Source organism: Podarcis filfolensis (assembly GCF_964270895.1).
Source record: "Podarcis filfolensis genome assembly, chromosome: 7".
Lineage (NCBI taxonomy): Eukaryota > Metazoa > Chordata > Lepidosauria > Squamata > Lacertidae > Podarcis > Podarcis filfolensis.
This window is the reverse complement of record NC_139603.1, coordinates 39,680,263-39,752,351: the sequence shown is the minus strand read 5'-3', so window position 1 is coordinate 39,752,351 and position 72,089 is coordinate 39,680,263. Positions and strand designations below refer to the sequence as shown.

At 40.4% G+C, this 72,089-nt stretch overlaps 1 protein-coding gene across 1 annotated transcript; it reads right to left on the bottom strand.

Moving 5' to 3' along the window:
• Positions 1 to 49,007: 49,007 nt before the first annotated feature.
• Positions 49,008 to 64,020, bottom strand: LOC310767327 (protein-glutamine gamma-glutamyltransferase 5-like). The gene is made up of 12 exons (XM_083624179.1): positions 63,867 to 64,020; positions 62,681 to 62,923; positions 61,500 to 61,618; positions 59,861 to 59,989; positions 57,958 to 58,135; positions 54,864 to 54,996; positions 54,371 to 54,474; positions 53,195 to 53,437; positions 52,771 to 53,097; positions 51,326 to 51,486; positions 49,621 to 49,754; positions 49,008 to 49,225 (listed from the first exon to the last, which is right to left on the bottom strand). Exons 2-12 carry the CDS (start codon positions 62,757 to 62,759, stop codon positions 49,048 to 49,050), a joined length of 1,785 nt encoding a protein of 594 aa, XP_083480305.1. The 5' UTR covers positions 62,760 to 62,923; positions 63,867 to 64,020; the 3' UTR covers positions 49,008 to 49,047.
• Positions 64,021 to 72,089: the final 8,069 nt, after the last annotated feature.

Here is a 72,089-nt window from a genome sequence, read left to right as displayed (position 1 = left end):
GAAAAGTGCAGGCATCATTCATTATGAGATCTGACCCAGGCTATTCAGAATGAGCAGAAGTGTTAAATCAATGCCCTAATTTTAAGCTTTTGCTAAAGCTTTTTCCATGACTTATTGAATCAAATGCCATTTTAAAATCAATAAATATACAGCATTCAGCCCAGTGGCATTCAGGCAGTATGTGCACATCTGATGTGCGATCACAAAGCAATTGTCAGCTGTAGCTCTCCTTTCATTAAAAGTCAACAGTACCTCAGCTAACAAATCTTTGTCCAATATAGAAATCTAAATAAAAATCTCAACTTTGTGTTTTCCTGCACTGAGTCTAGAGGAGACTAAAGCCCCCGCCCCGTAACCCTCAAACAATGGGCTGTCAATCAAGACTTGACAGATAAACCTGAGGTAGAATAAAGTCCTTGCAGAGGCATTTATTATGTCTCTCAGCCAATATTAAGGACAGAAGCTCCTTAGGTGTTGCTGAAAGCTCAGGCTGTAAATAAAGTGAAAAATTTCTGTTGCTGTTAAAGGTGTCTGAGAAGAAGTAACACATTATTTGGTGGTGGTGATGGGGTCGTAACCTAATTAAAATGTTTCACATCTTTTGGGCATTTCTCTAGACGTTCCATTTTAAATACAACAATTTCATCCCATGCATATCGGTTTTCCTCATAGCCATAGCGACCTGTCACTCTGGATGATACCATCTCAGCAGAATTTATTCCTCCCAGCTCCCCAGGCAATAGGCAGAGGTTAGCTAGCTGAGTTGGTGGCTAGGTTAATAGCCGTAATAATCTCTGCTGCATTGTATTTCAGGGCTCTTTCAGCGTGAAAGGTTGCAAGACAGAGAAGCGAATGGAAAGATACGCTGGACGGTGTGAATCTCTTTTGTCCCTCATAACAGTCAAAATCCACTTACTCCTCTTACTTGGAAGAGGTTAAAAGGAACATGAAGTTGAGAAGGCGATGATGTCACACAAAGCGTGTTCTCCTTCATGGAGAGCATGTGTTGCGGTGGGGGCCGCCAGGACACTCCAAAGTTGGGGGCGGGCTAATTGATCGTTGGCCACTGATGCGATTGGGGCTTCCCTTGTTGTTGGGAAGAAGTTAATGTTGCCATTTGGTGATTGACAGCCAGAAATGCTAAAACTCCTTGCACAAGGCTAGGGCTTCCTCTTTTCGACCGTGCATCGGATTGCCCGTCCCTCCCTCCCTAGAATTAGGGTTGTTCACTTTGACCTTGGTATGCCTGTCATGGGGTCGTCTGCTCTTGGGGCAGGGGCCCGGTAGGAATTTTGTCCATCTGGCTGATTGGCTGGGGCCATTTGGTTTTTGCCTATTGCATAGCAAATCGTCACAACTTGTAAGATTGCGGTTAGGCATTGGTTTATGGTTTGGTTGGTTGAGGAGAAGTGGTTGAGTGCCTGCCCTTGGTAGGTTGAGTGCCTTCCCCTCTAATGCTGCTGCTGCAAGGGATTCCGTTAAAGGAATTGGGGGCTAACTATTGCTTGTCCACTCTGTCAAGTGGGCTTGGGCCATAGCAATGAGCTCCTGGTTGCACTTGGGGTGAGGGCAGGTTCCCTGCTCCGTCGCTACCCCCAAGTGTATTCCCCTATTCTGACTTTTGCATCGTGTGGAATGTCAGTCTGTCCCCCATGGTGGGGGCAGATAGTCGCAACCAATGCCTAAGCAACCACTCACAAATTTGTATTTTAATAAAGTTGTGGCCAAAATTGTGCCAAAAACCTTAAATAAAAAATTCTGTGTGATGTGTGAGTTATTGTGGTGGCCCTGGGGACCTCGACACGCAAACATCCCAACATCAGTATAGGAAAGGAGCCATCAAGCCAAGTGATATTTTCTATTGCACCTACTTCTGTTGGTATATTTTAGGCATACTCCCATACCAACAAAGTGTAACTTTTACAGTGGTACCTCGGGATGCAAACAGGATCCGTTCCGGAGCCCATTTGCATCCCGAATGGAACACAAGACGCGACGGTGCGTTTGTGCGTGCGCGGGTCGCATTTCGCTGCTTCCGCGTGATGTCATTTTGAGCGTCTGTGCATGTGCAAGCAGTGAAACCCGGAAGTAACACGCTCCGTTACTTCTGGGTTACAGCAGAGCACAACTCGAACACGCTCAAGCTGAAGCACATTCAACTCGAGGTATGACTGTACTTACTTGTGAAGTGTGTTTTCAGATGGGCTATTTATTATGAAACTGGTGGCCCTTGCATCATTAGCACCAACCTGTAATTCCTCCCATTTAATCCAGATTTACCCTTTCCAGGGGGAGGTCTGACAAATGAAAACCCCTGTTGTCAATGACCCATTTGCAATATCACAAAGATATATTTATAGTATTAAGCCCCCATTTAGAAGCACCTGTTACATTCAAGCAATATGGAACTTTTGTCCATACTGAGGCAAGAAATACGGAACATACTCTATCACTAAGAACAATGATGCAGAACTGTAAGTTCATACATGATCCTAAGTGAGGGATTCAGAGCCAAACTAAGCATTTCTGTTTGCCAGACGGAGCAATCTCTCCTTTCCTCCTCCATGGTCTGCTCTGGCAGCAGACCCAGCTTTGGGAAAGCTTTGAAGATTGCACAGGAGAGGAGATGGGAGGAAAGAGGGACTTGGGATACTGGATTCCACCAGTGCCACAACTTAGTTGAATCATAGGGCATAGGGCATAGGGTGGGGCAGCCAAGTACCCAAGCCATTTGGGGAGCCCTACTAGGGGCCTGTCAGACATTTGCTGTTTGAGGTTATAACTTTATTCTGACAAGTATCTTGCCCTAGGGCTCAGACAAGCTCCACACAGGCCTGTGCTTAGGCATATGAAAACTCTGAAACTGATTTAAATTGGGGTGAACGATTGGAACAGATAAAATTGATACTCTTGTTCCAGTTACCCTAGCAACAGGGTCAGGCTCTTTGTGTCTTCGTGTCAGTGGAATTCTGAATCACTGTGAGCTCATTTGTAAATATTCAAGTTAGTGAAGGACTGTGTTGTGCAAAATGAAAGCGGGAACGTCTGATGCATTCCAAAGTTACATAGGACAGCTTTTGAGAAATGCTAGGTATTCTGAAGCCAGATATTTTGAGACAGGCAAATATTATCAGGCAGTCTCCGGAGGGAAAAATCTGAAAAGCAATCCACCGAGTTGTAAGAAAGTGCTATTTTACTTCAGGGCCCCTGTTCCCAGTCTTGATCTCAAACCCATGTAAAAAACTTCTTCTGTTATTCAGCTCAGCAGACCCCAGAGCAAACCATAAAGTATTCTTTCCTCAAACTTCAAAGAGCAATGCAGTGATTGAAAGATTACTGTTTGTCCTCTAATCATAACCGGAATCATTCATTTTCAGATGGCTACAATAATTAGCTTACAGCTCCTCCTTCCCTTTAAATGAAGTTATTTATCTGCCTTTGAAATTCCCCTAGACACTTCATAATGAAGTCTCATGTTTCTTTAAGTGAAGCTTACCGATAAGACATACCTGTCATGTCATTCCTATCAAGTGCACAGGGAAATAAAAATTCATAGCAATTGATTGCCCTGTGTAGCCACAGATCCAGATGCCCTTTCAAATATTCATAAAGATTTTAAAAGGGTCCCCACGGATTCCATTTGTCTGCTGTATATTTATATATCCTTCCAGTCTTCAGGAAAATTGTCAAACAAAGGGAACTTTTGCAACTACACATTATTGACTCTTGTTACCTTGTGGACTTCTGAATTCCCATTTTACCATGGAGTGTACACGGGGAATGGAAAGGGAGGCGGAATAAGTTAGAGGAATGATTATGATAGTCATAAGCTGACTTTTTAAGAAGTTGACTGTTCCAAGTTGGGGATTTCAAGGCTGTCACTTTTCAGGGAATGAAAGGAAAGGTACTGGGAATTGATACCGAGATTGGACCGAAGGGCAAGTAAACAAGACTGAATGCTGATGCTAGGACATTCAGTGAAATCTTCAGTCGTGAGCTGTGCTGAAATGCCTGCTTATTATTTAACCAAGAGTGCAATGCAAGCTGCCTACCACCACCAGTGGGGGTTTGGGAAGGTGGCAATGGGGAACAAGATGATCTGGCCTGGTATTGTCATGCAACTGATTGCAGTAAGGCTGGCTTGAGATCTAGAGGACCCTGGGCCAGTTTTGCCTCCCTGCCCTTGGAGTACCCCATTTGGGCACTTTCTGGTGGCTTCCACTGTAGGGATCTTCACTGGCAATGGCCCAAGGGAGGCCAGCTGAGCCATGAGCTAGCAGAGTTCTACATAATCCACCACCACCCCAAGTCCAGTGTATGTGGAGTTCTGACTGGGTAACCAGATTGCATGTTAAATAAGCACATGAAAAGGGAAGAGTAGGGACACATGTGGCATACTGTCCAGCTTTTTCAAGCCCCAAATTAGGATAGGCATCTTCCGGGATAGACTCTTGAGGATGTCATGTGTCCCATGCCTCACTCTCGCCCCACCCCCAGCACTTTTTTCAGGATGAGAGAGCAGCGCAAGAGTTCGGCATCTAAAATGGCTGTCGCAATCTCATGCAGAAAAAGGTATGACCCGTTTTTCCCAAGACACTGGGGAAGTATGATATGGCAGCCTGCTCCCTACGTGGTTTGGAAAATAACTTCCAGAAACAGTGCCCCACCTGTTTTCATGGATTTAAATTGATATTTGCACACTGCTTTCCCAACCCCCCATTTTCTTAAATTTGAATCCCCAAAAACAGGGGGCATCTTATACACGGGGGCATATTGTTCCCGGAAAAATACAGTATGTGGTTCTTTATCTCCTTGACATCTGAAGGGAGGGTGTTTCACAGGGAAGGCACCATTACAGAGCAGGCCTTCTGCCTGGTTCCCTTTTCAAAAGCAACAGATTTACATCAAACAATTCTGTCACTGTTCCTGTAGTTTACTCAAGCCTTAGTCTTATACAGCTGTCCCCATGACTGTATCCAAAGCCACACTGTGCAGGGTGAGGAGTGCTCTTTCTCCTCAATCCAAAAGATAACATGCTGTGTATTTATAGCAGCAAAGCCAGGGAAAAGAAAGGACATAACGTACTTGGAGAAGGTAATTGTTAGTTTTACAATATGAAACAGTTGCTGACCAATCTCTTGTTTCCTAACACATATGAAAGGCTATTTTGGTAACAGAGCAATACACATTACTCATAGCCATAACCCAACGGCAAAGGGCAATGTTATATCCAGAAAAGTCTGAGTTCTTGATCCTAGCCCAAGTGACTTTGCATTTAATTTTAAGTATTCTGTGAATACTACATAGTTGAATACAACTTTCATATACAGTGGTACCTCGGGTTACAGACGCTTCAGGTTACAGACTCCGCTAACCCAGAAACAGTACCTCGGGTTAAGAACTTTGCTTCAGGATGAGAACAGAAATCGTGCAGTGGTGGCACGGCGGCAGTGGGACGCCCTATTAGCTAAAGTGGTACCTTAGGTTAAGAACAGTTTCAAGTTAAGAACGGACCTCCAGAACGAATTAAGTTCTTAACCCGAGGTACCACTGTATTCTATGTACAATATGCATATCAGGTATTATCCCGAACCTGACTTCACATGCCCTGACCCTGTGGCATGCTTATAGTGCACAGATAATGTTTCATCAACAAGACATGTGCCCTTTCACATGGCTGTTCACCCTTTGTTTCTTAGAGCAACAAGGTGGAAGAAAAGTCAGCTATTCATCAGCCCTGAGGACTCGTTTTCTGTGGCAACAACTGTTGTGTTATTATTCAGTTGGCTAAGTAGATCCCCTATGTTAGCCATGTGAACAGTTGGGGAAACTCATAAGTCATATGGACAGTGAGGGTTCCTAGTTATCTCCACCAGTATAGTATCAATTGCAACTTTCATTATTATTATTTACACATTATATTGAATCAGAGTCTTAGGCATATTCAAGATTAAGGGACAAAGTTACTACAGCAGATGGAAAAATGTATCACTGAAACATCATAGAATGTTTTTTAAGCAGACACAGGAATGATCAGGATCAGGACCATAGCATGTGGAAGGATTTGTATCATTCCACTTGTGCTGTGGCTCCAAGGTACTGTTAGCTCTAAGACAGAAGGATCCTTTGGTGCCAATGGAAGTGCCCCTCCCATGGCTAATGGCAGCTTCAGAAGCAGAGGCTGTTGTTTTTTTGTTGGTGCCACAGTAGAAAAAGAAAGATTTTCCACATACACTAGTCCCAACATAAACGTCAAAAATTCAGAGCATCCTTCAGATTCATACTGCCACAGTATTTTTCAGGAGCAGTAAACAGTTGCTTGATTTGGCCCTGACATTCTGGCACTATCAAGCATACTCTGAAGGCTAATATTTGCACTGTTAATTAATTTAGTCATTATGTAAACTTATAGTAATTGTTTTCTGCTGGAAAATAAGAGGTTGGGAAATTATTCAGACTGCTATGTACAGCTCTAGGGCCAACAGAATATCAGCTCTTTATTCCAGTGAATTGAATGTAACAATGATAAGTACCCACAATGCACATGATGACTGCAATCTTATTATTATCTTTATTCTGTGTGTTTGAGTTTGTTCATGTATACAATGGCTGGGATCCTGAATTTCCCTCTGTAATCCAGCAGAGACTCCCACTAGAGCAGGGAGGGCCAATGTGCCCCACAGATGTTGTTGAACTCCAGGTCCCATCACTATGGGCCATGCTGCTGGGGCTAGTGGGAGTTGGACTGCAATAACATCTAGAGGCCACCATGTTGGCTAACCTGTACTAGAGGATGGAGGAGATTTTACTAATTGCCCATTGGTATGGCCTCTAACCCACATCTCAGACTGTGCTGAAGGGTCCCCTCAACCCACCAGAACAGTTTTGAGGCAACAAAATTGCATTTGTAAGAATTGAGGGGGAATCACCTTCTACCCTAAACCTGAAGCTGGTATTATTGTCATGGATGGATAGCATGCAAGTCTGAATGTGGAAAAAGACGTGGGTGGACTTTCTTAGCAGCAAGACTGAAAATAACGCAGCATCAGAAGTCTCAGTTGAGCCCTGCAACTGGAGAGTAGATCAACCATGTTTAGAAGATCATCTTATCAGAAAGGTTGACAGTGCATCATAGTAGACTGCTCAAAGGGATTACAAAAACTGACAGCTTTAGTGACATCTGGTTTCCTTTCTTTGACTACATAAGCGTATGTCTCTGCACTGCAAGCTGAGGGCAGAAAGCAAAACTAGTCATGTATTACTATGTCTTCATATGGGAAAAACAAGTTGCTTGTTGTACTTTTTATTAAATTGATGTTGGTAACAAGCAAGGAATTCTGTTTCCTTTTTTATTTGTGAAACTTTTGCATATATTTTTTTTAATGGGGCTTTCATCACCCAGCCAAAACTAAGCACTTTTAAATTTTGTTTTGTTTCACTGGGAAATATTTCAAAGCATTCTGAACTCTCTTATTGAGTATCAAACTTACGAGAGATTAACTTTGGCTGGACTGTACCCTTTTTGTTGTTGCCTGAAGTTTAAATAGTAACTACTTATCTACAGCAATTAGATTTATTATACGATACGATACGATATCTTTATTGTCATTGTCCGTTGCGGAACAATGAAATTGAAAACTACATAAAACTACATAAAAACCACATAAAACTACATAAAAACTACATAAAACATTCAAAACCCCCTAAAAACTCTAAAACCTCATTTTAAAATACACTATACTACAGAGACCCCTTATGCTGTGTTTAGAACCAGAATTGCATTAGCGTAGAAACTGTTTTTCAGGCGGCTAGTCCTGGCCTTTATAACCCTATACCTTCTTCCAGAAGGCAGAAGCTGAAAGAGATCATTTCCGGGGTGCGTACTATCATGTGCTATCTCTGCCGCTTTCTTATGGCACCTGGCAGCATAGATTTGATCTAAGGTGGGAAGAGCGCACCCAATAGTTCTCTCTGCAGTCTTTACAACCCTGGATAGCATTGTTTTTTCCCTGGCCGTGCAGCTCCCAAACCACACGCACAGACCATAAGTTAGTATGCTCTCCACAGTGCAATGGTAGAATGCCATCAACAGGTCCTTTGAGAGATTGTTTTTCCGGAGGATTCTCAGAAAATATAACCTCTGCTGTGCTCTCTTCACCAGGTCTTTGCTGTTCTCTCCCCAGGTTAGGTCGTCTCTCAACTCCATTCCCAGAAATCGAAACACTGAGACCTGTTCCACGCACTTCCCCTGAATAATAAGTGGTTCTATTTAAATCAAACTAATAAACACCACTGTCAATTCAGCCTAGGCTCTAATGTTCAGACAGCAGGTGGGAGATTTCATGTGTGAATATTTCTTTTCCATATAAGAAGCTCCCTGCATGTACAAAAGCTGCACACAAGCAAAAAAAAAAAAAAGGTTCTAGTTAGTTATATCTTCTCTTTAACAGGTTAATTTGTATGTACCAGAGGTATTTTAATATGTGGGAGCACTGAAGCATGCAATCTGCAATCTAAAAGCGTTGATCGCAGTAGAAGATGTGCCATGTGGCTGACCTGATCATGTTTTGGCACTTAATCACCAGTTGCTGGAAACCAAGTAGAAAAACCTTCACCCAGAAAGAAATAATTATCCACAAATATGAATGCTGCTTATGATTCAAAGTGTTGTGCGGTAACATACAGCTATATCTAATTAGTTTCAAACAAGTTGCCATGTAAGGGCAATTTGAATACTTCGTCTTCAGAGATATTTTAGATGAAGTTAGATTCTGGTGTCAAAGAAAACGAGCAGAAACAGCGAAGGCTCAGAAAAAGCTCAATATGGAGGCCAAATGGCCGAAATATTGGGAAATTTTGGAACAAGAGGGAGACAGATTAAAACTGCAGAGTTTTGAAAAATTAAAAAATAGAGTGCGAGATTGGCTTCACTATTATCAGATAATGGAGGCATATAATTTGGATAAAAAAATTGGCTTCCAGGTGGAAAAATCAAAATTGGAAACAGAACTGTTAGACTCCAAAACTAAGAATTTGTCAAGAATGTATAACTTGCTGTTGAAATGGAATATTCAGGATGAAACGGTGAAATCTGTTATGACTAAATGGGCACAAGATGTTGGACACAACATTATGATGGCTGGCTGGGAACAGTTATGGACCACAGGTATGAAGTTCATGGCATGTAATGCCTTAAGAGAGAATATAATGAAAATGATATACAGGTGGTACATGACACCAGTCAAGCTTGCGAAAATTTATCACTTGCCCGATAATAAATGTTGGAAATGTAAAGAGACTGAAGGTACATTTTTTCACCTTTGGTGGACATGCCCAAGGATTAAGGCTTTCTGGGAGATGATCTATAATGAAATGAAAAAGGTTTAAATATACCTTTCTGAAGAAACCAGAGGCCTTTCTCCTGGGCATGGTTGGCCAATTGGTGCCAAAGAAGGACAGAACTTTCTTTATGTATGCTACAACAGCAGCAAGAATACTTATTGCAAAGCATTGGAAGACACAAGATCTACCCACCCTGGAAGAATGGCAGATGAAGGTGATGGACTATATGGAACTGGCGGAAATGACTGGCAGAATCCGAGACCAGGGAGAAGAGTCGGTGGAGGAAGATTAGAAGAAATTTAAAGACTATTTACAGAAGCATTGTAAGGTTAATGAATGTTAGAATGATGTTGGAATGAATTTATGTGATTTTAGCTGAAATGTAACAAAGATTTAGGAAAAATAGATTGTTAATTGGTGAAAGGAGGGAAAGTAAACTTATATTAATATCAAGATAAATTTTCAGGACAAAAATTTGAAAAGAGGGAAAGGATTTGCTGAAATGGATAATTGACTTAGAATACAAAAAAGGGAGGTGTGAGGAGGTCAGGGAAATAAGCTAATGAAAGGAAAGTAATGGGAAAATTTGCTGTATTTTTTTCCCCCTTGATTCTTTCTTTTGCTTAATGGATTTCAATTCTTTGTTTTCTCCTTTTGATTTTTCTTTTTTCTTTTTTGTATTTTATCTTTTCTTGTTTAAAAGGATGTTTTTCTTGATTTTTCTTTTTGTACTTCTAAAAACTTTAATAAATATCTTATTAAAAAGAAAAAGAAAACGAGCAGAAACAATTGGGACTTGTAGCCAAATTTGCTTTGATTTCAATAGCAGAGTTAAGCAGAATGGTAGAATTAATCCTCCTCCTAAAAACAATTGGATTTAAAAATGCTTTAATTTCACTGGAACATTAAAGAAAGATTTAATTAACCTCAGGTCTCCAATAACAATGGAGAGTTAACACAAGTTGTTGTTTTTAAAAAAGTATGTCATAAATTGGTAGGAATCTGGTCATTCTTTTTATGGGAAAAGTGTAGGATATTTTCAACATGGCTTCCAATGTTCACCTAGGAGCTTCGTTGAGGAAACCCCTGACCAATGGTCTAAAGCCATTGGTTTCAATAGGCCTACTTTGAGTATGACGTAGTTGGAAATCAACCATTATTATTTTTATATCAGGCATTCATACACACTACTATTTACCCCAGGGCAGGGACAACAAAAGTTAACATAAAACAACATGATATACACTTACTTCTTAAGGCCCAAAGTTACTTCTTAAGGCCCAAAGAATGGATAATCATCCGTTCAGGAAGCATGGTCTTCAGACCATTTTGGCTTCCTTCACAAATGATTACGTGTCTTTAGGTGCCAGGCAAAAACATTCCACTTTACCCAGGCCTTTGGCCATTAAATAATCCAAAACCTGTTAAAGATTGGAGAAGAGGGCTGTTGTTATAGAGGGCTGTTGTTATTATGACTGTTTTATTATTATGCAGTCTGTTATTATGCTTTTTGTTATGTTTTTTATTATTGGTGTTCTGTAATGGGTTTTTAATATTGTACACTGCCCTTTGATGTGTTGATAAAGGGCGGTATAAATTGAATTAATGATGATGGTGACGATGTTACCAAACCTGGTGAATGGTGATCATGTATCCAGGAAGCATGATCTTCAGTTGATTTAGTTTCCATGAGCTCTGTATTTTTGTCACCTCAGCCCATTCATTATGTGGTCCCTCATGGTTGGCATCATCCATATTACAACTAAGGTGAAAGAAGAGGCAACCAGAAAAGGCTGTTTAGAGAAACAATGGGGGGCATAAAGTGGAGGAAAGCATACTGGGTTTTGAGTAGATGTGTCCGTGTGCCCATGTGTGTATATCCATGTACCCACACACACACAAACTATCTTGAACCTAAGAAATGAAACAGAACATTAAGCACAGATGTCATTCCTTAATGACAGTTTATCACCTCATGCTTTGCCAATCTGCATGTTGCATGGTCATTTGAATTCACCTTTATTGTTACTGAAGTTAGTGGCAGAATAAGCCTTCCAGAACCACCTAGCAGTACATATTGGAAAGGAAGAGGAGAGGAAGGCAGTCCTTCCTACCAGATTTTCTACAAATAACAGTGCGTTGAAAACCCAGAAACACGGTGCAATTAAAAATAATGCTTAACCAACTAATGCAATGTTAGGCTCATTAAATCCTTCTGCTTTTGATTCTCAGCAGCACCTGCTGTGTTGCCGTCAGTTAGACACATTCAATTTAAATCAATAGAATGAAAGTTAGAGTGTAGGTGGTATATATTTCCACGGTGCATTAGCAGCTTACTAAAATGCTTGGGGATTCAGCATGATTCATCCTTTCATGACTGCATAATCACCCTGGAAAAGAGCTGGAAACAATTCACTGTATTACTGATCAGGCTGATCTAAATAATTGACTGCAAGCAAAATTGCCCTATCAGGAATAGAACAAATAGCAGAAGGATTTTTTTTAATTTTTTTTAAAATGTCACCCCTCGACTTTGTCAAAGAATATATTTGCTTTGTGTAAGAGAAAATGAGTCAGCAGTGATTTGAATTTCAGAGTTCTTCTTCTGCAAAGTTTAATGAGAATCACACACATTATGGACTAACAATGTTGCCAGCATTCATAATTATCTGCATCAGTGTAGAACTTTGACCAGCTCTTAATTACCAGCTATATTTTGAATCAACATGTTTGGAGGCACCCAAGCCAGCTTTTTTCCAGGCTAGAATTTCCGTAATGCTAACCCCACTTTACTCTCAATGAAAGTATTTTCGCTGGCAGTGATCTAGAAGATTGAGGAACCAACCAGGCAAGTTTTTGATTTGGAATTGCTTTCTATATTTGAGGTCATTCACTTGATTATTTATTGAAAAACCTTTATATGAATATTTTTCCTTAATGGTTCTAAAAGTTTATGTGGGGGGAGATCTCTTATCAGCACAGAGAAAGAAAAAAATGCAGGAAAAGGATAGGAGACTCCGTTTTCTATTTCTGCCACCAGTTTTCTCACCAGCTAAACTGATCTTTCACTTCCCTCATAGTAGCTTCACTTAAATCTCAAATGGTTCCACTGATCCTTTCCCCTCACAGGTTGAAATATTCTTAAATTTTCTGCTGCATAGCAGGTTAAAGAAATGGCTGAAAATATACAGTGTGTGCTAAGCCACAATGTGTATCGGTTTGGAGTAAATTAGGGAGTCATCACTTTCAACTATTACCCTTTATTTTGTTTACCATATATCAGTGAAAAGCAATTAAGGAGTAGCTGACAGGAGAGATGCTTGGATATATTTTAAAGCAATCAGCATTCTGAGGAATTCTCACTATATATTAGCCAAGTAACGAATAATACCCTAAGGAAAGAAATGTACAAGGCACCAACCTCGCAACTGATTGGAGTGAAACTGACAAGGCAACTGACATAAATTGTTTTAAGAACTATACTGGACACATAAGGACTACTAAGAACTACCCTGCTTTTCATTAACTTCGGATAATATTTCATGATGCTCTTTTTTATACTTAATATTCAAGCTTGCTTACTATATTTAAAAAAATCTGTCTTCTGATAGCTTTAGAAAAACGAAAAGTTTGCTTTTGTTTCTTGAGTAAAGTTTGTTTCTTTGAGTGAAGCCCTGCAGTTATTATGATTTACACTAATGATTGATTTGCCAAATGTATCCAGAGGAATCCATAAGATATCTTATGGATATATTTCAGAACTGTTTGTTTTCCCCCAAGAAGATTTTGATGAAGTGTTTAAGAAGTATCTGTTCCATTCAATTCATTGATTATAGAGATAAACTACATTAAGAACACTGAGATCTTAAATACAATAAACACACGCATCCATATTTCTCCAAGGCATGAAACTATATTTTTTAAAGAAAGTTGTACAAAAATGGTCTTAAGATTGGCCAAAAAAAGATATTACACTTGGGGTGAAACACATTTCCCTAGGGAGGACATTCTAAAGATGAAGAGCCACAGCAGAAAAAGGCCCTTTCTCATGCAGCTGCCCTCCACATCACCCATGAGAAATTTGGGGCCTCTTGGCCACCAACAGTGTACACAAAGTCCAATTATTTTCCCCCTCCGTCAAGAGGGAAACCAAGCCTTATGAGGAATGGCTGAGGGAATTTAGCTTGGTGAAGAGAGACTGAGAGGAGATATGATAGCAGTCTGCAAATATCTAAAGGCCTGTCATATGGAGGATGGAGCAAACTTGTTTTCTCCTGCTCCTGAGGCTGGGTTCATATTGTAAGAAAGGAGATTCTGACTAAACCTCAGGAAGAACTTTAGCTGTTTGGCAGTGGAACGGAATCCCACAACAGGTGGTGGACTCTTCTTCCTTCAAGAGTTTTAAGCAGAAGTTGGGTGGCCATCTATCATGTATGATCTAGTTGAGATTTCTGTGTTCCTTCCTAGCTCTACAGTTCTATGATTCTAAAATCCACAGCATGGGACATAACTGAGTATAGAATGAGTAACCAGTTTTTTAAAGATATTTTTCCCCAGGCCATGTTAACGCCAGAACAGTACTACTGTGGGGCCTGACCAGATCATAGTGCTATAAGTTTTGGTGTGGAGGGGCAATGATCTCCTAAACTCTTGGGTGCCGGGTCCTCCTCCTCCTAATTCCTAGATTTTGTAAATATTATCATTTAGCCAATACTTGGAGTATTAAGATAAGGTGCCAGACATCAGATTTAGCAGTCTTAATATACAGACTTCACTAGCCTTTCCTGATCAGGAGATCACCTTGCATAAGAGCCATCTTGTAGAACAAAAGAAAGATAATGGACATTTGATGAAGTAGTTACTCTACTGTTTAGGGAAGTTTTTAATGTGTGACATTTTAATGTATTTTTAATCTTGTTGGAAGCCTCCCAGAGTGGCTAGGGAAACCCAGCCAGATGGGCAGGGTACAAATAATAAATTTATTGTTATTATTATTATTATTATTATTATTATTATTATTATTATTACTCCCAGGCAGAGGAGTGGGAGGCTTCCTCCAACTGTGTGTTAGTGGGCAGAGACAAAAACGGGTTTATGATTTCAGTTTGCCTGCTGTGGATGAGAGGAAAAGTTCATTGAAGTCTGTTAGTAGCAACTAGGAAGAAGCAAAGCCAAGAGCACCATGTGGGTTGACTGTAACAAGGAGACAGAGAACATGGTGACTTCTGTGTTTTAGACCCCGATGTTGCTGTGCCTATGGGAGAGGCAAGAGACCCTCTTGGACTGTGAATGTTCTGCCCTCCCTCCATCTAGACCCAGGTTGTGTATATGTGTAAATAAATCATATATCATAAAGACACCACAGTCTCTGCTGTGCCTCCTTGCCGAAAGGAAACGCAAACTGTGGTAAGCATACCTGGTATCCCTGGAATCTGGCACCGCTTAAAGATTGGGGTGGCTTGTAAAAATGTGTTTCACTTTCATACAGTAGTGCAAACCACACAGGACCTGAGGGTTCAGGCAGGGTGGAGTATTGATTATTGATTATTATTGATTATAATGGAGTATTGATTATTATCACATTATCACCCCATCTTTTTCCAAAAGATGTCAAAGTGATTCATACAGATGAATGTTCCTAGGTAGTCTTCCTGTCCAAACACTAACCAGAGCAAAACCCAGGGGTGTAGCAAAGGGGGCGGTGTGCCCCGGGTGTCACCCTGAGGGGGGTGACAAAATGGCGGGCGGCACTCACTGCGGGGCCTGCAGCATGCCCGAGCCACACGTTTCAGGTGCCCGCAGGCTTCGCTCTATCCACCCGCTGCCTCCCTGCAGCTGTAGGGCAGCTGAGGCCCCACGGCGTGCCCTGTCCCAATGGGTGCTGCGTGTCCCATCCCGATGGGTGCCACGCGCCCCATGCCATCCCACCCCTATTAGTGGTTTGCCCTACCCCTATGAGTGGTTCACCCCAGGTGCCCAAGAGGCTTCCTCCGTCGCTGGCAAGACCTGCTGATATTCAGAAAGGCTACTGTCATGTGTCTTCAGATCCAGCACTGATATAAAAAGGGAGGCCATGGCTATGAATGTTGATAGCACTGTTATATTTGTTGTTTAATCGTTTAGTCGTGTCCGACTCTTCGTGACCCCATGGACTGGAGCACGCCAGGCACTCCTGTCTTCCACTGCCTCCCGCAGTTTGGTCAGACTCATGTTTGTAGCTTTGAGAACATTGTCCAACCATCTCGTCCTCTGTCGTCCCCTTCTCCTTGTGCCCTCCATCTTTCCCAGCATCAGGGTCTTTTCCAGGGAGTCTTCTGTTTTCATGAGGTGGCCAAAGTATTGGAGCCTCAGCTTCACGATCTGTACATCCAGTGAGCACTCAGGGCTAATTTCCTTAAGACTGGATACGTTTGATCTTCTTGCAGTCCATGGAACTCTCAAGAGTCTCCTCCAGCACCATAATTTAAAAGCATCAATTCTTTGGCGATCAGCCTTCTTTATGGTCCAGCTTTCACTTCCATACATCACTACTGGGAAAACCATGGCTTTAACTATACAGACCTTTGTTGGCAAGGTGATGTCTCTGCTTTTTAAGATGCTGTCTAGGTTTGCCATCGCCTTTCTCCCAAGGAGCAGGCGTCTTTTAATTTCGTGACTGTTGTCACTGTTATATACTGCAAGCAAATAATTATATTTTAAAGCATTGGGGGATATTCACAATCACTAGCTGCTAAGAAAAGGAATGTCTGCATTACTGTATTTCAGAATATTAATAGAAAATAAAAATATACATTGCCAGCAAAACAGGGAAAGGTAAGCATCAAAGTGCAGGCAGTATATCATGACCTGAAGAGCTGCAATTAAGTTAAATACAATAGTTGCCAGTAATTTACTGCAATATTCATACTCTAAAACTTCCACTTTAAAACTTGCTTTATAAAAACAGTGTAACAGGCATAATGAATTTGGACTTTACTGTTTGCAAATCCTAACATATTTGCTGTTCTAATAATATCAAGTTTATCCTTGCACATTGCGAGTGATATGTGTACTTGAGAAAAAAGTAAAGATTTTCTGAGATTCTAAGAAGAGCCCAGGGACAAAGCATTGCTGTTAATGTTTTAAAGAAATGAAATATTAATCCTCTGCATTTAAATCTCCTTTTTTCCAGGTATTTATAGATGGGTTATTACCATTTCTTCTGACCTTTGATTTTGCATACAAAGTGTTAATCTTTATGAAACACAATCTTCCTTTTTCCTATTATTTTTCCTTTAGATAAACCTATATCAACAAAATATACCTCTTAGGCAAATGTTATATAACCATTCCAAAATAATAATATCCATGAAAACAGATTTTAAAATTATATAAAACATTCTGCTTTCAGACATTCTTATTCTTTTCGGTTCACTGAAGAATAAAACTACTTAGGAAAAAGAATGTACAACTGCTTGAATTATTCAGTTTCCCTCCTTGATAGTTAATTGTGTTTTATGTAAGCTACAGTTTCCTGAGTTAGAGCAAAATGGGAAAGTGTGGTTTAGAACAAACTGAGGCAATAGCTTGAAGTTTCCCTACCCTTTAAAATAAATATTTGTTCCAAATCAGGACATTTTTAACAGATTTCTTAGGGGGTGGAATAAAGAAGGTTTTAGACATAAAGAAAACATAACAGGTACTTCATATAGCAACAATATATGAGTTTTCCTGAATTAAACAAATTAATGTCGATTTTTATATTTTTAGTCCTGCAAAATTCTAGCCTAGGCATAACATTTACTGTCACCAAAACTACTTGACCAGAAAATACTTCCATATTGTCTCCCTAATACTTTTCCCCAAGGCCAAAAAGAAGCATCAGGTTACAAATAGACATCATTCTTGTCAACAAGAGTAGCTGTCAAAAGCACATCATATCTATGTTTTGTACCTTACAGCAACTTCCTTTTTACATTTAGGACTAATCCAAGGCCTTCCACTTAATCATTACAGCTAGCAGTGAACTCAGGAAATGAGCAAAGTTGATCTCAGGTGCATTTTACCTGAGAAATAACAAAGCCTTGACTTATTTTGCATTTCAACACTATAATAACTTCCAAACTGCCCCTAAAACATCCCGGGGGGTACCTGCCAATATAAACAAGACAGCTTCATTCAGAACACAAGTCACGGCACCAGCTTCCCTATAAACAATATCTGCTTCCTTAGAAATGACAGCTTGTTATCCAAATACTCTGTTTGGCTTCCGCAAGTAATACCCTTTGTGAGTACTTGTTAAAAGGAGTCTGTTGATTAAGAATATATGTATGCTGCCTGAATCTTATCAGAATCTAAATGCAGGTTGAATGCAACCCCCTTTTAAACACAGCATGTGCAAAAACTGAAGAAACAGGATCATTAGGCATCTCTAAAATTGGCAAATATGCACCTTTCTTTATACCACCTACCAGTTCCCAAAAGAAAACTATTAAGAACTCAGATATTATCCCTTGAAGATGATGAGCGAAATACAAAATGTAATATCCAGGAAAAAACAGAAGTTACATAATACAATGCGAACATACAGGCCCTATTCGCTGTTCTAGCAAATAAATGTCAGAGTGTAGTTCCTTTTTAAACTTACTCAAGCAGTTCATGCTTTGTACCATGTTAGTAACTACATAAAGATGTAGACTCTGACCCAAAGATGCTTATGGGCAACAATGGGATGTGTATGCAATTAATATGTGGGTGTCATGAATTGGCAGGACAATGGGGAGGATGAAAAGGAGGAAGAGGAACCCAGTGAGGGGTGCAGCCAGGATTGGGATGCACTGGAGCAAGCAGAGGATGGCGAAGGAAGTATACCCAGGGGGGTGGAGGGGGTGAGTGAATGAGGGTTGATGCACAGGAACAAGAGCATCAGGACCCTTCATCAGAGCCAGAGACCAGTCTCCACGAACACAGCAGGCTCTGAGGCAGGCATAGGCAAACTCGGCCCTCCAGATGTTTTGGGACTACAACTCCCATCATCCCTGACTACTGGTCCTGTTAGCTAGGGATGATTGGGAGTTGTAGTCCCAAAACTCTGGAGGACCGAGTTTGCCTATGCCTATGCTCTGAGGTATAGGGAGCAGTGGTAATGGCACTCTAGAAGGCTGAGGCAAGCAAGAGCTTACAGTCCGGCTTTCTTGCTGGCCAGGTGGGGCTCACTATCTGTGGAAGGAAATGTATGATTCCTCAGCCGGAGTAGGCTTGGAACAGGTGAGGGTCACCTGCCTCATCAAGCCCAGATGTTGAAATCAGCATGCAAATTACAAAAGGGAAGCAGAGCTGAGGTGCTGTGTCTGCTCAGCTGCCTATGTTGATGGGCCTCAGCTTGGATGTGCCTGTACCTCTACAGGACTGTGCTTTGGGTTTGATTCAGGGCTGTATCCTGACTGCTGGACTTGGCTTGACCCTGGACTGCACTACTTGACTTTTGGACCATGGACTTTGGATTTTGCTTGCATGGATTGACCCCTGGTCATTGAACTCTGGACTTGACATACTGACTTGCCACCAGGTAGGCCAGGGGTTCAGGACCCATTACCCAAGGCTGGTGCTAAATTATTGCTAACAATTTACTACCCTTCTATTAGTTGCAGCTGTTGAGGTGTCATAGGCAGGGGATTGTTACTCTCACAGCTTCCCAGCACAGCAGGTTGTTGGCACTTACCAATAGGGAGAAGAGAGGGTTGAGAATATTGGTGTGGCAGCTCAAAATAGGTTCAGATGGTCTGTCCAGTTATAATATTAGTGCTGTTGAAACTGACATTTATCATTGGTGAAGCATTTCCTTCCCACATTAAGGAATGAAAAGTAAGTGTGCAGCATTGTTGTGCATGCATGGATACAAATCCAAGAGAAGATCAGTGTTAGAAATTTGTAACGTATTTATCACCGTGGAGAATGTTATCTGATGTTATCACCAGGCACTGCTTTCCTTAGGGTGAAGACAGAGTCAAAGGAGGTGTTAAGCTGTTCTGCCTTCTCCCTGTCAGCCAATAGCTTTTCTTCACCTTCCCCATGCAGAGGACCTGCTACTTCCTTGCTCTTCTTGTTGTTCAAACATAGCCAGGACACTGGCGGTGCTGTGGTCTAAACCACTGAGCCTCTTGGGCTTGCCAATCGGAAGGTTGGCAGTTCAAATCCATGTGATGGGTGAGCTCCCATTGCTCTGCCCCAGCTTCTGCCAACCTAACAGTTCGAAAGCACACCAGTGCGAGTAGCTAAATAGGTACCACTGCAGTGGGAAGGTAAATGGTGTTTCCGTGTGCTCTGGCTTCCATCACAGTGTTTGGTTTCACCAGAAGTGGTTTAGTCATGCTGGCCACATGACCCGGAAAGCTGTCAGTGGACAAATGCCAGCTCCCTCAGCCTGAAGCGAGATGAGCGCTGCAACCCCATAGTCGCCTTTGACTGAACTTAACTATCCAGGGGTCCTTTATCTTTACCTTTTACAAACATAGCTAAAGAAGTATTCATTTTTCACCTCTCTTGTAAGCCTGAGGTTGTTCTGGGCTTATGCCCATCTGGCCTTCTCCCTGCAGCTGTTAACTATTGATGTATACTCTTCCTGTGTTTTCCCCTCTTTCTTATACTTGCCGCCTTCTTAAATCTCAGCTCATCTGTAAGCTCCTTATGCAGCCACACTGGTTTCCTTAGGTGCCTCCTGCTTTTCTTGTTGGAATTGCCTGCATTTGTGCCTTCAATATTTCATTTTTAAATCCATCTTGGACTCCCTTCTTTTTGAGTATTTCTGACCATAGAATTTCACTCAGTAGTTCCTGACCCTTTTTGAAATAACTCTTCTTAAAGTCCAAAGTGCATGTCTGACTACACTCGGATGTTGGTTTCTGCTTTCTTCACTGTGCAGCAAAATGCTTGTCACAAGACAGTTGTTTACATTCCACGGTCAGCGTTACTGTTGGGTTCCCACGGGAAATGGGAGACTGGATGTGACGTACACTGGTTTCCTGTTTTTCACTGTTCTCTCGGTGTTCTTTGTTTCTGAGGGAGTTGCTTCTCTGCTCTCACAGAGGCAGGATGCATGTTTGTATTCTCTCAGCATAGAGTAGAAATAAAGTTAAGAATGTGGCACATACTGCTTATCCTTCTGCTGTGTGGACTACTCTGCTTGGGCTCAAGATAAGACAAGCCTGTATCAGCTTCAGATGGGCCGAAGCTGGTCAAAATCTCACATCGACTTTCCCTTGCCACTGTATCATAAAACCTGAGAATATTGCCACTTCCTTCCAAGGCACCTAGTACTTCCATTTCATTGATCAGTTCCTCCCTGTTGGTGAGGACCACATCCAAGATAGATGATCCCCTAGTTGCTCTTCCACCTTCTAGGAAATAAAATTGCCACCTGTGTTTTACCTGCTTTTATTATATTTCTGCATCACCTTTGGACATATATGAAAGGTGATGGATGTATGACAATAACAATCAAAATGGGTCCTGTGGCTTGGAAGCAACACTGCCCCCATCTGGAGCCTCTGGGGTCAACCAGCAGGATGGCTTTCTTGGTTGCAAGGGAGACCTCTGGGCATAATTGAAATTCTGTTTTGTCAGTGATATTTTGTTATATTGCAAACCTTCTGTTGTCACCAGCTGCTTTCAGGGTGGTTGTTGTCTTGCACTTTTTCTTTAAAGGTAAATCTTGATCTGGGAAGGCAGAGAGAAGATGGGAAGAGAGCTGCAGGGAAAAGAGGGGCTGTCAGGCACCAAAGTGAGCTTATTATCAACCGAGTTAAACCTCAAAGATAAGCTTATGTCCTCTCTCTACTGGAGCACCATTTCTGAACAGAGGTAGTTGTTGATGTTCCTAGTTCTGTAATTCCACACCATTCCCACCCTGTGTACACATGTTAACATGACATGTTGAGTGTAATCCCTACAAAGAGTCCTTTGAAATGAAAGGAGGTTTCACAGAAGATTGTGAGGCTTGGTTCCGGATGGCATTAATAGAAACTCAGAGGGAATTTTGCAGAGACCCTCATAATTGTAGATTGCATTCCATATTCTTTTCCAAAAGTGTAAGTTGGCAGAGAAATGCTGTTCAATTCATATTTCAATAATTCACACTTTCTGAAACACCATGTCAACCAAAAAAACCAACCAACCTTCAAGATGTGCTCTTCTCCAGATTTCGCAATCCAGTTCTCTACCCAAGTACAGTGGTACCTTGGGTTACATATGCTTCAGGTTACATACGCTTCAGGTTACAGACTCCGCTAACCCAGAAATATTACCTCGGGTTAAGAACTTTGCTCTAGGATGAGAACAGAAATTGTGCTCCAGCGGCGTGGTGGCAGCAGGAGGCCCCATTAGCTAAAGTGGTACCTCAGATTAAGAACAGTTTCAGGTTAAGAACAGACCTCCGGAACGAATTAAGTACTTAACCCGAGGTATCACTCTAACATGTACAAAAATGAATACACTAAGGTATGCATTAGAATGCACAGATTCTTTAAAATAACATGCATTATATTGGGCAAAGCATAAATATTAGTGAAAATAAGATGCACAAATATGTATATAGAAACCAAGAAAATAGAAAAAAACAGATTTGACAGATTCACCCATAGCTATGCACAAGTATCATTGCACAGCAATTTTGAGATTCACAAAAAAGTTGCAACAATTGTTGCTAACTCATTGTTCAGTGTTACACCTATGGAGAGACCAAATATAGATAAAGCAATTAACCACTAGAAGTGTGTGGTGCATTTTGCTTTTAAGATCTTATTTCATCCAAAGTTATTACAGCATGTTCTATAGCCACCAACCTTGATTAAAGCTTCTAGAAAACTAAAACCAAAAAGGTCATGAATTATAACTGCATTATTAAAGTGATAATGCAGTTTTGAAAACAAAGCAAAATACATTTGCTATAATCTAGTAAATGAGAGCTTTGTGTGGAAACAGACTTCTACATATTTAGCCAAAGGCTTGATTGGGGCTGAAATCATACATCAGATCCAAACCCCAATGCATATTGAAATGACTGTTGATCTGACTGTTGCTGTCTATTTACGTAATATGTTACATGCGCCTCATTTTGCCAGCTGGTGAATAGCTTGTTTTGGAGGAGAGAGCACCAAAGATTTATGACATTTTTGTAACTTCTAGTTTATTTACAAATATACAAGTTGCAGTCAACTCCTATTGGCATCATGTCCACATTGCCAAAGAGAAGGCCCCTTCATTCCATTAAGATTCCACATCCTTTAGTTCAGTTCTTTCTGTTTCAGTGCCTCTCAACCAAAACTGCTGTTTCATTCTCTCCCCATCTGTCATGCACAGCTAGTTTATATCAGCCCTTCTCCTAAGGGAAGGGGGCTGTCAGATGTGATAGCTTTCTTGCTGAAAGCATTCCAGGGATGACTTTGTCTCAAGAAGATGCCTCCTAACAATGGCTTCCATAAATGGGAATCCAATGGCTGTCCTGGAACATTCATAAATATTAATGAAATGTATGGAGTCGAGAGTGGATTTCATGCTCTTTATTCAGCTCATAGTGGTGAGGAGGAATGAAAGTTTCCCCAAAATATCTGCTTTATATACATTATTTACACAATGGGCCGCACATGATTGGCTAATTCCGGGATTCTCCTGTAGGCCAATCAGGTTGCGAAGTCACTTCCACCTGGAGCTGGATTGGGTGGCTCCTGTGGACCAATCATATAGCTGCATTGTTCTAGGACCAATCAGACTGCTGCATTCTGAATCCTATTGTTCTAGGACCAATCAGACTGCTGCATTTTGGATCCTATTCAACTCAGTACATAACAATTAACATTATTTTGTCCAGTCGCAGGCAATGAGCAAGCTTTGCTTTAAGGCAAGTCCCCAGTGGGAGTCCTCCCCCCCCCCCCCAGTAATCAGGCAACCATCTCACAATACTTTTGGTTTTACTAAGATGTGCATTGGGATGTGAGATTGATCAGAATGAGGGAATGTTCCGCCACCAACTAAGCAGAATCTTAATGACGGTGATGTGTAAAGTTGGCAAACAAGCTGTTTTCAGAAGATGCTATCAAAGAAATTATCAGATAGTCTACTAATATATCAAGCCCAGATGATGTAGGATACATAGCACATGATGTGGGGTACATCAATCTCAGGAGTGATGAGGATTTAGGCTATTTCCGAAGGTTTTGCTTTTGTTCCTAATAAGGATTCTAGTCCAATGTTTTGTATTTAACCATCAGAGACAGACCTGATCTGCAGAACGTTAGAACTGAGAAAGTAAATCCCCCAAAATGGAAAAGTAATACAGTAATCTCTAGGCTCGATGAGATATAACACGATAAGTGTTGTAGCATTTGTTAAAGTGAGAAATGAGATGTTCTTGCCATATATTCTAGATGACAAGGAGTGTGCTAGCCTACATTATTAACACAGGAGAGATGGCCAAGATTGGGAAGTATCTTTCATTTCGGCACAGGGTTACAATTAATCTCTAGGTAATCAGACATCAGTGTCTGGAACAGTCATCCCGTCTGGGTGATGGCAAATACCAGAGACTAATCATCAGCAGTGTACTTTCTCTTCTACCCTCTCTGAAATACTTAAATCTGTTGATAGGGGAAGGGGATGCAGGTAGAGGGCTTGATTTCCCCCCCCCCAAAAAAAAAAACCCTATCTGAACAGTTTCTTAACATATATTAACCACGAGGGCAAGGCGGAAAATGTGAAGGGTTCTAATCCTGCTATCCTGAAATTAATATTATTTTAAAAGTTCTCTCTCACAAGATGGCAAACAAAATTCATATACTGGCAAGGAAAAGGAGAGCAGAATTAAAGAGTTAAGGTACAAAACTGGTATAACACAGCATGAGAGATAAATTTAGGGGAGCATACACAAGTGTGTTGATCAGATTACGAGTTGAAAATGCTAAATTTACATCACTTAAAGGAGATGGGGTGCATTGAGATCTGGGGATTGTTGTATTAATTTTCCTGATTACAATGTTAGTGCTTCTGTCCTGGTTTCTAACATTCCTTTTACACTGAATTATTTTGGTTTTTGGTTTTTTTAATAGTCATTGTCTGTGATAGAGAACATCACTTGAAGTCATACTTTTATGTAATGAACATGCAGGTGTAAGCAGGCCTTAGACTGCTTCCATGAGAATATGGGCAAAGGGAAGGGTAATCTCCTAATGTATTATGCTCTATGGAAAAAACAGCAAGCAGGCACTCCAAAGTTATTTTTGAGCACCCTCACAGTATGAGACAATTTGAATATTCCTTAGCTTAACCAGTTTTTCTTTTTAATAAATAAGTTTCCTTGACCTTAACAGGAGTGAAATCCATGGCTTATATTATATTCAAAAGTGACCTTCTGACCATGAAATCTATGAATATGCACAGGATATATTTTAGGCAAGTAATAAAGGGGGAAGAGAAAGAGAGATCATGCCTTCACACTTTGTACATAATTTTTAACCTTGCAGCAAAATGATTCTCAATATATTATTTTAAATTAATATACTGTGAAGGAATGGACCCAGTAAGAAAATTAAAATCCTGTATGTAGGTTGACTGGCGGTCATGGAGTTATCTTGTCAAGGTTCCCTTACATGTCTCTCCCTTGGGGGGGCACCCACTACTGCGTGCCCCACCAGCCACAGTCATGCCTCTTTTTATCTCTGACCCAAACACCAGAGTGCCCAGAGCTGGGTCAGGTGTTGCCAGTAAGGAAATCAAAAGATAGAATCACTTCCCATCACCTGAACTCTTGAGCTGCCAGAAAACTTTCCACTGCGCTTTCTAGGAGGTTTGATGCTTTATTTACAGTATTTTATTTTATTTTGTGGCAAAGAAACATGCCTGTCCTCATCATGGACCAATGGGAGGTGGTAGTCGAAGTAGGGATGGCTCAGACAGCATTGTGCAGTTGGTGTAATTACTTACAGGCACAATGCTTCCAGTGTAGCTGTCAGTTGCTGACATTGAGGTTGTGGTCATGATACTATCTGAAAGTCAATGTCTCCATGGCCACCTTCTGATGGACCCTCACAAGAAAAGTCTCTTCCTTCCTTCTCTTCCCCAGAGATGCGGTGTGTGGTTCTCAACAGCAAGTCAACTTGAGGGCTGTTTCTGTCTTTACATCTATCGCACCACACTGTTGATGCCCCCACCCCCCCTAAATTCAAACCCGGGCAAGTGAAGGTAAATAAGTGCAGAGATCATGGATGTATCAGCCCACTCTAGACAGTTTGGTTAGGCACCTATCCACATGCTGCATAAAGTTCATGCATCATCTTGAGAAGCACTTTGCCAGTTATAAACAAGAAGCTGACATGTGGCTATTGATACCTCAGATTGAGAGACTAATCCTCAGTAGTCCTAAACTATTCTTGGTACTACAATTCCCATTCAGCAACAAACCTCACTTTGAAGCTCACAAATTATTATCTGTATGTCTCTGTTATCTACTTTCTGTCATGGTTCATTTGGCTAATCAAAAGGTTCTGGCAACCAGTTATGGATCTGTACCACAAAGACATCTGACAGGAGATATAACGCTTTAAAAAATGGGAGAGATTTTTAGTGCATAGCTGAACAGGCATCTGTTGTATTAAATACACAAGGGGTTCTTTAGAGTACAATCTCACCTCATTGAAAGATGGAGGGCTTTTGACGTTGTCTAGCTCTCATCCTCTCTTCTTGACAAACAGTCTCCTGAGAAATAGTGCTCAAATTTTCAAACTCATTCAAAAGATAAAACATTGTTTTTCTTTTCCATGTCAACATTCATTACACTGTGATGATAGTGGTATACTATTTCCAAGGGTTTGGGTTTTTGTGGATCTATTAAAATGCATTATTTGTCAATGCAAGAAAATTAATCTGGACGCATATATAGAATAAAGAGAAGAATATTGTTGGGAATAGAAAGTATTACTGTAGTTACAAACATCACAACGGGACAGCACATGCTCTGGGGAGAAAGATGAGTGGGAAGATGTCCCACGAGTTGGACAGGCAGGGAGAGAGAAGATGGCAGTGCTAGCAGGAGATTGAATTCCAGGAAGCTTGTGGAAGGGTTGGGGGGGGGAACATGGGCACAAAGAAAAGGGTGGAGAAGTTGGGGAAAGAAAAGGCTAATGATAAAGGTGTGAATTCATACAAGGACTTAATAATACGACAGGTTGTATACTGTTGGCAGGCTGGGGAGGAAGAGAGGAATTCTTGGGCAGGTAAGTGTCTGGCTGAGATTCATAATGACCAAAGAAAGCTGACTAGAACTGCAGAAAGAAAAACATAGGCCAGAAGAAACAATGGGATGGGATGATACAATTATGCAACTGGAGGAAAGGGGAATAAAAGAGTGAGGCAAGTGGTAAACATCAGATTAGTGCCAAGAAGCAGGAAAAGTTACAGGTATCTGACAGAAAGACCAGCATGACAAAGGCAAAAACACTGCCTGACTCTCTCTCAGGACTCTGCTCAGCCTAAGCACCCTCCCCAGCCAGGCCCCATATCCCCTGATGACATCCATTACCAGCCTTGTTTCAGTGTCTTTTCCTGACTGGAATTTGTCTCTGAACTCTGATACTGACTCTTGCTTGCCTGGATAGAGAAGAGTATGTGAGTAAATGTAGAAATGACACAAAGGTAAGAATTTGCATCTGTTGTTCCATCTACTTTGGCTTTTGACCCTGCCCACAATTGATCTGTGTCCCCTAAAAGGTTGTCTAGAATAGAATGTGTCTCTTGGAAAAGATTCCCCATCTATGCTTAAAGGTAAGGAACAGTAGTTGTTCTGTTTTATACTATTATATACAGTGGAACCTCAGTTTTCGAACATAATCAGTTCCAGAAGACTGTTCAACTTCTGAAATGTTCAAAAACTGAGGAGCAATGGGTGGTTGGCAAAATCCATCAAGAAAAAAAGAAAAACACGCAGTGGAAGCCATTCAACTTCCAAGGCGCATTTGAAAATGGAAGCAATTACTTTGGGTTTTCGGCGTTCGGCTTCCAAAATGTTCAGCTTCTGAGACACTCAAAAGCCGAGGTTCCACTGTATTTATCTGTGTTGTTAACATTGTTGTAAGTTGCTTGGAGACCTTTGGACAAGCAACTAACAAATCTGATTGTTGTTGTTGTTGTTGTTGTAATAAATATCATTTTCACAAATTGTTCAAGCATGGGGCAATCACAGATAAACTGGGTATGGGACTTTGCGACTGGCTCTATCCCCATGATGTCCTGCCTGCTGGGATCACACTATTTTTGTACATCCTGTGCAGTAGTGGAACTGAAAATCCTTCCCACTATTCAGCAAAGATCTCTGAATGTATGATTTATAATATACAGGGTAAATTTCTGGTATAGTCCTGTGGGAAAATACCAATTCAATTGCAAAATGCAAATGAAACTCTCCATACTCCTCACAAGGATGCAGGCATTCTCTAGAGAATGCTGTACAATATGAAATACCTTGATAAAGTTATTCATGATTCACACATGCAGTTGAATAAATTATGCCTGCTACAGTTGTATGTGAATATTAGAAGACATCTCAATCATCCTTACACAGATATATCACATTTGCATTAACCTAGAGACAAGTCTGAAAAATTAATGCCCTACCAGAAGGGGTAATGGTTTAAAAGGAACACAGTCAAAATAAAATACAGCACCCTAAGTAACCCTTTTAAGTGGCTAAATGAAAACTATTCCCCAATCATTCTTTTTGCAACTTGCATTTTCTAATTGTCATAAAATTATTTTATCTCCCACTGCTATGAATACCCTCTAACGCAATTATTCCATGCTCCAGTAATTAAAACAGTGCACTCTTACTTCATGAGTAATCTGTAGCAATGATAAATCAATCTGTGAGCCACTGGCATGGAATCTAGGTGAGGAATGTGGGAACTACTTATGCAGCGACTATTTATTTGTGAAACAGAGATCCTAGCTATGCATTACATAGATGTCTGCAAACATGACATGAAGGTTGGCAGCATGAATCCCACCAGTGCAAGTAGATAAATAGGTACTGCTGTGGTGGGAAGGTAAATGGCATTTCCGTGTGCTCTGGCTTCTGTCACGGTGTTCCGTTGTTCCAGAAGTGGTTTAGTCATGCTGGCCACATGACCTGGAAAGCTGTCTGTGGACAAACGTTGGCTCCCTCAGCCTGAAAGCGAGATGAGTGCCACAACCCCATAGTTGCATTTGACTGGACTTAACCATAGACGCTGATAGGCAGTTGAATGTGCATGCATACTCCATCCATTCTCCTGGGGGTGTACTCCTCTATTGTCTCCTGAGGCAGACAGATGCCAACAACAGATTTGGTTTAGTCTGCATTTTATTACAAGACTACCTAATTTACACTTCCCCAAACCAATACATGACCTGAAACACAACTATCTTTTGAAATTCACACTTCCCCACATATATTGATGCAGTTCTTCAACCCAAAAATGTGTAGACAGAGTATATTGAAGGAAGCTGCATAAAAGTGCATGCATTAGTATAAATCCCATACAAAAGTGCATTAAAGGCAATTCCCCATTTATGTGGGGGGGGAGGGAGTTTAACTGAAATTATGTATATTTGAAACACCATTGGAGAAGCCTGCAAACCCACCCACCCCCACTCTGTGATAGCAGAGTTGGCATTTCAGAATGGCAGTTGTGGTTGATGTACATCAGAGGAAAAAATAGTGTTGCAGTTTGCAAGCTGGGGGGTGGGACAGGGTCAGAACACCATGTGAGCTGACACTTTGAATTGAAGGCAGCAACCATGGGAGAAACAGAGTGTAATGCTGTGAGCCCCTCCATCGTAGGCTTAGGTTATATATATCTGTAAATAAACCACATATCATAAAGACACCACAGTCTCTGCTGTGCCTCATTTCCAAAGGAAACACAAAGCCTGGGTAATCGCCTGGAACCCCTGGAATCTCTCACTGCTCGGAGATTGGAGTGGTGTGCAACAATACATACAGTGGTACCTCGGGTTACATACACTTCAGGTTACAGACTCCACTAACCCAGAAATAGTGCTTCAGGTTAAGAACTATGCTTCAGGATGAGAACAGAAATCATGCAGTGGCGGCGTGGCAGCAGCAGGAGGCCCCATTAGCTAAAGTGGTGCTTCAGGTTAAGAACAGTTTCAGGTTAAGAACGGACCTCCGGAACGAATTAAGTACTTAACCTGAGGTACCACTACATATAATTTTATTTGTTTGCTGCCTTTCTGCCGTTCAAGCCACGTTCAAGGCAGCTTAGAATATGAAAACAAAAACCCCTACAACTTAAGTAGTCATAAACAACAAATACAAAACCAATCTGACCATTTTCATATAAATCACAACAAGCTCTGAAATAAAGTCACAAAAGACCAACAGCAATCACCCCCTGCCCCAAACAAAAAATCCCAAAACAACACCCCAGGCCAAGAGTCTGTTCAGCAGCCTCAGCTTTTGAGCTGGAATAAGACAGATCAGGTGGGGGGAAAGCCTACAAGGAAGGAGGTAGGTAGTCCAGGACACACAGCCAAGATGGTTTGAAAGCAAAGAGTTTTAATAAAATGAAATACAGTACAATACTTGAATTCATGCACCATTACCAATTTGAAATCTAGTTTGTAATGCCTGATGACAAACTTGTTCTTAGTGGAGGTGTAGGCCCCATCTGACTTTGATAACCTGTAGTTGCAGATGATTAGAGAATCTGATTCTTCCCGCATTGCACAAACTGGAGAAGCAAGATTTCTGTTCTCACACAGCTTAGATCAACTGTCTAATGGCTAGAAATAGATTTCCTTTATTAAGTTTTATAGAAAGCCAATTATTTTCAAGCAGCTGAAGGCTTTGAAAGGGCAAGGGTCTCATGGAAAATGGTTTCAAGCACGCCCGCTTTTTGTTAGGCAACCTACCAAATGGATAGCTTCAATACTTCAAAAGAAATTGAGGTTAAATCTGTGATGTGTGTTAAGCTAGCCAGGTTCGTGCAGTTTCTCTCAGCAACCTATGCTGATTCTGAACTTTATTTCCAATTTAAATCTGTCCTGCTAAGATTACATTAAGCCACTGCAAACAGACTCCTAAACCCAGGAGATATCGAAGGGTTTCTTACAAAGCAAGACTTTGGGAGGAAATGTATGCATGGTCCAAAATTTACCACAACCAATTATCCCACTTGATTAGCCAAAAAGACCAAATTCACATACGTGGGAATACTCAGATGAATAAAGGGCACATTGTTACAGAACCTTGACTAGGTTGAAAAATGTAGGCTAAAATACGCCAGAAACTAAATGACTATTACTTCCATTAAGAAATGCCAAGCAGTAAAGATTTTGATTTCTCTGAACTATGATGAGAAATGTCAAGCAATAAAGATTTTGATCTCTCTGAACTCTGGTGTCTATGTTCATCTTTGATTTGGTTAATTATTATTGATGTCATGGCAGGGGGGTCATGAGCATTATGTCCCACACCAATCTCAGAAACTTGCCCTGTATATTATAAATCACACCAATCTCAAAGCCTGGCGTAGTAAGTACTGGAGAAGGTGGTATTTTAAATGCACTTTAAGTCCTTAGGTCCCAAGTTAGTGACTTAAAGCTTCCATGAGATGAAGGGAAAATAATTTATTCTGCTCCAGATAGTGAAGTTAGATCTCTCTTTGGCCATTCTGTCCACATAAATAGAAAGGGAAGCAGTGCAGATGAACATGTGAGCTACACACACACACCACACACACACACACACACACACACACACAGACACACACACACACACACACAGAGAGAGAGAGAGAGAGAGAGAGCATAACCATAACTATCCATAATATTATAAATGAAAGTGCAGTTTATAAATATTTAAATCAATCACTCAATAAAAAGGTCTTCACTGTTTACCATGTTGGAGGAGGCCATGGAAATCTAGATAATGATTACGTAAACAATGAGGATTGCATTGATGAGGCCATGAAGCAAGCTATTCTTCTCATTGCAGTGAAAAGCCAAATAGAGACAAGAACAAAAAGGAGTCCAAACCCCATTTCACAACCACTAGCTGCCGTATGATCCTCCATCAGCAAAATCGTTATAAGCGCATTAGCAGGATAAGCTGTTGAAGCTCAGTAGTCCTTGTGCCAGATCAGTGACATGGGTTCCACAATGGTAAAACCTGGGATGTAAATGAAATAATAAATAAATAAATATGATCAAACATCGCAATGAGTTTAGCATTGAGTTTCTTCTTGCTTGTACCGAGAACAATTTGTGGAGAAACTGCATAAATATTAACCATTTAGGTAGGCATAGCACTAGAGTCAAGTGGATAAGTCTTGCGTTACACTAAGTATCCTGAAATAAGAAACATTCAATTGAATTGGTGGAAAGTGAAGAGACCAAGAAGACAAAGAGGAAGAAAAGTCTATGTCCAAAGTTATTACATAAGGAGAAACAAAGCCATGAACCTTTGTAACAACACTGCCCGTTAGAAAAAAGCTTTAGAATTCTAGAATTCAGTACTTTTAACATGAAAACACACCTCCACCTTTGCACAAAAAAAGTTCCTTAAATGAGTTCATTTTGCATATAAGCTACAATATCAATTAGCTAGTTACTAAATAGTCCATCTGGAGCAAGCAATTCCTGTCCCCTTTCTTTCCATATTTTACTTCAGGAAAGCTGACAAATAATTAGTCATTTGGGTAAAGATCAGAAACTCTTCCCTGACCTGACACTGAACTGTGATGGAGACAAGCAATAACTTAATTGGACCCACTGGGGTTCCTTACATTAAAAGCAATTACATATATGGTTGAAACCATAGATGAAATATATGCCTTCCATTTTATTTTATTTTTAGTTTAAAATGCTGCTCGAATGAGAGGCCAAAAGGCCAGGCTTAGCTTCAGCCAACCTAGCAGTTCGAAAGCACAACCAGTGCAATAGGTACCACTGTGGTGGGAAGGTAAACAGCGTTTCTGTGTGCTCTGGTTTCTGTCACAGTGTTCCATTGCACCAGAAGCGGTTTGGTACTGCTGGTCACATGACCTGGAAAGCTGTCTGTGGACTAACACCTGCTCCCTCGGCCTGAAGCAAGATGATCTCCGCAACCCCAGAGTCACCTTTGACTGGACCTAACAGTCCAGGGGTCATTTACCTTTACCTTTTACTAGCCATCATATAGTATTACAGCCCTGACAAAATACCAGGCTCCACAATATCATCCTGTAATTGTCTATGGATCTATCTCACTGAATCCATGGAATACTTGAACAAGAATCTTGTAAGTTCTCTTTGGCAACTAGTTAACTCCCATCACGGGTGGCGCTGTGGGTTAAACCACAGAGCCTAGGACTTGCTGATCAGAAGGTCAGCGGTTCGAATCCCTGTGACAGAGTGAGCTCCCATTGCTCGGTCCCTGCTCCTGCCAACCTAGCAGTTCGAAAGCACGTCAAAGTGCAAGTAGATAAATCAGCTCCCTGCTTGATTTAGAACCTTGATTATGCAGAGTTCTAAATTGTGCAGTAAGTCTCCCCACATTCACCCCCAAAATTGAAGGCCGGTGAACATCCAAATAGGGTGCATAATCAGGTGTAAAGTGCTAAGGGATGGGATACTGAAGTGAGCCAATCAACACTGAGAGCATCCAAATCTTTGGTGGTCTGATGCAAGTCTCTTTTTAAGCTGTAGGAGTTTATTGGGTAGTGGGCATCACTATAACGCTCCATGAAGAAAACATCTGGATAGTAAAATGCTTGAGAAAAACTTCCCCCAATATGGCTGGGATCAACTTATTCGTGTTAGGTAGCTCTTCCATTCAAAAACACCCAAGTTCTAAAACTTTGATCATGCAAGGAAGAAAGACAGCTTGGTTATGTGTGAATCACTGTATGCTTTGCTTACATTATACAGTTTGTAAGGATATTGTAGTTGTCCTTTTTTTTAAAAAAAAACAACAAAAAAACCTTGAGGTGGTGAGAGCATATGTTTTTCTCAGCATGGAATTTCACTTGTGTTGATGTCCTAGAGAGAAAGAGTTTGATTTGATTTAACTGACAGCACACTGGGGGGGGGGGGGAAGGTAGCTATAGTCTTGAAGGGAAGATGAGAGTGAGGAGGAGAAATATTACTGGGGGGAAATGAGTAAGATTCACTGCCCCATTAATCCCGCAAAATGTTCTAAAAGCTCCCAGACTGTTTCACAATCTAAATGACCTTCTGCTAAGAGGTTCCTTTCAGTGCCTTGTCCATTTCTGTTTGACTAAGTGAGTTTTTATAGGATCCATCTGTTCAAGACAACATCAGTTTTAAGGGTTCCATTACCAACACACCTCCATCTCATTCTCTGTAGGGCCCACAAAGAAAGAAAGAACATATACCCCAAATAATTTAAAGGCAATGCAAAACCTTCTGCTACAGTCATCTAAAAGATACTCCATTGTCTTTTACAGTGTAGAAAACCAACAGCTAGGTCATTCTGTGATATAAGCTTTCCTTAATGCTTTTCTATTCTCCTTTGTGCTTTTTATAGCGGGGTCAGAGGATGTTTTTCAGCCCCAAAGCCACAGGTAACATCCTAATGGCAGGGGGTGGTCACAGCCCCAAAATGGGCCAGACAATGCACGTGAATCTTACTTGTGTATAGCTGGCTCCCTTGCCAGACATGCAAAACATTTATACAAAAATGCACAGATTTACATCCAAGCAAACAAGAGGCTTGACCACATTCTAGGCAGGCCAAAACGCTTGAGAAAGGCATGTAGCAGAGTCGGTGAGGCTTGGGCAAAGTCCTGGGAGTCAGATGGAGAAGTTTGTAGGAACACATATGGCCTCTTGGACTGAGGTTCCCTACCCCTGCTTCATAGCTTGAAATTCTCTTTTAAAGTGCTGGAGGAGACTCTTGAGAGTCCCATGGACTTCAAGAAGATCAAACCTATCCATTCTTAAGGAAATCAGCCCTGAGTGCTCACTGGAAGGACAGATCGTGAAGCTGAGGCTCCAATTCCTTGGCCACCTCATGAGAAGAGGAGACTCCCTGGAAAAGACCCCGATGTTGGGAAAGATGGAGGGCAGAAGGAGAAGGGGACGACAGAGGACAAGATGGTTGGATAGTGTTCTCGTAGCTACCAGCATGAGTTTGACCAAACTGCGGGAGGCAGTGGAAGATAGGAGTGCCTGGCGTGCTCTAGTTCATGGGGTCATGAAGAGTCAGACACGACTAAACAACTAAACAACAACAACAGAGATAGAGAGATGATAGATAGATGATGATAGATATAGATGATAGGTAGATAGATAGATAGGTAGATAGATAGATAGATAGATGATAGATAGATATAGATGATAGATAGATGATAGATGATAGATAGATAGATAGATAGATAGATAGATATAGATAGATAGATAGATAGATAGATAGATAGATAGATAGATAGATGATAGAGATAGATATTCCACATATATATTAAACTTTTACCCTGCTGTCCAGTACAAAGCAGCAGCAATCAGGAGTTCAACAACAGCAGCAGTGGATTAGGTCTAGTCTCCCAGCACTGGCTCAATCAGATAATCCATTCCTTTCTTCTTAACCTTTGCTGTCCTTGCAACCAACTCAACATTAGAGCGTCAGTTGCATAACAATTGCAACTTCAGTAGCTCACCACTTGGTGAAAATCACTCCTGTGCAATGGTGCAAGGAGGCAGTTATAGATCCCTGACTTAATGGTGTTACTGGGGTCGGGCGGTGATTTTTGACAGCTGTATGAGTTGCAACAGCCTTGAAAAGAGCACTACGCTGTGCTTTCACATCCTGAAAATTAGCTGGCCTTTGGCACTTCAAAGCACCACCCATGACACTTTGAAGTCTCAACCGTCAGCTGATTATTGGGGCTTCAAAGCACAGCATCATCAGATGTTTTCCTGAAATCAGATGATTGGCAGGTGGGCACCCCAGCCACTTGTCAATTGGTCCCATGGGGGTAGGGGACACAGGGATCTGACACAGTCCCCAGATCTTGTTCCCCACCCCTGACGTAAACTAATGGGGGAGGTGAAAGCAGTTGTGGCACTCAAAGACAACAGGAACTGAGAAGCTGTCCTGATAGACTGAATTAAAACTGGTAGAGAGAAATATAAGCAGCAGTTTTCAGTGCGTTGCAGAATAAGTAAATGCAGACTGTATAAGGTCACAGTGTCATCCACAAGATGTGGAACCCAGAATGATAACTATGTAAAGTAAGTGGACTCTGGTTTTTGAAGATGCTTTAAGAAAAACATCTAACATTAAACATTTGTATTGAGGGTTGAGCTGTTTATTATTTCACAGTTCATACATTAATTAATTTGCTGTGTTGGGATATGGTGGGAGAGATAGGTAAACATGAGCTCGAAAGAGTGAAGCCCCCAATGCACTCCAGAGGATGGGGGAACAACCCTTTTATTATGCAAAAATCAGGGCTATTACATGAGTCTGCAACATTAGCATTTCAATTTGAACCCTGTTGGAAAGTGCAATCCCAACCGGCAAGATCTGCCAGTTTAAAAGTCATAGCAAGCTCAGACTTACAAACCACTTTATCAAGCATTCATCCTGATTTGTTTGCACAAACTTTGTGGGGAGGTTAGACTGCATCCACTGACCATTCATTTTTGTTTGTTTGCAGGGAAGTGTATTGCAGTTTTCTGGTCTCCAGCCTTTCAATGCAGCTGTATGCCATTTCGTGAGAATCAGGGGAAGTAACCTCGTTTTGAGCTGACCACAGCTAAGCAAGGAATGCAGATGGAAGGCTGCCTCCACACGTGCCCACTCTCAGGCCAACATCCAAGGATGGGAACGGAATTACATCATGAAACATCCATTGCTGGCTTGGCATGAGGTCCTTGATACAGATTATGCAAGGGCCAGCAGCCTGATAAGACTCGGAGATCTCATCTTTGAACCATTCAGGGAAGATGCCAGTGTTTTGGACTTGATTAGGAAACCATCCTGTTGGGTAGCCAGCGTGCTGCTTCAGAGATCCCCAGCAGCAGTGGGATGTGTCGGGCCGAATCAGAGAGCTGTGTCGGCCAGCTGTTCTTCAAAAACCAAAGGGGCAAATTGCAGAGCTTTCTTCCATAAATTAAAGCTACTTTGCTTATTTTAGCTGTTACTCTACTGAGTATATCTTAGCTGTTATTCTATTGATTATATATGTTATTTCATGTTATATTCTATGTTATTAGCTTTATATATTATATTAATTATCAAATTATGTTCTGTAATCTGTTTCTTTGCTAACATTTACCAATTAATAAAAACGTCCCTTCTTCCACTTAATAGCTTGCCTGCCCTTCCATTCACTGAGATCCAAAAGAACCTTCTGCTGCTTGATGACCACTGGGGTGGCCGCTAGGCGGAGAAATACAGGAAGCTATATATTGCCTGAAGCAGCTGTTATCCCACACTTTCCCCATCACTTTCCTTACTGCAAAAAGTCATAGCTGGGTGTGGGGGATGGAGCAGCTTTGTTGTGCTAGAGTGAAAAATCAGCATTGCACAATTTGAAAAGGCTTTAAAGATAGAATCTGTTACACAATGGCTGGGGGAGGGGTGGTGGACCAAGCCAGTGATACGTCTTACCATGATGTTCTTTGCAATCTAACAATGGACTAAAAGGAAAAATGCATTGTGTTGCCATATATTTGGGTTATTAATATGAAAACTTGAGATTAAATAGAATGAATAACAAAAATGATACTTTGTTTCTAATAAAAAGAACGGAATGAAAACTAAAAATATAAACATACATGTTGCGCTCAGAAAATTATTATTTAATATTGTTATCTGGCGTTCAATGCAAACTAAAAATGTGAAATGTTGCAGTTGTTTTTAAGGACTTGCTTCCTTATAAATATTGCTAATGTTTTAGAATTCCTGCATTTTAAAAAAACCAAAACCAACTTCCTAAAGCTAAACATTTGGAGCCTGCACTTCCGAACTATTATTCTTATTATTCTTTGCATCTGAATGTGGTACAAAAGAAGATCCTCCTCTGTAGAGCAAAGCTGCAGGAGGAGGAGTCAAACTGTGCAGGATGGCAGCATCATTATAACTGTCTTTGACTTCCAAAAGCGGGGTGAAATATTAAGAACAGTGAGGAAGTAGAAAGAGCTGACATACAAAGGCAGTGGGAATCTGTCTTCCCAGATCTAAGCTTAATCATGCAAGAGGCGGAGGAACTGACAAGGGTGGAAAAAAAGACTTCTCTGGAAGACAGAAAATAGGGCAGCTCCTTTCATTCAGATAAACAATACATTTGGAACAACAGAAAATACCTTTCTACCTTCTGTTGCGTTGTGCTTTAAAATTAAGAGCTGTGACTGAGAACCAGCTCATACACAATAAGGCTTGTATGGGAGAGAGACTTGCATACTATTGTTACGAGTTTGGGTGTGTGTGTGTAGGGGAAGTAGGCTGTATGCAGAGACCCTTCTAATACCTGAATCTAGTATGTGTTAAATTATAAACCAGGCTAGCTTCCTGATGAGGTGATTGCATGAGAGATGGGCCATTAAGGAGAACAAAGGAAGGAGCACTGTGTGATGTGGCAAATGGGTGGAGCCCCTCCCTCAACTCACTTTCTGTAAAACAAAGCCAGAAATGAGAGTTGCAGTGATATGAGCTAGATGCCAAGCAGAAAGAGAGAGAACGTAAAGTTTGATTTCTGTTTTTATCCAAGACTATGGGAGAAACAAGATGCTTTTGGGGTGTTAATGCTCTGAACCCCTCCATTATAGGTTCAGGTTTTATATATGTGTAAATAAACCATATATCATAAAGACACCACCCTCTCCACTGTGCCTCATTCCAAAGGAAACACGAAGCCTGCATAAGCTAGACCCCTAGATTCTCACAATATTTGGAGATTAGAGAGGCATGTAGCAATGCATATATAATTTTATTTGTATGCCGCCTTTCTGTGGTTCAAACCATGCTCTAGGCAGCCTCTTCCATTGACTCTCATGGATTCAGAGTCAGACCCTGACACACAAACAGGACAGCATCCGGAATTGCAACAGGACTTGATGAAAGCAATACCCTAGAGACGATTATACCCATCTCTGCAGTCTTGAACCAATGTTCAAGCTTGCTGCTGTTGCAATGGTAACCCAGTGCACCTGGCATTCCTATCTCAGAACATCCAGATGTGTGTGTGGGGGGGGGTGCTACTCAAGACAGACTATAGGGATGCCTGAGCCTGGGAGAGGGAAAGCAAGCCTTTAAAATAGTGTTTTGTGCTGGGTTGCGAGGTCATGTGACTGTCTAGGATTCAGCCTAAATACCCCTTTTTCGTTCCACTCCACCCTGCTCCAGAAAACTCCATTTTAGGGACTTAAATAAGCCTTGGTTCGGCTGGCTGAGATAGAATGAGCAAATTACACTGGCAAATCTTTGGTTGAATTGGAGTTTGGGCCTGAATGCTGGCTGAGCCCAGCTGAGCTGGGGATTCACTGCATCATAAACTGCTCATTCCGGTGGATCCTGTCATAGGATTGCCCCCCTAACTGATGGTCTAGATTTTATTCTACACAGTGAAAAAATGTGGAGATAAAACTTGGATACATTTTAAATATTCAAGTTCAGAAGTCTCTTGGGAGATCAATCATTCAAGGTCAAAGGTATACTTAAAGTTTTACTTATGACTTAATAGCCAATAAATAATGGTCAATAAATTTTGTGATAAAGGACATATGGACACGATAAACTGCATATATGTATGTCATCCCAATAAGGTAGCAGTAAAACCTTGAGTTAAGATTTATCAGAAACTAATTCATAAATTTAAAACCTACAGTATCTGTAAGAAATGTACGTGTGTCCTTGCTTCTCATAGAAACTCATAGAAACTTCTAAAGATAATAATTAGGAGCAGGATGAAAATAATTTTCAGTCTGTAAGTAAGCCTCCTTCGTATATTTTAATCTCTTGGGAATGTTTAGAGATAATTAAATTAATGAGATGGTTGGGTTATTTTTACCTGAAATATGCCTTCAGAACTGTATAAAAGTATGGTCATGATAATCAATAAAAATACATTTCTGCCATGTGTACTTGCTAGCTGTAATATCTTTTTGACAGAGCTGGGTAAGATTTGAAACTTAATTAAAAGCTCTATTTTTCAAATTTTAGTACCTAAGGTTTCTCAACATGACATGTTTAAGAACTACTGTTGATTATTTTGATGTGTACATGTGTTTAAGAAGTATATGTTTATTAATAAACAGATTCAAAGATGTGTGTACTTTACCTACATCAGGATTTTCCCCTATTTTAATACATGTTGTATATTATATTAGTGCCCAGTCTGTTTGTGGCCTTATTACTGTGCTGAACAATGAGACATCCAGTGATAACAATGCAGGGCTGTAAATAGTGATGGTAAAAATCAGCCCACCTTTCCAACTCTTTTTTTGAGATTTTTCATGAACAGATTGGGAAGACTCAGTTTTTCATTGCCTTTTCTGTCAGCAGCATTCTCACGTGCTTGAGCCTATTTTTCCAAGGCACCTGACTAAGTTCCTAGCTTTCTTCAATTAATGTTACTGATCAGTTTTGGACCCTTCAGGGCTAACAGCAACTCCATTTCTTATTGTGCATTTTTCTGGTGAGTGACAACAGAATACAACTCTTGATCCTGATTTGAACATTTTTTTGGGGGGGGGAGAATAACTTTAAAATAACTTATCCCCTCCTCCCCCCCAAAAAAAAAAGCCCTAGGGAAATACCCAGCTCAGGAAATGTAATTCATGCAATACATGAAGTAAAGTTGTGAGGACACTTGTCAAATGACCCAACCATCGCATGCACACTGAGTGCTGAGTTTAGGGGCCAATTCATATATTACTCTCTTAAAGAGGTAGCAGGTGTATCCAATTCTCTATAGCAGCTGCTTATCCTTTTTCACATTTGAAAGAGGGGAAAGCTGAAGATGGAGGAGAAGCTGTTTAAGAGTGCACTAACTTATCAAGCATTCAAATACATTGGCAATAGGGGTCATTAGCATCCTTGTATGTCTGTCAAGCAACCTGAGTCATTAACAGTAACTGCCTGTGTTGCCAAACCACTCAGAGTTCTCTCCAGCGTTGTTTTTAATGAGCAGGTGTGTGCTTCGTTGGAAGTGTGTTTAAAGTTGTTCTGCTGTCAATCTGAGCTGCCAGCAACTAGGAAGAGGCTCCAGGAATATAAATACACGGCACTTAATGCAATTGGCAGGAGCGGGGGGAGGGGGGTCCAGTTCATGCAGTGGGTCTTCATAGAAACATATTTTCATGCCTGAGCCTTCAGCTCAAGACACTGAGAATCCTACATTACAATTCTTTGGCTATCCCCTGATGTTTACAAGCAAGTCACCTTAATGAGGACCTAACAACAGGGATTTCTGAAATAAGTATCAGGAAAGGACAGACTGCATGAATGCCCCTGGTGATGGGTAAAAATGGTCAAGGGAGCTCCAAGCTTGTTTGTTTGCAAAATTATATTTGGTTGTTGTTGGGGTTTTTTAAAAAACAACAACAACTGGTGGACCTGGCTTTATGCATGTTTTTAAAGTTAAACCCCTCATTACAAGTAAATATCAAATTAGCTTACATTTGATCTTTTACAGGAACCCATTTTTCTAATTTGACATTTACTTCAGACCTCTCCATCTGTACAGTGAGGTTACCCCCACAAGCAGCTGTCAATGCAGAAAATGACAAAATGTGTACAATTCAATTTTCAGCATCTTCCACATGCTTTGGAAAAAATCCCACAGTCACTAAATTAACAATAGCTTGCAACACAGAAGCATTCAAATGCATGTTTGAGTAATGTTCAAGGTACAGTGGTACCTCGGGTTACAGACACTTCAGGTTACATACGCTTCAGGTTACAGACTCCACTAGCCCAGAAATAGTACCTTGGGTGAAGAACTTTGCTTCAGGATGAGAACTGAAATCGTACTCTGGCGGTGTGGCAGCAGCAGAAGGCCCCATTAGCTAAAGTGGTACCTCAGGTTAAAAACAGTTTCAGGTTAAGAACAGACCTCCAGAACGAATTAAGTTCTTAACCCGAGGTACCACTGTATTAAAAATATATGGACATTCTTTCCAAGGTACTTCCCCATGTTTTTTTTTAATCTTTTTTTTTTTTGCCTTCTCTAGCTTCTACATTTTTTTAAGACAAAAAAAAAAAAAGTATTGAGGCACCACTACTTTTGCTCTTATGAGATTCATGTTGCCAAGCCACTAGAAGTGTAAAAGTGGCTTAGAGCCATGACAGTCAACATGGTTCCTCCATTTGTTGTAGGACTACAATCAGCCTACTCTGGACTTAGACCAAGACATAAAAAGGAATTAATAGGGGGAAATGTGGGGAGTAGAGGCAGAATGAACCCATTATATCCCGGTGGGAACAGGAAAAAGATATTTTAAAAAGCAATTGAAATAAATAAAATAAATAAATAAAAATGTCCAGTAGCACCTTAGAGACCAACTAAGTTTGTTCTGGGTATAAGCATGAAAGTTTATACCCAGAACAAACTTAGTTGGGCTCTAAGGTGCTACTGGACAATTTTTATAATTTTTTTTATTTATTTTGACTGCATCAGACCAACACGGCTACATACCTGAATTAAAAAGCAATTATGATTCAGCAAAGTTTAATTAAAGATAAAGCTCAGTACCTGACATCCTGATCCACAAACCAGTTTAAGTTGATTTACCCTGACAACTTCAATGGAATTGTCAGTGAAAATCCAAATACTCTGGGCCTAATTGACATATGGATCAGATTGTTAAAAGACTAACTTAGAATCTGAAAGCAAATTATGGACAAAAAGAATAATGCAGAAGAAGAGTGACAGCTGGAGAGACTGAAACTGAGAGGGGGAAATGGAAACTAATCCATGTAACCACCTGTGAAATGACAATCCTGTCAATTTCACTTCATTTTATTTTCTGACAGGACCAGGCTCTGTCAATTACAGAGTAGCCTATTGTTCTCTATTTCTAGAGACGACTCTAAGATCTTTTGCTCAGGAAATAATGCCATAGCATAACTCCTACAAAGTGGCCAGTTATTACATATCACTTGACCCTGACCCTGAGGGCTTCCGACTAAGGCCTGTTGTTGCCTCAGTCTATAAAGGGGAATTACACCACACAATCAAATCAGTAGTCCATGAAAATCCCTTAGAAGTGGATTTGGTTGCCTGTGCAGCAGTTCTCCCTCACCAACAGAAATGTCTTCCATGAAGGTATTTGATATCTTGGTTTGTCTATATTCTGGACACTTTGGGAGCCTGGCTAGCAGGCAATAGCCCACCTGGATCACTAAGGTGGCAACTTGGTCATGTTTGTACAAGTTTCATTGGTTGCTGGGCCAAGAATTAACATTTGTTAAGTGAGCATGCACTGAGGTCAGCATCATAAGAACTCTATTGCAAATGAGAATGGGAGTCTTACAGAAGTAAGCATAAGTGTGCTCAGTGGGACTCAGTTGTATGCTGACCAAAGGCAGAACAAGCAGGATCAGGTTGGCCTAGGATGGTTTTCAATGTGAAGGACACAGGTCTTGGGCCCGTAAGAACATAAACCAGTCAGAGGAAAACTTCTTCTTCTTCTTCTTCTTCTTCTTCTTCTTCTTCTTCTTCAACAGTAATGGTAGCGCAGAAACACTTACCCGACCTACCAGTAGTGAGTTGCTGCTGATTACGAGGAGGAGAAGGAGGAGGCAGTGGTGAGGTCAGCACAGTGCAAATTCACCAGTCAAACCAATCCAGCACTCCTGCCAGTTCATTTGCTCTGCACTGACTCCTCTCCATCTTGCCCCCTTTCTCTCCTGGCAAGCAACAGCAGCAGCTCACCTGTAAAACTGTCTAGGCCAGGGACGGGGAGCCTATGACCCTCCAGAAGTTATTGGACTATAACTCCTGTCAGTCCCAGCCAGCATGGCCAATGGTAAGAGATGCTGTGGGTTGGAGTCCAGTAACATCTGGAAGGTCACAAGACCTGTGGTCTATATGATTACTGATGTGAAAGTCTAGTCAACTGCTACTGTTCAGGAAAAGGAGCAAGAGGATCCTAATATGCAGAATAAATTTATTTAATGACAGACCATTAAAGACAGACCAATATAAGGTATATGCCTTTTTCAAAGTCCCCCAACCCTCCAGAGAATATTTGAGGGGGTTACAGGGGGAGAAGAGAGAGGGTGAGTTCTGCTGTGCTTGCTGAAGTCATTCCACTCACACAGGGACTTAGCTGGATCCAACTGTGTATCTCATATTGATGGCTATCTTTTGATATGTTTGAAAGCAAACATTTTTACCCTCATGTTATTTCATTAGTTCACTGCAGCTGTCATAATACGTTCAAGATTGCATGTAGACCCTTGCTTTTCCCCTCAAATGACCTTTACTGCTTCTAACACATACATAACAAAAAATATATTTGTTATTTTCTTTTTTCTTTTTTTACTAATTCTCAGAAGAACAAAGGAGCATGAACTTAAACTCACATTATTGCAAGAAGCTGTACAGAAGCTCAAAGCAGTAAGGAGATACTAAAGGTGTGAAGAAGCCAAGTTAGACAGCTATCATTGCTAAGCTTCTTTCTTACGGGGTCCTGAGCACACTCAGTCACTGAAGAAACTCAGCACTACACAGAAAAGAACCCATGAGTGGAAGCAGAAGCTTTGAGCACAGCTCTGCTAATGAGAGCATTAGACATCCTGTAGCAGAGTGATTGGATGTGAGATATAGTGATGATGATGATGATGATGAAAAAGGGAACAAGAGGTGAAAGGGAGCAAAAGTTCAGAACTGATGCGGAAAGCAAAGTTGGGTTTTAGACATAATAATAAAGAGCCTAGAGGAAGGAAGTGTTACAAGTGGTTGCAGAAAATAATGAAGACATAAAGGGTTGGGCTACTATCTGTGCTAGGAAAGGAATGCCAATGTGAAGATGGGATTCACAAGTAGAGATGCTCAAGAAATTCAGTCTTTACAAATTCTTCTATAAAATGATACGACCCACATCTCACAGATTTGTGTGTGGATTAGGTGCACGTTGTGCATAGTTAAAATATGGAATTCGCTCACACAAAATACAGTGATGGCCACAAACTTGGATGGCTTCAAAAGTGGATTAGACAAATTCTAACAGCAACAGAACCCTCAACAAAAACCCCTAAATTATAACCCAAATGCAAGAAGCTGTGCTGTGCTCCAAGCTCATGCAGTTTCCCCCCATGCATAATGACCCTGTATTAGATCAGGTTATGGACATATGCAGGTTAAAAGACAAGGATGTAGTCGAGCCCAGTCATCTACATGCCTGGACTGCTGTCCTGCAGAAGCAGGGGATGGGGAGCCAAGCAACTTTGGAGGCAGGGCCAGGATGAAAGAGGCTATAGTCAGATCCATTTTCAGGCTTTGATGAAGTAAGTGAAAACAGCTAATCTGTTGTGGTTTGGAAATAAGCTTGCAGTTGTCAGAGCTATTCATTTCTGGAATGTCAAAGCAAAGATTTGTAGATATTGCCTTCCTGAGCAGCATTCTTATAATCACCTTGAGTTTTCCCATTACCCGGCTATTGTCTGCTTGCTAAAGTGGTGGGAAAGTTGAACTCCACTGCTCTTTCCAAACAAACAGCTTCTTTTCTTTAGGTGAAAGGATAACAGGTGCTCTACTCAAGGATTATAACACCTTCATTAGTGCCTTGCTCAGAAAAGCCTTGGGGACAGCAATGACCCCTTTTCACTGCACAGTTTAAGTACCACATTCCTCTGAACCATTTACTAAGGTAATGAGATGCTAGAGGATATGGCTTCAAAATACTTAAGAAACACAGGTCCATTCTGCTGGCAGTTATTTACACACTTAATGCATTATTGAAGAGAAGAAACTAATAGGATAACCACATGAGCACTGCTGAAAAATTGCCTTTGCTGGGAGCATTGTTTCACAGGGATGGGGTTTTTCCCTTCCAGACGAATAATCTTCCGCAATCTTCAATTTACCGGGAAAGCCAGAGCAACATAAAGTTATTATAACTTCTCAATGTCATATTCACTTTGATAGGTTAGAAAAAAATTAAGGGAATGAAGTAAGAATGAGATATCTAGATCACAGGTCTTTGTTTTATAAATATCTACCCAGATCCCCGTCCCCCGTCTACTCTTTCATAGTGCAATAGTAGCATTTGACGTCAACAGCCAGAACCTTCATGCTTTCATTTTGTATTTTAAAAAACCTGTTTCTATCATGAATAAAGCTTGAGCTCTTCCCATTAGTTGGTAAAGTTTCCAAAGGAAAGGACAGGGGAAAGTTACTTTTTACCAGATATTCTTCCCTATGGATACTACGCTTTGCCACAAAGTCATTGCCAATCGTATAAGAGCCTCCAGTTTCAATGGATTGAATTGGTCTGTATAGGCATCGCTGTGGTCTCAAACTGCATGTATTTGCTTCATCGTTGCTAACTTTTAATGAGGGGGGAAATGAACATTTTAGTAGTGAGAACTAAGTGAAAGTCCTCAGTTCAAAGTCCCTGTGGGTGGCTTGCTTCTACCTTTGAAGATCTCTAAAGAGAGCATGAATTGCTGTTCATGTTTTGAATCTTTATTCTCTTTCATGCAAAGGAAATTTTCACAGTGAAACTCACTGAATGGCAATAAATAAAAGGCTATTGATCACATCTAACTAATTACAACAGGGCAAACTAATCAAATTCTTGGCAAGGATGAAAGGGTAATCTTGCTCCTTATGATGGTAATTCTTTAGGCATCCCCGATCCCTGTGCATTACTTCTCTGGTTTCTCATTTCTGAATGAGGTCACACATGTGTATGCAGTATGTAAGCTTAACTGGAAAAGAGCATTCAGTCTGAAAAGAGGTAGCATTTTTTTTCAAACCTTTAATTTTCATGCAAAGGACATGGGTGCATTATATCTGAAAACAATGGGAGGGAGATTTTAAGGAGCAAATAATATTCAGTGCATGACAGAGCAGAATGTGACAAACAAGAAGCCAAGACAAAATTGTAAGTAGCTACCATGATAGAACACAAATAAATGGGCAACCCTAAGACTTGGAAACTGTTATTGTCTGAAAACGACACTGTTTCTTATTCTTTGTTTTCTGCACAGTGGGAAATTCTGTGCAGCCTTTACAGTGCTCATTTCTTTTAGAAAAGAGAGCACTGGATACTTGTGGAGTTTTTATAATAATCTTTTTATTTGTGCATGTACAATTGAGCAGGTATCGTGGGTGAGCAGATGCCAGCACACCACAGGGAAGACTAACCTCAAAGCAAACTCAACACCCAAAAAACCCCAAAGCAGCTTTTCTCTGGACATATATTAGTCAATCTGCAAGCCAAAATCAAAAAGGAACTGCTTCCTGTGGATTTATTTATCTTGCACTCAAACTTGCTTTGGCCCCCAATTAGGAATATCCATGCAACTGGGATTGCATTGCAGTGATTTAAGAAAGGGGCAATCTAAGGGTACTTTAAGGGACGCGGTTGGCGCTGTGGGTTAAACCACAGAGCCTAGGGCTTGCTGATCAGAAGGTCGCGGTTCGAATCCCCATGACGGGGTGAGCTCCTGTTGCTCGGTCCCTGCTCCTGCCAACCTAGCAGTTCAAAAGCACGTCAAAGTGCAAGTAGATAAATAGGTACTGCTTCGGCAGGAAGGTAAACAGCATTTCCGTGCGCTGCTCTGGTTCGCCAGAAGCGGCTTAGTCATGCTGGCCACATGACCTGGAAGCTGTACGCCAGCTCCCTCGGCCAATAAAGTGAGATGAGTGCCGCAACCCCAGAGACGGCCACGACTGTGCCTAATGGTCAGGGGTCCCTTTACCCTTTTAAGGGTACTTTACAATGCAATCTTATGTATGCTTGCATACATTCCCCTGTTTTTGAGTGGGCTTGCTCCCAGGAAAGTGTGCATAAGATTGCAGGCAGACTGTTTGATCAAGGGTCAAGTCAACTCTTAGCAGACCAACAATCCTGTAATGCTACAATTTAGTTCTCTATGCAATTTAGTTAAGCATTTCATTCATTGGAGTGACTGCCTGGCCTTTGCATCATCCTTAATGTATCTTTATTTGCAACAGCCTAAAAAGCAGACACAATCAGGAATGAGAAACATGCCCTGAGCCATCTGAAACTATTGTTCTGCTAAAACCATTTCAGATTTACTCTCTCCTTGTGGCACAATATAGTTTGGATTATATGGGTCAAATCGGGAGAGAATCTTGAATGTGACTGTAGAAAGTTGTGGCACAGGTGGCCTTTTGATCATAACATTAGAACAGCCTACTGAATTGGGCCAATGGCTCATCTAGTCCAGTATCCTGTTCTCTTTTTTATATATATAATTTTTTATTTGATTTTACAATTTAACATTCAACACATTTATCATATAAAAGAAAAAGAAAAAAAAGAAGAAAATAGAACTCCCTCTACCTTGCGACTTCTCTCAACTTCCCCTCCTGGTTCTTTAAATATGTGCTACTTCTGCTTAATTTTTATCTTCTTTTTTATAATCTTCTTGCTAAAAACTCTTAATTCTTATCATTTTAATACCAATTTTTCTTTCAAATTATATCTTACACTTGATTAATTTGCATATTATTGTTTCTTAACCTTTACACTTGTTTTCTTAGTTGTGTTTACTCAAACCCTGCTAGTGAGTTCATTCTTTACAATGTTTCTGTAGATACAACATAAACGGTTCCCAGTCTTTTTTTTCAAGTCCCTATTGTCATTGTCTCTAAGTCTTCCTGTAAGTTTCGCCATTTCTGTGTATTCCATAAGTTTAACTTGCCATTCTTCCTCCGTTGGTATCTTGTCGTCCATCCATTTTTGGACTAGTAACTTCTTCTGCAGTATCCTGTTCTCACAGTGGCTGGTGAAATGCCTGTGGGAAGCCTGCAAGCTTTATATGAGTGCAACAGCACTCTGTCTACCTGTGATTCCTAGCAGCAGGTATCATTTCCATTCCAGTGATTGTACAATTATGTGACTGTGGAAGGTGATCACAGGAATAATACTAACCTACTTTTATTTGTGCAGAGCTCCAAGTTGAGAGCTCTGTGTGTCTTAGATCTTCTCCTCTGAACTTTGTGTATCTCTGAGACCCTGAACATAACATTTTAATGTAAAATTGTGAAGTAGAGCTAGCAAGGGAAACAATACTTCATAATTCATGTTAAATTCCCATTTACTTCAGTTGGGTTTGCTATATAGCTTGACATCAGTAGAAGGGCATTTAAAATATATGCAAGAATACAAATATATCAAACTATACCCTGCTCCATCACTGGAATCTAGAATCTTAAAGAATGTCTGGATTTATAACCATCTTTCAAATACATGTGTAATTTTATATCTTACAAGTCAGTTCCAGAATGTGGAAATATCTCAGTATTCTCAGGAAAATTTGCAAATTGTATTTGAGCAAATAATGATCCAGCAGTTGTCAAAACACATTTCTGGAATGGTCAGTAGAGTTTTGTGAAGTGGCCTTTGACATTTAGGGTAGCCTAAAAAGTTATTTTGTTCTGTGAGATACATATAAGATACAAACCATACACCTTGAGATTATCCAACTCCTTATGATAGAACTACAAAACATATTCAGTGTTTTCCCTCTTGTATTACTTATGCTCCTCCTTCTCCAGAGGTTGGTGGGGGATTCCCCATGTCTACGTTGGCATATCCTTTGCAGTTACAGAACTTGTTGCAGCTGACATTGGCAATGAATCGGTGTTTGCCATTCCTATATGGAGTAAACTCAACACACGTTTGTGCCTTGTGATTAGCAGCCAGTGTTCCCAGTCTGCAGAAGAGATAAAGGAGAGAGGGTGCATGTGATGATATTTGTACATGCAATGATTTAGGCAAACCACCTTTGGTTGATTGATGAGTTGACCTCTTTGACTACAGGATGTTACACACTACATTTAAAGCACATGACCCCCCCCCCCAAAGCAATTCTGAGAATCATAGTGTGTTAAAGGTGCTACGAACTGTAGCCCTTTGAGGGGTGAACTACAATTCCCATAATTCCTCGGGGGAAATCATGTGCTTTAAATGCATGGGATGCACACAGGCTCAGTGAACATTGTCATTAAAGCTACAGTGTGGAACTCCATAGCTAACAGCAGGAGTGAAGGTGGAAACAGGAACCACAGATAACCTCAAGATGCAAACCAAAACTGTGGCTTAACTTACTCAGTAGCGATCGGCTCACCAAACAGTCCATAACCCTCCAAGTGCAGCACACAGTTCTTGAGATCTTCTTTGAGGGGATTAGAGAAGGTGACTTCAGCTGAACATGGTGCATTCAATTTCGGATAGTTTAAAACCTATTTGGAAAAAATGAGCATTTGCTTTTACATTCAGGTAGGTAGCCATGTTGGTCTGATGCAGGCGAAATAAATTTTAAAATTATAACAATTATAAAAAATAAAAAATAGTCTAGTAGCACCTTTTACTTAGTTGGTCTCTAAGGTGCTACTAGACTATTTTTTATTTTTTTAAACTTGTTTTTACGTTGTTATACTAATTAGTATATTGCTAATGCTGACCATTAGGTATATTACCGGGTAATCATCCTTAATGGTCAATTGGTGAGTTTTTGCAGGAGATAAGTGTTAGGAAAGGGTATCTTGATGTAGTGATATATCTTGCATGTTTAGAATGGAAAAGGCATCTTAGGAAAGAGAATTGGATTCTACCCTCTCCCGCTAAAGGGAGGTGTATGGCGGGTAAGCAGTCAGTGTTGTGAGGTAGAGCTGCCTTGATAGTGCTAGTACAGAGTGAAGATAGGTTGTGTGAACTGGTGCTCTTGCTGGTTCATTGCATGGCTTCTGCCCTGTCCCATCCCCATTCAGGTAAGGTGTAGTGATACTGGCAAGAGGAGGGCAATTTCATGGTTCTGCCACACCACATGAGCCACTACTGTTCTCTGTGGGTTTGTGTTTGTGTACACACACACAAAAGATTTGGAGCTTCACAAACAGATGAAGGGAATCCAACAGTATAGGGATATGATGTGGAATGGCAGATCTGCTGTTTGGTATGATTTTCTTCTGTGTGTGTGTGTGTGTGTGTGTGTGTGTGTGTGTGTAATTTAGACCATTTGCTGACCCTTCCCCCTCAGTCAATAAAGACTTCTGAGCAGTTCACACAATATTGAAATATGAACTATTTAGCACCATGAAGACATTACAAATTAAAAATAAGCAAATGCCACAAAAATATTATATACTGTATTTTTCGTCCCATAGGATGCACCTAGTTTTTTGGGGGGGGGAATAAAGGGGGGAAATTTCCTTTATTTTCCCCCCAAAACCAGGTCGGGGAACAGCGAGATGGCGGCGCTGCGCCTCCCCGCTGTCCCCCGAGCTTGTGGGGCTGGCCGATGTCTGCCCAAAGCGCGGGGTGCTCTGCTTCAGTGTGCCCCGCACTCTGTGCAGCAGGCTGCTATCCGCAGCCTAGGGAGCCCTGCGGGAACTCCCGCAGGGCTCCCCAGGCTGCGGATATCTGTCCGGTGCAAGGGGCGCTCTGCTTCAGGGCGCCCCGCGCACCAGGCGGCAGGCTGCTATCCGCAGCCTAGGGAGCCCTGCGGGAACTCCCGCAGGCCCCCCAGGCTTGCTGATAGCTTCCTGAAGCCTGGAGAGCGCACCGACCCCTCTCGCTCTCCAAGCTTCAGCGAAAGCCTGTATTCGCCCCATAGGACGCACACAGATTTCCCCTTCATTTTTGGAGGGGGAAAAGTGCGTCCTATAGGGTGAAAAATACAGTATCTTTTATGCTCTCTCCTCCAAGGTAAACAGATATTGACTTCAGTTATCCTCATGACTTCAGTTATCCTCTTGCCGAATTGTCTGAGACTGCCATTGCTTGTTCACTGTAAGGGCCAAATGGTCTTTACCTTTATCTCAATGGGAAGGCTGTCAATCAGGATATCTCTCTCCACCATCATGATTTCTCCCTTAGGCTCTGGCATTGAGACAGCTGCTAGCCTCATAATATTATAATCACAAAGGTGTGACTCATAACTTTCATAGGGTATCTCTATCTTAATCGTCTTCACTGTAAGGCAAAATGTATTGAACATACTTTTTAGAGTCAGAATTTCCATTCTAGAGAATTTCAAGAATTCCTCTCCATTCTAAGGGTTGGCTTGAGTCTCATCAGTGAGTCATTTTGAGGGAAATTGTGACAAGAGAAACATAAACAATAACATAAAAGTCAAATCATTTGAGCTTTCTGCAACCTGATGTCTTCCAGATGTTTCTGAAAACAATTACTGTCATCCAAGACATGCTAGATGGGGCTTATGGGAATCGTACTTTAGAGAGTACCAGTTTGAGGAAGGTTATTTTGTGAAACATGTTATCGCTTACGGAACCAAATCTAAATGTTCAAGTGATAGATTATTAAATGGTTGTCAATAATGTAGAACAAGTGGGTCTGCTGCCTGCTGTATAAAGGATGGATGACTCAGTCATAAATTGCAGCCTAAGCAGAGTTGCCTAAATGTAAATTCTATAAATTAGTAGGATTTCTTTACAAGTAATGATTATAGGATCAGAGTGTTAGATGGTGAACATTCTCTAGATCTGATACAGCTATTTGTTGAAACAAAGAGAAAACTTGAGAGTGTTTTACATGCAATTCCAAAGCAGTTTTTGCATGTTCATGTTTTCCAAGTGAAATCTATATTACCAGAACGTACAGCTAATTTGTGGGAGTGCAATGCTCTTTTTCACTTTATATTTCAGATTAATAGCTCTCAGTAAATGTCACCAAATGGCAGAAGACGGGTCCAAATGCATGATTTCAAATTATCTAAATTTGAATCCTCATTTGCTCTCCAAACATACATTTGGGTGCTGCATTACAAAAATCTCAATGTGTCTTTCCAGCTACTCCTACCATCTGATACGACATAGGTAAGAGGCTGCTTGATTGTAGCATCGTGTTCATGGAATAATTGTGGAAATCTTTCCCCAGGAAGGACTGCCTGGCACCTTCATAACATATCTGTTTGTACCAGGCAAAAACATGTGTCTTCTTCCAGGCTTTTGGCTAATTAAACTGAGGCAGCAGGGGGTTGCTGTACACCAGGCATGGCCAAACATGGCCCGCTAGATGTTTTGGGACTACAATTCCCATCACCCCTGACCACTGGTCCTGTTAGCTAGGGATGATGGGAGTTGTAGTCCCAAAACATGCCTGTTGTACACCAAAACGTTGAGTGTCAGATGAAGATTTTTTAATTGTCCCTGGGCTTTATAATATATTTTTATTTTAATATGCTGCATTAAGACAGTATATATAAATAAATTAAATAAATAAATAGTTAAGACTTACCTTCTTTGGGGCCAAGTGTAACATGCACACAGTCTTTCCAGATTGGATCCAGTGAACAGCCATTATATATCATTCCCTGAGCACAAAGGTTGAATTTCCTGTCTTTAGCCTCATTCGACAAGTTTTCAAGCATCCACTTTATTTGAACATCTTGACCATAAAGGGGACAATTAGTCATCTTAAATTTCATTGTCACCCCAGTGTCTTTCAAAGTTTTGTTTCTCTGGGATGCTATATCTTTGTCGATTTCAGAATTGGGAGCATTGAGGTATTGAGAATTGATTTTTCTGCAAGCTTTATAGAAGGCTTTTTTCTCTTGCAGAGAACCTGGTTGGGGGCAAATAACATATCTCCAATGATCACTTTTCACTTTACTATATCAACACGTTAAACTTCAGTTATTCTTATTAAAATTGGTCATTACCTAATTCATGCTTGTAAGCATCAGTGACATCCTCACGCAAATCTCCGCCAACACTTTTGGTGCTGATGCATTGCCCACAAGGCCAGATATCACAGTGCAGTTTTGTCTTCTTGCCTCTACCTTGAGAAACCCAGGCTGTACTCCTTGCATTTAGCATACAAAATACACGAGAGCCATCAGAATCAGTATCCACATCTCCATCTCTGATGCTTTTGACCCAGATAGGGCCACTGCATACTGATCCTAAGGTAAACAAAGACAAACATGTTCAATGGTAGTCTGATTGATCACTATCCTAAACTTTAAGAATCCGTATTTATCTTAACAATACAGCTGGCAATCCCTGAGAGTCCAGCTTCATCCAAAGAAAGAAGAAAGAAAGAAAGAAAGAAAGAAAGAAAGAAAGAAAGAAAGAAAGAAAGAACCTCCTATGAAAGTTTGTAGGCATGAATAACCAAAATGGTACTCTCCATATATTGGTGGATTCCAACTCCCATCAGCTCCAGCCAGCATCCGCAACATCTGAGGGACACCATACTGGTTATCCATACTGGGAAATGGCTATCATGTTTGCAGTCTAACGTAGTCGTGCAACTTATTACCTGCCAAGCTTAACACCAGCCATATATGACTGCTTTGCTAAATCTCCTGTTTTTGCTGTTGGTATGAGACAAATTCAATTTGTGGGACTAATACTCATATTATGCTGGCTGACAGCATGGAAGCCACTGAAGCACTAACCCTTCCCATGCTGCTGAGTTCCAGACCATATGGTACCTACAATGCAGCTACAGGTTGGACACCTTCCATGTGGACTGGGGCCTACTAATGCAGCCTACTAATGCCTACTAATGCAGCCTCACCAGCACTTCAGAGTTTAGAGGAAGAGGCATATTACAATCTGCCATACTAAAGGAGATAATATCCAGCTCTCTTCTCTTTGTCCATCAGTTATTATTTGCGGGTTACTAATAATTTGCAATGCCTTCTTACACATGATTATCTCTAGATTGGGAAAGAGCAGTGCTCTTTTTCTAGAAAAAGAGGTGCCAGAACTCACCATAAATGCCTCCCTTGTTCTCTTATAATGGCAATGGCGCCCACCTGAGAGGTGCCAAAACTGAGTTCTGGTGAGTTTGGGATGAAAAAAAGCCCTGTGAAAGAGGCTTCATTTACCTTTACTAGTTTCTATAGGTGTCGGATCCAGATATTGCCAGTCACTCATAGCTTGGTTTATGTCTTTTCGGGCCATCCAAGATTCATTCCAGCAATGATGTACCCTGTAGAATACAGAAATTCAGACACTTCCTGTGTCGAAATACAAAGCTAATTCTGAAGAAACCTGATCATTCAGTAATGATTTAGGATAAAAGATCCCATGTTGTATGGAATGCCAGTACAAAGATTGAGTATCATTTAGAAAATGCTTTTGGATTTACATTTATTTATTTAGAATTTTAATTTGACTTTAGGGCTCCAAGAAAGTAACTACTTTTAAAGAAAATGAATGTTTTTATTATTTTACAATGGAGACTGTAGCTGATATAGTGGACATCATCATAAGTGCAGTTATCATTAGCCATACTTGTGAATCCTTGGTCACTCTCATGCTGAAGCTTCTCCAATTCTCTGATTTTATTCTTCAACAACTCTGTTGTTGCTCACTTACCAGATGTGTTCTTTGCCACTTAAAGTTTTGCCTGTATAGTCATAAACCTCCTGGACGGTGAGAGGATCAACAGCATTCAAAGCGCAATAGAAGCCTGTGACGACTCGGCTTGGGATTCCCAAACATCTCATAACTGTAAACAGATGAAATACCCAAACGCTGATATTATATGTTCTGCACACACACACACATACACTGAGATAGAAAACTTGCCTTCCTAACTCAGCAAAAACCACATAACTATTTGCAACAAAGCCCATAAGTACTCAGGCTACATAGACTTTGGTAGTTCAGGCAACAAACCACCTGCTTATCAAACTGCATGTGTTATTTCCAAGGAAAGCCTAGTCAAGTGTATCTATAGTTGGAAGAGTATGACTCTTTTAACACATATATACCACTGCAACACAGGCTCAGCCCCTAACAGGTTTGCTCCTGTTCAGCGATCCAGCCAGTCTGCCCTCTTCCAGGATGTTGTAAGCCAAGGGTAGCCAAGGAGGTGTCATTACAATGTGGTGTTCCATCATTGTCATACCTCATGGTCAATGAGTTCCTGAATGACACAATATTGGCTAACCTAATAAGGGCTCAAGCAGGGTAATTCAGTTGTTTCCTTCTCAATTTTCTGGTTTTCTTTTCTAACTGATACTCAACTTCCTATGACTGTTCAACGTCACTGAGCATGGCCATTGAGTTATTTTTGCTCCCTTTGTTTTTAAAGTTTGTACTACTTCATATCATGCAGATACCTTCTTACTTCTCATTGGCCCATCTTGGCTTCAGTCCTGTTTGTGGAGAACTATTTAACTTTAATCTGCTTATGCATCATACATTGAAATCAAATTGCTTCCCTCAAAGAATCCCGGAAACAGTAGTTTATCCTTCACAGAGCTACAGTACCTAGCATCCTTAACAAACTAAAATTCTCAGGATGTTTTGGTGAAAGTAATGTGTTTTAAATGTATGGGTTGCACACAGTCTCAGATTACTATGTTACTTCTATTATGAACAGCCAATGTGTTAGGAAATGATATGACCCAGTGACATATTTGTAAATGGATTCTAAGGCTTTTGTAGTAAGAATTCGCTTCACCCTGATTTCTGTATATTTACTTGACAATCTAACCAGCAGCATATGTCAGCAGCACAGATGGTTTTATAACATCAGGGCAGGAAATAGACTATTGCAGCTTTGGCAATGTGTTTCTGTAACCCCAGACATTTCTGTATATGGCAGACATTTTTTTACTGTCTACTTTTATCTAGTATACAAATGGCCAATAATATTCAGCACATCTTACAGTTAATTTCCCAGTTGCTTCAACAATTCATTCATCTTTATCCTGTTTAATGTAAATCTAATGTTCACAGCCTTTTTATATTATTTGAATATTTCCTGTAAAAGTTTTCAAATGCAGCTAGTAAATAAATGAAGTTCTTCCTGGTCTTTGCATTCACTTTTTCTATCATCCCCCACTGGCTATGGAACGCTAAAAAGCATTCCTTTTGCTTTCAGCAGATAACCTACTTTGCCATTGACAAGCTCAAAATAACTCCAAGGCATTCTGCTTTGTCTCAGGATTCATCCAAACCCAATGCCAGGAGTACCCTAGTGGCCAGTAACCTGTGGCCTTTAAAGGTACCAAAATCTGCCATCTAATGAGGTTAATTTAACTACTGCAAATTGGGCTATTCCTGATTCCCTGCTTTAGAGAGAAGCTTTGAACATGCAGTTATCATGCTAAAGTCAGTACATTTTGGGAGCACATGGAATCTGCACACTAATGTTCTGCTCAGAAATAGCCATGGTGTTTCAAGCACGCTTGTGCTTAGGGAAAGCCACAGCTCAGTGGTAGAGCACATACTTTTTATGTAAAACTATTTGATCCTTGACATCTCCAGAGAAGTGTAGGGGGAAAGCCCTGTTTGAAGTGTCCCTGAATTAGAGGACCTTACGCATTATATCTTGCGCTGCCCCTTATATACTGAAGCAAGAGAACGGTTTTTGACACCTATAATGATAAGGTCCCCTGGCCAGAATCCTACTGACATGATTCTATATCTCCTTGCAGACATTGATAAGTATGTAACCTGGCGTGTAGCACTTTTTGCAACTGCCGCCAGGAAAATTAGAAAAAATATATATAGCCGAGATAGCTATCAACTGTAAAGGAGATAAATTTATTTGACCCCATCTACACCAAGCTGTATTTTTCTCACTAAACTTTGTACATAATTGTCTATTTTATGTGATTTTAGCTTATAAATTTTATTGTCTAATGTTTCAATTTGTATATTAAGGAGTTTCTATAGCTTTGTGCAGATTAGGTCATGTTTTGACAATATAAATGTTTTTAAGTTTTTGTATCAAATTAGTATATATTCTTTTGAATGATATTGTATACATTGCAGCAGCCTTTGGCTACAAGCAATAAATTTGACTGACTGACTGTTTGAAATGCAGGAGACCTGCTATCAGTTCATGTCAACAACAATACTGAGCCAGCTGGACCAGTGATCTGACTTGACAGACAGCACTTCCTATGTTCCTGGGCATGATGGGGAGCACTGCATACCAAATACTAGGACAATTCAGTCTCACACCATTCCTTGAGAAGACTACCCTCCTGAATTCCAAAATGTCTTTTGTTATTATACTTCCTTTCCTCCTTATAATGTTGCTATACTCTCTGACTTGGTTTTTTGCGCTTTACTAAATGTTCATGTATGGGTAGAAATAGTAGAATCATTGAATAGTTGAGTTGGAAAGGACCACAAGGCTCATCTACTCCAGCCCTCTGCAATTCAAGAATCTTTTGCCCAATGTGGGGCTTGAACCCACAACCCGGAGACTAAGAATCTCATGCTCTACCAACTGACATGAGCTATGTAGAAATAGTAGAATTTCAGCCTTTCTACTCTGTACATTTTTAATAACTAGCATTCTTTTTTAGGGGGGATAGTTCTTTATCTGACATTACTGGGTGTCATCCCACCACACCAAACAGATGCCATTTAAATTTTTGTTGAATTTAGAAGTTGCCATCTGCATTTGAGAAAGCATTTTTCTGTTAGGACCATTCATGCCCCCTACCTGTACACATGACCGAAGCAAAAGTCCCGCAGTACCCATATTTGACAGGCTTGCACTTGCTCTGAAACCACTGGCGGAGGATAGGGGCACTTCCATTCCACATTAAAGGATTGTGTCCCTGCAAGTAGTTATTACTGGGCGGAAGTTTCAGAATGCTTTTCTTCTTATGGCAACAGATCTGAAAAGAAGAAAGGTGCTGGTGCTCAGTGCTCAAGAGTAATATCCTTGCCATACCCATCTTGAACATTCCACGGAATCAACATACATCACTTCATGCACAATGATCATCCCTATCATAAAAGGCAACAGTATGTGACTAACATATACCTGAAACAATTAATCTTGACCTGGGAGAGATGCATGTAAATGCAATAGTTTAAAGCACAAATTCACCTGCTCAGTTCTTATTATACTATACAGCAGGCATACCGTTTTTCAGAAGCCATTGCTCTCTGCTTTTGGCCATGAGAAGATGGACATTTATATAAATATTTACAGAGAATCAGTCATCTACATGTTGTTTTACAAGATTAAAATAAGCAAATCCCAGTTGAAATTGTACAGGCTTTTTTTAAAAGGGGGGGGTGAGACAAAGAGAAAACAGAGTTTGGATCACATTCAGTTGCTATAGTCAGCCTGAAGTATCAGAACAAGTAATGGTGGTCCCTTTACGGTGGGCAATGGCACATGGTGCTCTGACTTTCCCCCACTCCACAGTAAGTGAATTTAAAATTCACTATACATTACCCTGGTATGTAATACATCATCTGCATGCACAGGACTTTTTATGTGTGTTTGTGTGAAGAAATTAAATTTGACTAAGAGCTGTTTAGACAAAACTCCAGGGAAATTAAAAATAAATAGCAATGCGTACCTCTTTTCTTTTTAAAAAAATATTGCTATTATATTCTATTCATAGAGTGCTCAGAAATATTTCCATAGAGCTCCCAATGGTCCTCATCCAGTCACTAATATGTCCATACATTTAGCAATACTGAAGCACAGGGTACATGAATTGCAGGCCATATTCTTCTCTCTCTTCCCTCCCCCATCCTGAAACCTCCCTTTGTAGGGTGAGAGTTTATATTATTTCATCACTTTCATCTCTTGGATTCTAATCCTACCATCCAGAACCCTGTTGTTGTTTTTTAATTATATATATATTTTTACAAAGTACCCACTCATATAAAATATCAATGGAGTGCATAAAGATACATACAGGTGTAAAACTAAGATACGATAAAAGCAATGCAAAACAATCATAAAAATGACTGGCCCATCTTGGGCGGCAACTAAACAACTGAATAGGCCAGGTAGCATAAACATAACTTTGAGAGATATTAGAAAATTGCCAGCAAGGATCTCTGCCAAATCTCTTTTGGAACAGCATTCCACAGCATGGAACCAACAACACCAAATGCCTAGTGTCTAGGAGAAGTCAGATGGGTTTCTGAAACATAGCAGAAAACTATTAGGAATAGAAATTCATCTGCTTCTTATTAAAGGTGATGGTGGTGGGTGATTTTTCATATATATTTATATATAAATGTTTGTTGCAGTTCTTATTGCTGCCAGGGATTTAAGAGATATTTACCGGGGCCAGGGAGCTGTCATTTAAGAGATGTACTACTGTTCTCCAATCATCATAACAACCATTTCCCCCACGTTAACAAAGACAGGCACAGTCACGTTTGCAAAGCTGACTATCAGTGGGCAATTTAGCAATTTACATAAGCCAAACACACATTTCCTAGGAATTTCTCTGGGGTTGTGCCTGCTGACAGATTTGTGATGAGCCAGCAGCTAGTAATGACTGGAGAGACAGAGGCAAACCAATGCCAAGAGTGGTTATAGGCAAACATATCCACAAGAGTCAATTAAACGTCCTGTACTCAAACTTTACCATACTGTTCAACACCCTGCTGATGTACGCGGGATCATTGCGACAGGAATAATCCATGCCAGGATCACGAAGGAAGTTTGTACTTGTGTCCAGAATTTTCAGACAGATATCCAGAATGCCATCTTGGAACTAAACACACAAAATATGAGCACTCATTTTGAAGCCATTTGTGACACAAATATTCAGAACAAAAATTTCCCTATTATAGCAGAGGACAACTACTGGACTGCCAGGAATCTGTAGAACTGGAAATGTGAGGCAACAATCAATCAATCAATCAATCAATCAATCAATCAATCAATCAATCAATGCAGCTGACACCAAGAAATGTAGATTAGCTAAATATAAGTAGAAATAACTGCTTCTCACTTTGCTTTTCAAGTCAAAGGGGTGTCTTTGTTGAGTTAGTGCCATTTTTGAAATTTGAACAGGATGGCTTTGCATTAGAGCTAACAACCAATAAATTCCACCCGCCCCCCCATGAAACTTCTAACTGAACTGGTTCGGCAAATAATGATTAAAATGTAAATGAATGTACATGCTGCAAAGCTTCAGTGAAGGTTATTATTTCATTTTAAGGAAATAATGAAGCAGCAATTGATTTAGGGCAGTTCAGGCAGTTCTCCCCCACAGGGTGCTGAGGCAAGGGGGCACAACATTATTATTATTATTATTATTATTATTATTATTATTATCATCATCATCATCATCATCATCATCATTATCATCATCTTAAACCTATATTTATATGGGTACCTACTGAGAATATCCATTAAAAAGCAATTGTACCAAAAGGAATGATTGTGAAAATAAGAAACATTTGCAGCCAAATTTTGTCCTCACTCAGGACGCCATATTACTAAAGGCTATCCTTTAGTAAGAAAGAGACATAAGGTTTATCAAGTTTATTGTGGCTTTTTTCCTATCTGGGGAGCCTTGTCCATTAGATTAATATACAATAAGACACACAAGGATGAATGTACAATAAGGCAAAACACCTACTAGGAAAGATACTCCACTAATTTCACAAAATTGAAGCCACAACCCTAAACACTTTACTCGAGACCAAACCCCATCAAACCCTAAACACTTTACTCGAGACCAAACCCCATCAAACACCGTGGGACTTACTTCTGAGTAAACATGCACAGGGTTGGGCGACGTGTGTTTTAGAGCTAATTTCAATGGAATTCACTTGCAATTCGGCCCCAAGTTATATAAACTTAAGGGTACAAAAATGTATGCTTCTACCTGTTTTAAAAACACCTGTGTATTTGGAGACCGGGATAGCTGCTGCCTGGGCAATATTCTTATTTATCTTCCACTGAGGCTTGCAGACAAAGGACTAACTCACAGGCTTGGACTAAGTCAATGAACACACCCTCCATTTGTGAAACTGTGTACATGGAAGTAACTATATGGAAGTAACTCCTACTGATTCAGCGGGGCTTACTGCCATGAAAGAGTGTGTGGGAATTTTACTTTTAAATATGCAACACTGGCTACAGCCATTGGATAGAAAGCACTTTATGTACGTCTCTTTTTCCATAGACAATTTGTGTCCAAGAGTATAATTAATCTAATCTAAAGACTAAGGTGAAACTCATAATACATTCAAGAGCCACAATCTTGCATTTACCTGTCCAAAATACCATGGATGAGAAGTTACGTGTTTGGGAAGCCCCTGGAATACAATCCCATGCTCATTCAGGACATACTCTTCTCTGTGAGCTTGGTTGTCTAAATAGACAGGGTCATCTGAGAAAACAATATAGACAAGGTCTCTGAACAAGTTCCAATATCAAGGGCAGAATTTTCATAAAATTTACACCAGCTCTGACATACCAGATCAGGAATGAGATTTATATTTTCCCCAGTACAGGCAGTTCATGCATTCAGCTGTGATGAGATCATTTTGTTGCATATGTAAATGACCCCTTATTATCATACCTTTGGGACAGGCCTCTAATATCAAGCATGCTTTAAATATGGCAAACCAATTTGGATCTACATGCTGCAAATGAATCTATCAAATAATGGATAAACAAAATGGCTGCTTTGCAGTACTGCTTTCAATAGCTACAGTTTAAGGAATGGTTCGGTAAAAATATGTCTAATACCAGGCCCGTGTTTTGTTAGCCCAAAAATGAAAAATGAGCGAGGTCCCAGACAAAGAGGACTGGCAGCTTAAGATGTTAGAATATGCAGAACTTGCAGGTCTAGCACATAGAATAAGAGAGCAAGAAGGACATATATTTAAAGAAGAGTGGAAAATGTTTATTGAATACAGTATATGAAAGATAATTGTACACAACTGAAAATGCTGGTGGCATTAAGATGAATTCAACAGTGTAATTAATGTGTGAATGGTGTAAAAATGGAAAACTGACTTGAATGGTTAGAGTAAAATATGCAGGAATGGAAGATATTTAAAATGAACCATGGAAAGAGAAGAAGGGAAGTCATTGGATGTTAATAAGTTTGTAAAATGTTTATTTCAAATTGGGAAAAAAATAAAAAAATAAAATTAAATACAAAAAGGTCTAATACCATTTCCAGAATTTCATTAATCGTATGATACTACCTTGAGTGTGCTAATACAGTATATTTGTTTCTGTATACAAGCATGTGATGTGTTGACATCCCACGTACTCCCATGCGTAATATCTGCTTATATATATATATATATGTTTCCTGACTCAAAAGTCTGTCCTCACCACTACTACTATTACACAAATACACATTCTCACAAATTGTCTGTGTCTGCAGGCACTTGCTTAGCAAGACTATCCAGACAAGGAGTTTCTTACTGATTCTTACCAGAACACCAAGGGTTGAAGAGAACATGAAAGTCTCCCAGATGTTGGGTGCTTGAGTGTTCACATGACACCAGACACATATTCAGAGTGTAGCAGCCAATACAGGCACTGGCGGGAGGGAACAGACTGACATGGAGGCTTTGTTCATTATGGAGTTTGTAGCAAGCATTCCAGTGGCTTTGATTTGGACATTTCCCTAAAGGAAAGGTGCTCTTTGTTCCAAGAGATTCGCAGGGTTTCGGACCTGTTCAAGAAAGTTGTTCAAAAAGGAAGTGAACGCAAGAACTGTTTTGCCTAAACTTATTTACAGTTGTTGGTAAAAGAATAAAGATGCAAAACTTTATATAGGATTTGTGAGATTAATACGATGCTGAACTTCAAAGAAGCATAGGAGAATGAATGAAGATAATGGCTGGCCTCCAAAGATGAGCAAAGATTTGTATCTTTAGAATTAAGGTCCTCTGAAGATCAAAGAATGAACATGATACAATATGTATGGATCTCTTTACTAAATTCTGAAAGTAAGTGGGGTGTGTTCTTTTCATTTCTTCTAATAACTGCATGCAATTTTATAAATATATATTTGGGTGGTTTGGTTTGGTTTTGGTTTGTTGGGGTTTTTTTTCAATTTCACCCCATACATTCAATGCTATAACAATCCTATGCCTATTTACTTGGGAGTAACCTTGTCTGAAATCACAGAAACTTACTTTGAGTAAACAAGCATAGGCTAAAGCTGCACAAGTCAACACACAGGTTGTTTTTGGCTTACTGAAATATTCAGAAAGGTTATCTATCTGTGTGAGCCATCTACTGTTGGCAAAGTGTATTAAGGGAATTCTATGAATAGTTCCATGAAAATGAATTTTTTTCATGTTCATTCAGTGTTCTCCTTTGACAGAAAAAAGCTCTGCAGACCTTTATGAATACGACTCTTTGTCATAACAGTGCCAACATCAGCTAATGCAGAGAAAATAGTATGAAGTAGCTCAAAGATCATCAATCCTGTATGATACATTTTATTTAACAAAATTCACATACCACCTGATTGTAACAAAAGCTCTAAATCGGTGGTACTTAACCATTAGGAATACAGTAAACAGAAGTTCTCCCTAAACACTAAAGCTTTTAACATAAGACCTCTAGTGACTTTATGGAGCACATTTGTTATCATATAAAAGAATTACCTGTTGCCACCGTGAATGTGATCTTGTCCTTGTCATCATCCCATTCTCGGTTTTGGAAATGCACATAGAACCCAAACAGCTGGCCTCTTCTCACAATTAGTTTATTAGAACTAAAAAACTGTGTGTGATGGTTGTTGCAGTTCTGAGCACAGTTTAGGTCTACATTTTTCACCTCAAGGACTGCAGGAAAACAAATAATGATGGGACCGATTAATGAATATTTAAAATAATTTTTAAAATACCCCCCCAACTTAGCAGCACCATGAGTGATATGGGGCTTCCAATATCTCCTCCACTGCTCCATAAATAGTATGGGGCTCTAATATTCTCTGAACACGGATTCTGAGGGTTAGGGGAACTTCAGGAAAAACAAACATATCTGTCTTCTTATGCAAGGAACTTCTGAGTCCAACCCAATGAGTGTGCCATAGTTTTGTTTAGCTCTGATGTGAACCTGAGAAGCACATCAGCAACAAGACAGTGGTGGTTAATTAAAATTTCTGAGTTGAATGTGATTAACATACCAGTTTTTATTAGGATGTTGTACTTAGTCTGCAGCAAATTAAATATCGGAACCAGCCCCACCCCCCGCAATAATCTTTCCAGAAAAATGTTTTTTCATGCCTTCATAACCAGGCACATGTACAGACCCTGCATAACATATGGGTATATATGAGCACCAGCTTTGTGTATCCAGGTCCGACCAAAACATTGTGCGGGGAAGAGAGGGAGGAGAGCTGCCACAAACCCATTCACTGTGACACATTGACAAGCCACACTTTTGAAGATGTGAAGAAGGCTAAGGAAAGCAATAAATATGCACACATTTTTGTTTCTGCGTTAGTTTCATATGTCTCTTTTAATCATTTTCAAACTGCAAGGAATAGACACGTTATTATCCTTAATGAAAAAAGTCCCTTTTTCTGATTTCCACATCCTATTGTAATCCATACAATTATTCCTGGGGGGGGGGGGTATGCTGAGCACCACAAGGTACATCTTGAATCAATTAAGCTAAAGCATATAATGGAACCCAAATGCTTCTTTGAAGGAACAGAAGGGTCCATTCTATGCTTTTGCTGTGACAAACACACACACAAACAAACACACCTGTCTGTCCATCTGTCTCCTCCCCACCCCCTTTCTCTACATGTGGCTGTTAGCATTTTTCAAAATTGTCATTTGAATCAACAAACAAAAACTGAGGTGTTGACAAATGAAAGAGAATGCTCTCTTTTCTTGCACTGAAAGGTTGCTCCAGAAGATTAAAATGGATTTCATTATCTTTTATATAGTTTTTTTCCACGAGGAATTTATTATATACGGCACTTATTACCTTTTGTTTATGAATTTTTGTGGAGCTTAGTGTTAACATATTTTTTTAACAAAGTTTTGAGGCTTTGTATAATCCATCCAAGTTTAGCAACAGAAGTAATTAAACAACACTGAAGTGCACTGTCTGCTTCCTTAGAGGAGAGGACTACATTATGCTTCTGATTAAGGTGCCCACAAAAGATTATGCCGCAATAAATTTATTATCTTTTAGATGCCATAAGATGTCACCTAAAGGTGCTGTCTCTGCTGCAACATACCATTCAGACTGTTCCCTCAGGAACAGGCTGTTATTCATTGACTGTTAGAAGAAGGTGCATAATACTATACTGTTTTGAGAGATAAAAAGCATCACAGCTTCCCACGGGGACTCTTCTTCTCTAGAGTGTACAATTTAATGTCAGCATGCATCATACTTTAACTATGTTTCACATCCACTCAGGGTCCTCCAGAGATTATTGGACTACAATTCCCATCATCCCTGACTATTGGTCCTAGAACATCTGAGGGGCCTCAGGTTCCTCACCCTTGTCATGGGTTAAGCTGCTAGAACACTCCATCTAGAAGTTATGTAGCTATATCTCTGTGTCTATGTGCGTGTTTTTTTTCTATTGTATCTTAGAAATTCCTTGAACAAATGTATGCAATATGCTGCTCTGCTCCATGTGCATTTCAAGGGCTGTTTAAAAAAGGAAAGATGGCAGGAGACAGAGTTTTACATTTTCACACTCCTCAGGTGCAAAGCTTAACCAGCTTTGATCTTCTTCTACTAATACTGTGTAATGTCAGGTTTGCAACCCTTTGTACAGAACGATTAGTTTTCTTGTGTAACTGCTCTGCATGAGTCTGGAAATGCTCTGATGAAATCAATTGCGATGTCAATGTAAGGGACATTGCAGGTTAATCATGGATTTACATGCACAGCTTAGTATATAAAGTTCCTATTTGCCATGCACTGCAGGACATTAGCAAATTCTGATCTTAGAGCTGTGCTTCTAATTGTACTGATTCAATGTCACACTGTAGTGATGATGTCTCTCATGCCACCTAACTTTGGCTTCCATTCACTAGAAGACAATATTTTATTTCCTTTAAAAGTATCCGTACTAGATGGAAACACAGCCTATTGCCTCTGATTATACAAACATAACCGGATTTAGGGCCGCACAGCTGGTTCCCCCATACTGGGTGCTATATGTTGTCTTTGTGCTCATTTTAGCATCTTGGCTCTCATCACTTTTTCTCTGCCATCTTAGATTTAATTGCTATTATGCTGTTACTGCTGCTCTGGACAGCATAACAACTCCTACCCCCCACTTCTCACAGGCTGCCTAGATCTCAGATTTCCTACAGAAACAGAATACAACAAATGAGCAAACTGACACATTAACAGGATTTTTCTTCTTGCCAGATACAGCAGCCTGAATTATTATTGCTATTATTATGATTATGGACCTTTTTCAATGCAGAAGTGCTAAAGCAGTTGATGGCATTGATAAAATATGCAAAGGATGAAATCTAGTGGTGTTGTTCTGCTGATGGAATGGGAAAGGGGGTGGGTTTTTTTGTTTTGCAAGTCCCCCCCCCCCAATCTTGCCAGATCTTCTCCATAAAGTTGGACTTCACTAACACTCTAGAGCAGATTTAGAGAAAAGCATGAGGGGGCTGTTGGGGCAAGGGAAATAACCCAAAATTGCATTCCTTCCCATTCCACTGATGGATGCCTTCCATCTGCACAGTAACAACATGGGAAACCACCCATTAAAAATATAATATAAAAAGCCACCAGAACAATATAAAATATTATGACTGCTAAATGTTGAGCTATACATACAGAATGGGATAAGGATGTGAATAATGACAACCTAATTATGTAACAGAAGCAATCTGCATATTTTCTTAAACTTTCCGTATGTTCACTTGTCCATCAGACAACTGGCTGCAACAGCCAGAAACAGAACCTCCACGTTCAAAGAAGGGGGAAACAAATGCCATCATTATTTCTTTTGAGTTTCCTTAGCACATCCAGTTAACTTGAGCTAAATGGACCAATAGTCTGGTTCATGCTAGCAATTTTCATTTCCCTGTGCCTTTGCTATTGACACAATAGCTGCACCAACAAATAACTCAGCAACTCAGCATCCTATTCAATTAGCGTCCAACTGCTGTTCCAAATATTAAACTTACAAAGCACAATGCCATGTCAATTTTCTATTAATATTATGGCAAAACAAACATTTAAGATTGGAACATTAAAGCTCAAATGTAGTTACCTTCCATCACAAGTGGATTTTCAGTAAGTTCTGTTGTTCTGTTGAGAGACAGACAATCGTCATCAAAGTTTTTTGATGTTCTCTCAGCCAAATTCAGTTCCATCTAGTGGCATTTATACTCCTAATAAAACAACCCCAAGCCTATCATACATGCAAAGCTACAGTGGTTAGGGTGAGGTTTCACTCCAGTTCCTACTGAAGCTCATAAAACGTGCCAGAAATTTATTTTAGAATCCAAGCATTGGTAAGCCAGACTCACCACTGATGTTGAAGCAAGAGAAGAACTGTTTGCTTTCTTGCTGTGGAATTTGTAGCTGCCCAGATATTTGATTGCTTTAAAGAATATGTTTGCTGACATTTATGAGTTCAGTTATGGTATTACATAAGGTCAGTCACACCATTTAATATGTTTGCATCAAACTGTGAAAAGCTTAAGCTTCTTTTGCAATTATCTCCTTATTTTGTTACTTTGTTAGAAGTAAGAGCTGACTTGGCATAAATTCATTTAGTTCACCAGCTGTGAATGATAAACTAAGGATAAGCTGTCATGACCACTTTAGTTCCACCATGAATAGATTTTTCTCAGCAGCCATTTCACTTGAGACATAGAAATGACTCTTGAGAAACTGTAGCCCTGCCAGTCAAATGGAACACCTGATTTCAATGCCACCTTTTAGTGTCACAACCATTTTGTCATTTAATGTTTTTGTGAGGAAAATACTTCCAGGATTTATTTTATTGAGGGACAGGAGAGACACTAGATGTCTTCTTACAGATTTGGATGAACAGATATTTGGCATTCTGTGCAAATTGCACATCCTTAAATTTAGAGGAACCTTCCCTTCCCTTACTTTGAGGAAAATGTACCATCTTCTATATTTTAATTCACTGGAAGTAAACCCTATTCTCTGTGACATTTGGTGCAAATCTGTTAAGAGGAGACATATTTTGGAGATGTGGGGTAGATTTGTTCCCATCAGAGTAAGGTTCACTTTGTCTCCAATTACTACTTGTAGACAAACTGTAAGCATGGAGACTTTTGACAACTCAACTTTGAAATTAGCTGCTCTCTGACATGTTAAGGCAGACAGTTCTTTTCTTCTTTCTAACCTAATGCTTCAGCTCTTGGATGTTATTACTTCTAAAACTGCTTTCTCCTTCAATGATTTCTTCAATATTATCACAGTTCTAGCTGTTCAAAGTGAAAACATAACTATTTTTTGGGCTGCTGTATATCTTTACAGTTAAAAGGTTCTTGGCTGAAGCATAAGGATGGTTACTTGATGTTCTTGGAGCCTGAAATGTGGCACATTGGGTTTGGGAAGATGATTCTGCTGAGAATGTGTATATCACAGAAACAGGGGGTGAGGGGTGGAGAATGAGGAAAATTTGAATCAGGCCAGTAAGAGATTGTGTGGTCAAGGCTTTATCCGCACAAAACAGGACATAAGAATGTAAAATTGTGCTAGCCTTTACTATTGTGGAGGAATCGCATAACTGAATGTTCAGTTAACAAAAGAGGTTAGTTTTCTTCCTAACAAGGCAATTATCTATGTGTAAGGAATTTCTTTTGTAGGAAGAGCATTACATCCTGCTTTCCTTGGTGTTAAAGCCAAAAGACAGGTTTCTCTCACCTGTTTTCTTACAAACTACATAACAAAGCCTGCTTTGGTGTTCTACCAATATTCCGTTTTCTGGAAGCAGCAAAGGTATGTTGTTGCTTTTGAAGGAATGGTGCTGAATGAAGACTAGCCATACAAAACCACCATAAGCTTTTTGTACCATCTGCTCACAAGGAAACTGCAGCTGAAATCCTATACACACTTACCCAAGAGGAAGCTGCACTGAATTCATTGGGACCTACTGTTGTGCTGTGAGCTGGTTGAAATGCTGCCTGGAGCTTTCTACTGATTTGCTAAGTAGGCATGCACAATACCATAGAAGAATTTCCGGTGCACAAAAAACCCCACCAAAAAACCAGTTTTGGCTCTTTGAAGCCAGCGAGTCTGGGCATTTCCCAGACAGGATTCTTTGATGTTAGATTTTTATGTCATAAAACAAGACAGAAGCTAGTAATATAGTTACAGGGTAAAGCTTGTCCTCTACAACTTTGTTTGACTAATACACATATTAAATGAAACAAAGAGAATGTGAGTGAAATGTATACCCTATCATAAATATTCCCCCCCCAAATTGCAGTAGAATGCCATCAAACTCAGGTACCTTAGCTTGCTTCCAGGTGGCCCATCTATTGAGTATTTATCCTAACTTGTTTGCACAAAGTTTGAGGGGGGAGGTTGGATGACGTCGACAATGTATTGACCATTTCGGTTAGAGAACCGCAATGCAAAATCTGAAGAAATGCAGATATTTAAGGAGAGCTGCATTTCAGATTGTGTATTACCTTGAGAAGTGCAAATTAGGTGAAGATGGTATACAAACCGAATTTTCCCCCCCCCATCCCTAAGTATGAGACAACTCTCACTGTCATCATACTTCTGGTTATATAGATTGCTTGGCCCATGCTAGCCTTGATATTGCTCCCATCTAAAATGTTAAGGCGAGAGTATGGTAGAGTACACTGAAGACTCTCTGAATGAACATCCAAGCCACTTCACAAGCTTCTATACAAGCACATCCAGGAAACCGATTGAGCTATAGTACCTGCCGCATCTGACTTGCACATTTGGAAGATTATGCAAGTGGACATTTTGCATGAATGCTGTCATGTACGATGAGGGGGCAGAGTCTTATCAACCTTTGTGAGCAGGGTACATTCCAAACTCAGAAACCTCTGTATCGTGACTTGTGCAAGTTATTTCCTCATGCTTCATAAGTAGGTCACATTGTGTAAGCTGTTTAAATGTGAAAATTAGGACCAAGGACTTGCCCATGGGATAAGGGACCACGGACCTGGTCCAAAAACATATTGGCCTCAATCCAGGCATTTTGCACCAAGAACAAGGACTATACCTCCCATATACCTTCAGGAGTGGAGTTTGGCTGTAGAACAAAAAAGCAGGGTGGGAGTTTTCCATAATATTCTGCATGCAATAGACCTCTCAAAACTATTGGGTGATAACCTAAGCAGGCTTACATGGAAGTAAATGCCATGTAAATTTCCTACTAAATCCTGATAAATGTGCTTGGATGAAGATGATTACATAAAAGTGTGGTTAGACCTGCAACCTTAGATACACAATTCTTCCAGTGGTGACTTTGTTTTGGTGGGCAATCTCGTCAGATGCAATGTGCCATAAACTTTTCAGACATCAGAATCCTAATTTGCAATAATGAAATAGTCGGTCAATTGAATATAAATAACTAGCGGTCATTATTTGCCTAAATCTCATTAACGTTTAATCAAACAAAACATTTTGCTACTTAAAGAAAGCAGTCCTTGTGTCTCTTCATTAAGTAAGAGTGACTCTTTCAGAATTACAATGCTGCTAGCCTATTAGGTACAATTTATTCCTTAATAATTGCTGATGAAAATACTAATAATTCTAGTCACATAAACTCCTGACAACAAAATCTGATTTTACTACATGCTATCAGCTGATCCCAAAGCCTTGCATTATGAATGGTGGAGAAAAATTATCTGTTTATTGCTTCTAAAATCATAAAATCTCTTGTGTGCCCTGCCCCTTTTTTTTTTCATTCTCTATAGGGCAGAACTTGCTAATCTGTGTCCCTCAGATGTTATTGGACTACAACTCCCTTCGTTCATGACTGTTGGACATGTTGTCTGGGGCTGATGGGACTTGAAGTTGAATAATATCTCAGAGGAATGTTGAAATATTTGGTGCAGATAAGAGAATATATTTTTGCAACACATGAACTATGGCACGCACTCCCACAGGTGGCAGTGACGGTAACCAACTTGCATTGTTGTTGTTGTTGGTTTACTATTTATACCCCACCCATGGGACGCGGGTGGCGCTGTGGGTTAAACCACAGAGCCTAGGACTTGCCAATCAGAAGGTTGGAGGTTTGAATCCCCGCGACGGGGTGAGCTCCTGTTGCTCGGTCCCTGCTCCTGTCAACCTAGCAGTACAAAAGCACGTCAAGTGCAAGTAGATAAATAGGTACCACTCTGGTTGGAAGGTAAACGGCATTTGCGTGCGCTGCTCTGGTTCGCCAGAGGCAGCTTAGTCATGCTGGCCACATGATCCGGAAGCTGTACGCTGGCTCCCTTGGCCAATAAAGCGAGATGAGCGCCGCAATCCCAGAGTCAGTCACAACTGGACCTAATGTTCAGGGGTCCCTTTACCCTTTACCTTTATCTGGATGGGTCTCCCATCTTGTGCTCCACCCTCCAGCTCTGAAGCTTCCTCTCCTTCCAACTCTTGCCTCCTTGCCGGTACATCTCCCCACAAATCACTGACCTCCTCTCTCAAGTCAGACTCCATCCCTCCCCTCCTCCAGTGCACATTCATCAGTGTCCTGCCCGTCTCTGACACCAGCTCCCCACATACATCTGGTTGGCCTCTGTGAGAACAGTATGCTGGACTGGATGGGCCATTGACCTGGTTGGCCTCTGTGAGAACAGTATGCTGGACTGGATGGGCCATTGACCTGATCCATCAGGCTTGTCTTATGTTCTTAATGGAAAGCA

What these genes read in the sequence shown, in the direction of transcription:
- LOC310767327 (XM_083624179.1), bottom strand. Translation starts at nt 62,759, where the DNA reads ATGTGTCTGGTGTCATGTGAACACTCAAGCACCCAACATCTGGGAGAC. An exon ending in TACACTTGGCCCCAAAGAAG is followed by an intron (nt 51,487 to 52,770) that starts GTAAGTCTTAAC and finishes TTTGCCTTACAG; the next exon opens with TGAAGACGATTAAGATAGAG. An exon ending in GGTGAGCCGATCGCTACTGA is followed by an intron (nt 49,226 to 49,620) that starts GTAAGTTAAGCC and finishes TCTCTTCTGCAG; the next exon opens with ACTGGGAACACTGGCTGCTA.